The sequence below is a fragment of the Syzygium oleosum genome, unplaced genomic scaffold, assembly GCF_021117445.2.
Source record: "Syzygium oleosum isolate NSW1041296 unplaced genomic scaffold, Sole_v2.1 Sole_v2.05, whole genome shotgun sequence".
Classification (NCBI taxonomy): Eukaryota; Viridiplantae; Streptophyta; class Magnoliopsida; order Myrtales; family Myrtaceae; genus Syzygium; species Syzygium oleosum.
This window is the reverse complement of record NW_026607489.1, coordinates 399,422-471,510: the sequence shown is the minus strand read 5'-3', so window position 1 is coordinate 471,510 and position 72,089 is coordinate 399,422. Positions and strand designations below refer to the sequence as shown.

The window sequence follows — 72,089 nt, the reverse complement described above, 5'->3', positions numbered from 1 at the left end:
TGATAATAAGAAGCATAATTACTATTGACTATACTCGTGCGAATTTCTCGGTTAAGAAATGTTCTTTTAACTTTTGATTGCCTAATTATTAATAAAGTTTAATAACCATAAGGGACACATGTCGCACGTGACGTTCTGGGGCGTCACGACATCTCTCAATCAGAACCCCCTATCCTTTGGTGCAACAACCTAGGGGCTGTGTGTCTTACATTGAATCCACTTTTTCATGCTAAAACAAAGTATATCGAGGTAAACTTTCACTTTGTTAGCCATTTAGTGTCACAACGCAAACTTGAGGTTCACTTCATATCCACACGTGACCAAATAGTGGATATCTTCACCAAGCCTCTTACATGGTATCACCATGATATGCTCAAATCCAAGTTGAAGATCATCCAGAAGACCACCTTCAAGTTGTGGGGGCCTATTAAGGATAACAATGCGTGACTCATTCAAATTCAAAATATTTTGAATTAGTATCTCATATAGTTATTTTCGTAACAGACTAATTCAAAACTGAAAATATTTTGAATTAGTCTATTCTTATCTCATGTTATTATAGTAAGAGCTAGTAGATAAACTCTAAATACAAACGTTATCCTAGAGTTAAAAGCAAAACTCAAGCTCAAATTTAGAGTCTAATTCTTACACTACCGACTGAATTATTTAATGAATCTTTTCTCTACCTCTCTATTGCGACCTACCTCCCGTGAGGGCCGCCTTAGGAAGTGGGTTAGAGGTAAGTAGTCATGAAATGGTCCAAATGGCACATCATAAAAGACGACTTACCAAAGCATCGATCTTTTGTTCATCCATAAGGTCCATTAATCATGAACATGGATTCTCCCTAAATCCATACCTCTTGTGACAACGGGTTGATTTTATCTTTTTTAACAAATAAGAGTCGCCATTAGCCTATGTCGGGGATCGGCTAGATACCCAATCGAAACTCAAGAATTTTATTTCGATTTTTACGAAAACCAGAGATCAAAGATTTTGGGACTAGTTTATGTTAATGTTTCCACTAACGCCCTTTTGGTACCGCTAAACTTAACATGGTTGTTATCTAAGTTGTCATGCATTTATTTTTACCATTTTCATGCCAAAATCTTAGTTCACTAGGTGATCATGCATTTTTTTTTTGTGTTTTCCATTTGAAATTCTAAACTAGTCCTATCTTAGTATAGAAAAAGAAAACTAATAAACAATTGTATTGAAAAGTAGTGTGTAAAGTAAACACACAATGTATTGAAAAGTGAGCTATTCTAAGTGTGAGAAAAAGAAAGATTCGCAACTCGTTGGGTATTTATTACAACACAAATGGGAAAACCTGAGACATGATTGGGTATCAAATTGGGTACAAAGATAGACCGGATTGGACATCGGTCACCACATTTCAAAGCTTTTGGCCTCCTCCTCCTCCTCGGGTCCCCTCATGGGTGTCGGTTTTGTATTCGAACCACACATTTCATACATGATATGCAAACAAACAAACAAGGCAAGGCAAGGGCATCCAAATCATCAATCAAAAGAACGGGCCTCATGATCGGCCTTTGTTTTTCACACATTTTGATTACCCGCCCAATTAATCATCTTGGATTGATTGATTAATGGTCAACGATAACAAGCCACCATTTGTATTCACAAAATGATGAATTATATCATTTAACCCCTTAAGTCGGCTCCAAGTATTCACCGTAGGCCACCTGCTGAACATGTATTGGGCCTAGGCATTCATTTAACAAACACATGCATAGCAATGAATTAAACATGCATTTAGGCGAAAGAGCCTTGTTTCTCAGTCAAGCAAGCAATGAGAAGTTAGCCTCACGAGAGGATCACTTATTTAATTAAAATTGTCAAATTCGGGCTTATTTTGTTTAAATGTGATTAACCCGCCTAATGACGTCCAAATGATGTAAACTAGGTGTCATTAGAAAGCTTAGATCATGAGAATCAACGTTAAAAAAGACCATTTTGCCCAATGCCCACCCAATTTTTCCGAAAATTAAAATTTGTTATCCAAATCGAGTGAAAACTTTTATACAGTTAGGATTCCATGTTTCTAACAACTTCCATGTTTTGAGTTTTTTCTAGAAAGTCCCTGATTGTTTTAGAAAAATCAGTTTTCACTGAGGACTCATTTGCAAAACATTTTTGAGACCGAGAAGACCTTATCCGGAATTTTAAGCAAATTGACCTCCTAAACATTGTCATTAGGTCCTCAAACTTTCCAACTTTCATAATGAGATCCTAATGAACAATTTTGAAGTTTTGAATTTTTACAAAAAAGGTCAACGCTTTATGAAAATTGCAAAACCAATTCAAAAAAATCAAAGCGTTGACTTTTTGAAAATGATATGCAAAAAGCTTGGAAATGAAAGGCTAATGTTAGCAAAAATGTTAAATGACTCTTTTTGTTTAGGAAACGGGCTCTGATACGATTAGAAACCCTAATCTCAAGTTTTTACCTTTTAAGATGCGTCGGCTAAAAATCAGGTGTCAACACTCTCATGTTTGCTCCCAGAGAATCCATGTGCTTCCTTTGAACTGGGTCAAATCTCTTCCCCATGATGCTATTCAGAGTCTTCAGGAGAATGTCACTTCGAATACCATTAGAAAAGCTCTTTGAGAGCTCAAGCCTTTGAAGGCCGCCGGTCCTGATGGGGTTCCCGCAATCTTTTCCCAAAAACCTCAAGTGAGTAGTGTAAGCGACTCTGTTTGTTCGTTTGTCAACATTTTTTTTAACTGTAGAGTTGTGCCTCGAGGAGTTTGGGACACTTTGAATTATGTTATTCCCTAGTGTCGAGGTCCTGAGTCTTTGAATCAATATTGTCTGATTAGTCATTGTATAAATGCCGAAGAGAGTGTTCAGTAAAGGCATACGTCATGGTACTAACGCCGAAGATTCCGCTTTGGGATGTCAACTGATGCGGTCTTGGAACCATTAAGGAATTCTGTAGTTGGCCCTCTCATTGAAGGTTTAGAAAACCTTAAGAGATTGTTGGAATAGGTTGGGTAATTGGAACTTCAGCGGTCTCTGTATGCTATTTGACAGTATTTTGAGTACAATCTGCGCTGTTCCGATTGCCAGACACAGCAAAGTGCATTGGAATTTAGCGATTTTAGCATACACCAGCCTATGAGATTGCCAATGATGTTGTGGAGACAGATATAAGCCACATGAATCGGGAATGCGTGTGGAAATTCGACACTCTTCCGAAGATCAAGCATATCATTTGGCAATGTCTTCTTAATAGCATTACTGCCCAAGCTACATTAGCAAGTGTCTATCCTCAATGTGGTCTTCAACCTGCGACCTTTTGATATGCTTTAAAGATTCCACCTCGGCAAAGGAATTCATTTGGAGAGAATCTTGGGGACAGGCCTAAAAATTCCTCGAAAGAAATGTACTTTTCCTCTGGGGCTTTTAGCCCTTCGGCACCGTCCGATAGGATTGCTTCTCGTGGTTCTCCTCTTACTAACACTCTCGTTTCCTTTTGCATTTCAAATGCTGGGGAATTTGTCGCAGTAAATGATGCTAAAAGCAAAGCGGGGAAGAGAGCAAGGATGTTATCCTCAACAAGGCTGGATGAGGCAGAGCTCGAATGGAGCGACGGACTATCGTACCGGAGTTGCAACGGGAGGAAGATTTATTGGATCAAAGTTTGGGACTATTGCACCTCTGTAGCAAAGGTCAAGGGCGTATTGAGCAAATAACACCCTTGTTTTGTTTTGAACTTTTGATCTTTTGTCTCTGTTATGTTCAATGCATACCGATTAAAACAGATTTTTTATATTATTTAAATTAAAAAAAACTCAATTTGTAGAGATCTGTGTAATTACATAAATCATCCTTATAACCTTTTGTTTTTCCGCAAAGAATCGCAGTGAACCTCCCCCATTGTGCCAATGAAAATTTTGAAGTATTGCTTTAATTAGATGTTGTCCTCTATCACCTTTTCCGAAAAAAGAAACATAAATGATTCTACCATGTCACCCATAGGAAAAGTCTGATTTTTGTGCTATATAGTGATTAATGTGAGGGATGTCCACCTAGGTTATGTGATTTGTTTCTGTAAAGGATGAGCATTTATTACTCATATGTATGTAAGTCAAATTGGATTTATATATATTGTATATATTTAGAAGGCTGAAAAATATGTCTCTCCAAAGGAAGGGAGATTTTACTCCTATGAGGGCCTCCGCGGTTTGTTCTCATCCTGTGTGACGAGCTTAAAGGATGTGTTCTTTATTTTAACATGCCGATGTCCACGCCTCTTACATCCTTAATTCCCTCTGTATCTCTATCTTCCCTAGGAAGAGAGAATGACCTCTAGAAGTTTTACGTTCCAATGATCTCGAGGTTCGGGCAAGAACCGACATAGATCCTTTTAAGCACCTACTCTGATCCAAACACCGTTGTTTTGTTTTGAACTTTTGATCTTTTATCTCTATTATGTTCAATGCATGCCGATTAATTTAAATTTCTTATGTATCTTCTATTATTTAAATTAAAAAATCTCAATTTGTAAAGATCCATGTAATTACATAAATCATCCTTATAACCGTTTTTTTTTCTTAAAGAATTGCAGCAAACCTCCCCCATTGTACCAGTGAAAATTTTGGTAGATTGCTTTAATTAGATGAAGTTGTCCTCCGTCATCTTTTCCGAGAAAAGAAACATACTGATTCTACCACGTCACGCATAGGAAAAATCTGATTTTTGTGCTATAGTAATTAACGTGAGGGGTATCCATCTAGATTCTTTGATTTATTTCTATAAAGGATGAGCATTTATTAGTCATATGTAAGTCAAACTGGACTTATTTATTATATATATTTAGAAGGCAGAAAAATATGTCTCCCATTCTTTTTTTTAGCCATTAATATGATCGATTGCTTTAATTAGACGAAGTTGTCCACTTTTTTGAGAAAGAAAAATAATAATCCTGCCACTTTAGGCATTGAAAAAATGTGACCTTTTTTGCTACAGTAAGTCATATGAAAGGGATCCGTCAAGAATTCCATGATTTATTTCAACAAACGGCAAGCATTTATTGGCTGAAATACAAGTCATAGTGGATTTATTATATCTACATATATGTATAGATATATAGAAGGTAGATAAATACGTCCCCTATAAAGCCTATGAAATTTTTTATATATTGCTTTAATTGGATGGAATTTTCCTCCGTCACTTTTTTTGAGAAAATAAACATTATGATCCTGCCACTTTATGATTTTTTTGCTACTGTAATTAACGTCAGGGGTGTCCATCTAGGTTTTGATATTTATTTCTATAAAAGACAAGCATTTACAACTAATATGCAAGTTATATCAGGTTTACATCTCTATATATATACAGGTATGCGTCTTTCAACTTCAGTAGAAGGCAGAAAAAATGTCCACCCACGGCATTTCTCGCCTCCCTCCTGATCCTTATTGCTGCCCAACATGCTGTCATCATGGTATACATTTATTTTTCTTCATATTTTGTTTGGCAGGGATCTCATTTGCGTATCATTTTTGTATTTTTGTTTTCCTGAGAGTTACTGTGCACCATTTCCTAAATGATGCTTTATATGTTTGGTCGGAGCAAATAGTATTCTATTTTATTGCATAATAACATTAGACGCTAACAACACGCACAGGTGTACTGCAGTAGAGATTAAGGTTGCCTGATTGTTTCTAATGTACTGCAACAGGGCACAAAAACAGTTGGCCGGAGCTGGCGGGACAGGGCGAACAGGGCGAAGGCAATAATCGAGAAAGACATTCCGTGGATGACGGTTGTGCCATTACCAGCGGGATCTATGAGGCCGGATGTCTCTTGCTGCGATCGGGTTTATGTGTCAATTGATGAGAATGGAAATGTCACTGATGTGCCCATCATTGGATGGTGGGTAATGGTGTGAACTGAAGTGTCAACTCTTCCTCTCATAATAATAAGAATAAAATTGGTGAAGTTTTTATTATATTTTTGTTTTTTGGGTCGAAAAAAAGTTGATTCATTGCTTTAAAAAATATATAGGATATACATAGACTTCATAGGAAAGCAAATCAAAGCAAAACAAAGTTCAAAATACTACAAAATAAAGCCAAACCCAAAAACCAATGATGATCAACAAGCACCAGTAGAGTTAAGCATACATTTGTTCTACAAGAATGGATTTGTCAAGCAAAAATAATCGAGGCTAATCATTGGCTCTCATATCTTCTTTAGTCATGAGTGCTTCCTTCTCCTGTAACTATAGTGTTGCCAATTAACAGTGCGCTCCTAGATTCGTCTTCCTCTATACTGTCGTCTTGATCAAATACAAATCTAACATTTGGAAGAGAAAATCGCCATGGTTCGGTGAGATGCCAGAAAGCAAAGGACCTATATATTGAAGGGGTATTGAATCCCAAAAAGCATATTAATTAAACTCCTAGATCTAGATTGAGAGAGGATAGCTCCCGAATCTAGAAATAGATTGGGTGAGTTCAAACTCTCAATAGACCGAAAAAAGAGAGTTCATAGATCTAGATTGGGAGAAAAGAAAACACAAGTAAAGAATAAAGAAAGCACAAACAAAATCAACAAGAGAGGAAGGGGAGCCCACGACTTAAGGTATAAAAAAACAATGGACAGAGAAGAGAGAGGGGGGAGAGGGAGTGACTTGACCTTTGTAATCGGGGAACTTCATTCTTTTGCTTCGATGAATCGGCTTGAACAAATCTCATAAATCCCACACTTCAAACTCAAATATACATATGGCACACTTGTCAAGGTCAGTGCTAGTGAGCCATGGCATAATCAGCAAATTGGGACCCACGTGGAACCCACCATATTAATTCAATTTCATATATGTATTACATTCATAAAATAATTTTTCGCTTTGTTATCCATCGCTACCCTCCCCAGAGCAAATACATTAGATATTTCCCTACGATGGTCATTAGATTATGCAAACAATTCCTCTGAAGAGGTGGTTTCAATACTTAGCTTGGGTTCTCCCAAATTTCATTGGTCACAACTTGAATTCGTAATTGGTTATCAAAATTTGGTTTGTACTTGTCACTAATCTATCAAAGGTTTCGACCAGAAACAAAATCTATAAGCGGCCATTGGAGTTCAAGTAAAACATGAAAAGATATTTTACTTCTACAAACTAGAGATTCGAGCATGAGGATTTGATTTCACTCTAAAACCCAAAATTGATGTTTTGAATAAGTCAAATATGACAACATAATCAAGTAAATTGCAATAATAAAGTGACAAAAACGCGAAAAACAAAACCTGATACACGTCGCGAAAAAAACCATAGGACAAGAGCCTGTGAGCTATGCCCAAATTTAAATATGCAAATATTTTAAATTAAATAATTCATGTTCCCTAAAACTATATGACGATAGCGAGATATTAAACAAGAATGATTAACGATTAAACATGGATTAAGTAGAGCTTCAACATGCAATTTATGACTAAGTGCAAGTCCAATTTTTTTACCTTTTTCATTTATTATTATTCTTTTGTCATTTTCATTTATATTCACGATCTCATAAGGTAAATGCCTAGACTACACTAAAGCATGAGGGTATATTATAAATCTACAACGATGGTGCATATTTGACAACGATACTGTATAATATGAAAATTTAGCCTCGGAATGATGTATGAACGCAAAAGAGACGTACCAAGACCGTCCAAGACTTTTAAATGAGCCAAATAAGGACTTGAAGCCCGCTGTTCAGCACACTAAAGAGCTGGATAGCGAGCCTGGAGGGCTTCTTAGCACTCCACCCAAACGAATACTAAAAACATCCAGAGGTGTCAAGGGACCACTAGAGCCACTCAAAGCCTCCCAAGACGCCACTAAGGGGTCGTCAACCGCTCCTTATCACACCAAACCAGTTAGGAACTGGGTTTCCCAAAATTAAGTTCTTATATATTGCAAGAAAGATGCAATGTTGTTATCAAATGACTATAAAATGTAATTACCTACTAATATGAGGTTAGATTAGATATGACATATATATTAATAACAACGTTCTCGACCTGTCCTCCAAAACCGGTTCATAAATGAACATACATGGCTTTCACATGAAAATGCAACTATATATTCTAATCTACCATGAGATAAATCATTATCAAGAACAAATAGCAAGCAAATGAGCTCAAACAAGCCCTGTAGACTCTCAGCCAAGAGTGGCCCAGCAAGAGACCACTCTTGGCCGAGACACTTCAATGGCAACAAACATGGTTACAAGATAACATAGCCAAACTGCAAGGAGAAATATCCAACTAGATGTTGGAGGAGGCATGGCACAAATGAAATAAAACGGGTCCTAGCGCAAAAACATGTTCAACATCTACTAAAATGTAATCAAGCATAGTAAACATCCTCTAGGCTAAAGGACCGTCGACTGAGGTAATGGACTCGCAACGCTCATGAGGGTGTGGCGAGCCATCGTACCTCATCTTTTGACAACGATCTGAGCACGGAATCCTTAGTGAATAAATTAGAATGAAAAACATAGAGTAATTTGAGGATTCCTACCTTGAGTGAATGATGTAAGGCGACTTCGGCTTGAAAACAAGCCACACACACGTTTTAGGAGAGTGAGGATCATTGCCAAAGGGATCCTTAAGAGAGAGAAATGCGAGAACTAAACTTTTTCAAAGCACACGTATGTTCAAATTACCATGTTTGCGCATCCTCTTAGGGCCACCCCAGGAGCACAAACATGGGTGTCTTCGGCAACGAACTGCTCAAGTGCAAAGCGCTCTCACAGAAGATGACTTACACTGAGCACTTCGCCTCCAGTCTGCCGTGCTTTGGCTTTGTGACCCAGCTAATTCCGGATTAATCTAGAAAAGACTCTTTCCAAAGGATTTCAGAATGCCTTCAAAGAATAAGGAGATTGGTTGGGCTGTGGAGGTTTCTACTTGTTAAGGATAACAGCGCATGACTTGTTCAAATTCAAAATATTTTGAATTAGTCTATTATTATCTCATGTAGTTATTACTGTAGCTATTTTATCTCATGTAGTTATTACTATAACAGACTAATTCAAAATTTAAAATATTTTGAATTAGTCTATTCTTATCTCATGTAATTACTATAACTGCTAGTAGATAAACTCTATAAATAAAAACACCGTCCTAGAGTTAAAGGATAAGCGAAACTCAAGCTCAAATTTAGAGTCTAATTCTTACATGGTATCAGATGACTAGTAAGATCCTTGGAAAACACCTCCGCTATTCCTTCTTTCTCTTCCATTTTTCGACCTCTCCTATTCACGATGTCATCTCCCACCTCCACTCCAGCTGTGCAACATCACCTTATCCTCAAACTTTCCGGTGATAACTTTCTATTGTGGAAAACCCAGTTGTTTCTGTTGCTTTGCAGCTAATCCTTAATGGGATACCTCGACGGCACCATTATCTATCCCACTCCAACCATCAACCCCACGGGCTCCACTACTGCTACACCGAACCCTGCATAAGATGAATGAATTCCGAAAGACCAACTTGTTCTTAGTTTGATGATATCTTTTCTTTCACCTGATGTCCTACCTATGTGGTTGGATTCTACTGCTGCTAATGTCTGGAAGCTCTACAAACTGCCATTGGATATCTATCACATACAAGCATTCTTCAGCTTCATATGCAACTCCAAAATGCATCAAAATGTGACAAGTCTATCTCAATTTATCTCCGCAAGGTAAAGTACATTTTAAATCAATTAGCTGCTGCCAATTGCCCTATAGGGAATGAAGAATTAAATGCCATTGTCTTCCGTAATCTTGATTATGATTTTTCTGACATTATTGCTGCCTTGGCTGCAAAACCTAATCCGATAACCTTTCCTGAACTCCGTCGATTTCTCCTCAATCATGAGTTTCGAATGAAGTCTGCCATGGTGCATATAAAGGCAAATGTTATCACTTGCACCTCTCTATCATCCACCCCTACCACTCAACCACAACCGATTTCTAATTTCTAACTATCTACCACCCAAAACCCTCAATACGGTTGGCAAGGCAACCAGCGCAATCATGGAAACCAGGCAATCGATCTAAAAACAGGAAAGACCAATGCCAAATTTGTCAGAATTATAACAATATGACTACAAGATGTTGTTTTAGGTATTCGTAGTCTAACAACAATACACCTCAGCCTATTGCTAATATGGCTAGGATTCTTCCTATCCCATCACAGCAAGAATGGTTTCAGGTACTGTAGCTACTCATTATGTGACACTTGACATTGCCAATCTGAAGATCTCTTCACCACATAAAGGTAACAAATTTCTTCGTGTAGGTAATGGAACAGGTTTAGATATTGTTAATGTCGATTCTTCCACTCTTAAAACCCAATTAACAAATCTTTTCATTTCTCAAATATCCTTCATGTCCCTACCATTACACGTAATTTGCTTTCTGTACACAATTTTACACATGATAACAACTGTTTCTTTGAGTTTCATCCATTTCACTTTGTTGCGAAGGATTTGCAGACCAGAACACCACTACTCCAAGGTTCGCTTAAGGATGGACTATAACGGCTGCCGAGTCTTTATACCACATCTCCATCCGCCAACACCATCTCACTTGATACTTCCGCCACTGCCACTACCTGGCACGCCAGAATGGGTCATCCCCAACAAAGTAAAGTTCACTTTTTGATTCATTCAAACAATTTGCCACGTTCTACATTTGATTTCAATAAATATGCTTCCTATTTGTTAGAAAAATCTCATAAAACTCCCCTACCCCTACTCATAGCATTAGTAAAGCACCTATTAATTTAATTTTTACTATGTTTGGGGACCTGCTTCAATTAATTCTGTTTCCGGTTATAAGTATTTTGTTCTATTTATTGATGATTTTTCCAAATATACCTGGTATTATCTTATTCAAAATCGGTCTATTGTCACTTCCATTTTGAAAAAATTCAAGACCATGGCAAAGAAACAATTTGAAAAATCCATCAAAGCCGTACAGTCTAATTGGGGTGGGGAATACATAACCCTAAATAAAAAATTTTCAAACAATGGAATTCTCCATCGTGTAGCATGTCCACACACTCACAAGTAGAACGGAGCAGCTGAGCAAAAAATTCGCCATATTTTGTATATCGGCCTTACATTATTGGCTCATGCATCTCTTCCCCCTAAGTATTGGCCTTACACTTTTGAAACCATAATTTACCATATTCAGATTACCCACACCACTCTTAAATAATATCTTACCTTTTCAAACACTTTTACATCAACAATCGGATTACAAGTTTTTAAAACATTTAGTTGTGCTGTTTTCCCCTTATTAAGGCCATACAATTCGCATAAGTTTTCACTCCTTTCAACTCAGTGTGTGTTCTTAGGATATAGTTCACTGCATGTTGGTTACTATTGTTTAGATTACAAAACTGGACACATGTATATTAATTTTATTGAAAATATTTTTCCATTCGCCATACTTGGTTCACACCCTTCTGAAATACCCTCACCATCACATCCATGGCTGACAATCTCAACGGTTGGTATGTCCTCCCAAGCGAATCATGGTGTTAATGATAATATCCTACCTTCTACCCCACCCTCTAACACCTCCCCACCCACCTTTGAAGAACTATCACTGACATTATCAAAGACTAATATTGTTTCAACGTCTAACACATTGGTTTCTAGTTTGTCTAATGCTAGTACAGATTCTAATGAGGCTCTTTCATATGCCTCCCTACAGCAGGATGTTGTGATACCTCCACAACCAATTTATCAAAAACCAAAAACCCATTCAATGCGGTTGCGTCAAAAGCCAAAGCCCAACACTAAATATCCATTGCCAGATGTGAACTTGATTGGAATAAGCTATAAATAAGAGCCATGGTGCTTCACCGAAGTTAATAAAGATGAAAAATGGAGGGGGTGCAATGCTCCAAGAATTTACTGCTTTGTTGTCTAATGGAACATGGGTTTTGGTTCCATCGAATCTCAAAGCAAATGTTGGGAGCTCCAAATGGGTTTATCGAGTCAAGACATGTGCAGATCATTCGATAGATCGCTGCAAAGCCCGCCTAGTGGCTAAGGGCTACAATCAGCTGCAGGGTATTGATTATACGAAAATGTTTAGTCCCGTTGCTAAAGCAACCACCGTCCGTAAAGTTATTTCATTGGTTGTGACAAATAATTGGAAACTCTTGCTGTTGGATGTTAGCAATGCGTTTTTAAATGGTAACTTGACTGAAGAAGTCTACATGACCCAGCCCTAGGACTTCATTGATAATGAAAGGCCAAACCATATAAGCAAGCTACAAAAATCCTTACGGATTGAAACAAGCACCACAAGTTTGGTTCCACCGGTTGAGCATCTTTTTAGAATCACTGGGATTTATTGGATCAAAAACCGATACTTCCCTCTTTATACTATATATGCCCAATTTCTCCATTTACATGCTCATCTATGTTGACGACATTGTTATCACAGGGCCAACCCAGCATTTATTCATGACATTATCAACTGCTTAAACAAGGAGTTCTCCATACGGGACTTGGGCGAACTTAATTATTTCCTGGGGATTGAGGTGATCAAACATTCATCAAGGCTCTGCCTATCACAACAGAAGTATATTATAGATCTCCTCCACTGAACCAGAATAGACGATGTTAAACCGGTTCACACGCCCATGGCTACAAATACCAGTTTAATTAATCAAGGTAAGCCATTTGAAGATGCCAGTTTGTACGGGAACATCGTAGGAGCTCTTCAATATGCCACCCTGACACGGCCATATATCTCTTATGCGGTAAACAAAGTCTGCCGGTTCTTGAAAAAACCAACAGAATACCACTGGAGTGTAGTGAAACGGATCTTACGCTACTTAAAGGAAATCGTTTAGCATGAATTGCTCATCAATTCCTAATCCACCACAGAACTCCATGCATACAGTGATACAGTGATGCCCCACTGATAGACGCTCAACAGAAGGTTATGCAATTTATATGAGTCAAAATCTAGTTTCTTGGTCAGCCAAAAAGCAACATACCATTGCACGATCCTCAACTAAATTTGAGTATCGAGCATTGGCAAATGCTACGGCAGAAGTGGTATGGTTGCAACCACTATTACAAGAATTGGGCAACTGTGACGTCCGGAAATTTCGTAATAATCTGTATGTGATATTGGAAATTTTACGTGTTCAATAATGATACTTAGATTATAAAGTTAAGTATTATTTAGCTTAGTATTCGTGTGGATGTGTAGAAATCTTTGTTGTGAGATGCAAATTCAGGAACGTAATCGTTCCGACTTCGACGTGTTTAAAATTTATAAGCGTTGATGTGTACGTTAATAGTAGTGCGATGTTAATTAATTTACCATCGTCTTAGTAGTTAATGTATGATATTATTAGTTAAGCTTTTAGTTAATTAAGTATTAATAATTAATTATTTGTTATATGGTGTTAAAGGGGGAAGACATTTTGGATTCTACTTAATTTTCACAAAAAACCTTCCTTAAGACACCAAAGAACTCACGTGGCATATGGAGGATTAATGCATGGGCACATGCCACATGCCCTTCTAAAGCTAAGCTTCTTACACTAACAAGACACATAGTCATAAGCCATAATTACCTTGGCCATTAGTCATCTCTAACAAGTCTTGACTTCTCACACTTGGCCGTAGATTGAGAGAAGATATGTCTCTTATGAGTGCATGCAATTATCCACCTAAAATCTACTCCTACGTTTCACTTTCATCTTGGTAACATGGAAGAGAGTTTTTCATCTTAGCCATAACTATCTCTTTCACTTTCAAACTCCCAAAATACTTTACTTTCACCACTACTCGATTCAAGATCTTCAAGGCAGTTTTAACTTTGGGTGTTCAGATTTTGCACGAGGTAAGTGAAGACTTTAGCGTTAAGTTAGTTTAATCTACTTGACACTTTTAACTTGGATGGTTGTGATATGCCATTTTGATGTGCTGTAATATGGTAGATTTGGCGGTTGTTGGATTTGTTTTGATGACCTTGTACATGTTCAAAATGCGTGTAAATTGTTTTCTTAAAGTGTGGAATTATTGGCAAGTAAAATTGTAAAATCTGAACCTAGAAATGTCATGTTTGAGGTGATGGTTGAATTCGTTTTGCTAGTTTCATGGTCTTACTTAAGTGGGGATACATATGGTGAGTGGAAATGATGAATCTAAACTTGGAAAGGTTATATTGTAAGTTCAGACTTAACCGTCATTCGTAAAATCTCTAGAGTTAAGTTAGTTTAATCTACTTGACACTTTTAACTTGGATGATTGTGATATGCCATTTTGATGTGTTATAATATGGTAGATTTGGTGGTTGTTGGATTTGTTTTGCTGGCCTTGTACATGCTCAAAATGTGTGAATTGTTTTCTTAAAGGGTGGCATTATTAGCAAGTAAAATTGTTAAATCTGAACGTGGAAATGTCATGTTTGAGGTGATGGTTGAATTTGTTTTGCTTGTTTCATGCATGTTTAAAAGGTACTTGATCATCTTACTTAAGTGGGGGTACATATGATGAGTGGAAATAATGAATCTAAAATTGGAAAGGTCATATTTGTAAGTTCAGACTCGGTATTATGAATCACTAGAGTTGCCTCTAGTAGAATCGGATTTGTCACTAGAACTTCGATGAGACTCTGAATCGTCATGTCGATGTTGTTCAATGGGACATCTTATTGGTTGACCTTGTCTCGCCGGATCTTCTAGGAGGTTGAGGACTCGCTCCATTTGTTGTCGGAGATTTTGTATAGCACCGTCTCGCCTTTCGTTGTGTGCTTACTCCAAGGTCAAACCTCTAAGAACTAGTTTATCCATTATGAGATTTGATGGGACCACTGCCAACTGTTCTAAAAGCTTAAGCTGTTAGATGAATGCATGGTTTAATATTTAATTATTCTAACACTCTCCCTCACGCTTAGTCTGGTCTTTTTGCCTAGTACTAAGCGTGGATATATTTAATTGGGGAGGCAAATGGGGCCTGGAAAGATTTGAATTCAGGACCTCCTGCTCTGATACCATGTGAGATTTGATGGGACCACTGTCAATTGTTCTAAAAACTTAAGTTGTTAGATGAAGGTGTGGTTTAATATTTAATTATTCTAACATCCATATTAAGTATGAGTTGAATAGAATGAATCATTCAAACGAGTTCAACCTTAAGCTCTGATACCAACTTGATGCGTGCGTGAGTGAGTGAGTGATTCCGGGAAAGGGGAATTTTTTGGGTAATGAGTATGGATGTGTGGGATGATTGTCGATGGGTAAATTGCAAAATGCAGGATAGAATACTATCACTCCCATGTCGGAGTTACTTGTGCTTGCAATTAATCTACATGCACTCTATTTCTTTACTACTACGGTAAGCCCATGGGGTTTTCGCAGGAATTGCACTTGCACATACTGTTGTCTATCCAAAGTTTGACGTGAATATGGAGTGAGTTCTCACTGTTTCTGGAAGTCAAGGTAACTCTTTTGAAGACATTTTGCTTGACCTGTTCTTCCTTCTATCTTAACTATGGACTTGTATTTGTATGTCAATGTGTGTACATGCACTTTTTTCATGCGCTTGGTTGCTCATGCAGATGCAGGCATGAAAAAGGTAGGTAACTAGATAACTTGTACTGTTAACTATCAATGGTTCATATTATAACATCCTGATGAAAGTGGGATGAAGAAAGACGGCAAAATGCATTTGCTTGTTTAGGAGATCATTTATTGTTCCTCTGAGAGTATGTTCTTTATGTTTGCAGGCTCTTGATTTGAAGCCTAATTATGTTCGAGCATGGGCAAATATGGGGATCAGTTATGCCAACCAGGTAAACTCCGCTGCATCAGTCTTTTTGTCTAGTTATTGGAGGAAGTAAATTATTTAATTGCATGTTTTGCAAATTTGAGGTGGAGTGAGGTTGAATTAGGAAACCCTTTTGGTAGTTCAAGCACCGATTTTTTGTAGGACCATGCATGTTTTTGCACTATGGCTAATTTCTCTAGTCGCGGATGAGCAACCCCATTGTCTATGATGTCCGGGTAAAATCATGCAAAAATCAATGTTTTTGTAATGCCTGATGACAGTTTATTACGTCATTCCCCATTAGGGCCTGTTTGTTTAGGTTTTAAGAAAAGCTAAAAGCAACCTTTTTCTTTCCCGTCAAAATCTAAAAATATTATAAAAATTTAAAAAATTAAGAAATAATTGAATGTAAATATACATGTTAACATTTGTATATTGCAAAAGTTTCAGCTTGCGAAAGTTTCAGCTGCTTTGAGCTAAGAAAAGTGAAACTGTGTTTGCCACAATATTCAAATTACGCAAAAATTAAAATGTTAAAGTCTATCCAGACATGCCAAACTTCTCTGATATCATACATTCTCAATAATTGATAATGAAGCCATTTTGTTGTCTTTATTGCGAGAACTGATAAGATGGAGATGCATGGGAAGAGATGAACATTAACTAGATTAGCATTTCGGATCGGGTCAACGTATTCGTGTCTACTATTTGTCTCATTTCTTGTCATCACAGAAAAGAGAACGGTGAAAACGAGTCAATTAACATTAGTTTCGAGTTAAAGTCCTTTCATGTTGTGTCAGCTTCGGGACGTGCGTCGTAGTCAACTCGCTTCTCACGTTGTGTCAGGAATTGCTATAAAATACTTTCATGCATTTCTTTTGGTTGAACAGACGAATTCTTGAAAGCCAATAACATCAACACGTCGTCATTTACTTCCCCTCTTCACGTGCCTTCAAGAGACAGACAAGGTACAGATTGATTTTTCAGCCCGTGAACTGCATTTAATTCAATTCTATGCTTATCAGAAGTGTGTCAAACGCCTAGTTAGATATGTAATGATTTTTGTGCTCGAACCTTTCCTATCAAGAGTAACTTTGTGGCCTTGTCCGATAAAGATTGATGCTCTCTGCATAGCTCACTGGGCTTATTCATGCCATTCTTCGAATCGCAATTATGGGAACTTTTTTCTTGGAAAGGTCTTGTTAGTAGCGCTATGTATGAGCAAATATTAATTGATAATTCCTTAACTTCTTTGTAAAAGAAATAACTTTGAGTTTGGTGGGTTTTGGTCAAGAACAAGGCCAGGTGGGTTCAATGCTGTGGTTTTTTACTCTGCTCGTAAAAACCCGTTTCCTGATTTATGGACGGCCCAAAATCCCGCCTCTATTTAACCAAAAACTAAAATTAAAACCCATTTCATGATTCATGGTTAGCTTATCGAACTCTCTTATCAAGAGTTCTTTATAAGTATTTCAATTTATAAGTTCTTTTACATTTTTTGTTTTATTTACTAATTTTTTATTGTGTTAATTTTCTTTTTTAATTTGATGCGAAGTTTAATCCAAGTAACATATACATGTGAAGAGCTTAAAGTGGGTTAAATGGATGGATAAGAATAGGAAAAAATGATTTTACTAGATTTAGTTATATATTAATGTGTTTCGTAATATGGGTGGAGTTGGGTATAAGTTGAGTCAACATGTATGTGTCATGGACCGTTATTCTCTCGTACTCTCGTATCCTTTTGAGTGTAGCTTGGTATTGTCGGGGTGAAGAGTGAAGGATGCAAAGCGGATAATACAACTGGTTCGTGGGGGTGGCCTCAGAGTGGTTTGTGCTAGGAGTTCTAGGTTAGAATGAATATACCTTTAGGAGCTTTGAAGGTGGAGTTAGCCTTCCGTGTACAAACTAGTTGGGAGTTGATACCACTCTCCTGACTAGGCCATAACAGGCCGAAACCAGTTGTTGTACCTAAAAAGAACTGTCTGCCTTATTCGATGGACTCGATGCCTAATCCAAGCTGGGCGTGATACAACCCGATATGAAGATGCTATTCACCGTACGGTTCTTAGGAACAACTATAAAAGGAAGGCTAGCCAGGGAACTTATCAACTGGCCAGGTGCCGCACGGACTATTCTGCGGTCAAGGAGCAATCGACCCGTGACATATCTATATGGGTTATTAAATTGACGTTACATCAAAATGAGTCATTATAGGTCGAACTATTTTCGACCTGACTCACCCATTTAATGACTCTAGATATAGGCAACTCACAAGGAATCATTCCTTTGTAGTTGGGCTCAAGTGGACAGAGTGGAAATCGAATATGAAACTGCTAGGACCTCTAAGGGTGTTAGATTTACTATGCCCACTTTCTCTAAACCGAGAGAATCCAAATCCTTTATAATAGAACATCAATAACTTGACGAAGTGTCAATTTTTTTCAAAATACCTAAATTGACAACTCAAATTAGCACAAGCCACAAGTGCATTGTCAAATATTTGCCAGGCGCATCGATTGCCTTCGAATAGTACCCAAAATGGATATGGTCCTTTAGCGTGCAGTCACCAAGTCACCGGGCTATTTAGTGCTATCAATATAGCCACTATACTACATAGCTTCATGAATGATACTCCAGTCTTTAAAACCACGATAATAATTACCTAAAACGAATCTATTTGACTAAATCATTCATACATCATTCGAATCCACTTCAAACTCCTAAAAAAAGTATCAAACATCTCATTGATTTCTGACGTTGCAATTAGTTACGTCTACCATATTTTGTGTATAAAAGAACTTACGCAATAGAACCTTTCCTACACCGAGTTAGGCCAATGGAATGCATGCTCCCAAACACCCTATCCGCCCAAGATTCTTTTCCACTAGTGGCTTGGGAGATTTTCTTTGGACCTTGGACCAAATGGATAGGGTCTATCGCTGCCATTGATTTTGTGGTCTTGTCTGGATCCAAAATGCGGGACTTACCGATCAACAACTAAAACAAAGTGCCCGAGATCTCATATTAAGTTTTTTTCTCAGTTGCTCCTATGTAGCAGTAGCACCAGCCGCTATCAGAGCCACTAGAAACACAAGGCTGAGCAGATGCTATGTCCCACAACAAACAAAACAAATGACGAAAGACTTACTTTCCTGGGCCACACAGTTTGCACCCACCAAATGTACTTACTTGGCTTTCTCTTCTCCTGGGAAGTGGGAGCCACCGCCTGATGTCAATAGGACCTTTCTTTGGTGGAGCCGTTCAGTCCTTTACTTTTTTCCTTCCTATTCAACAAAGTGACAGGTCGAGATAGAGAGAAAGGAAAGGAAAGGGGCATTTTGCGTAGTATGAAATGGTGGCTCTCGTGGACTACCTTATTACCTTCCTTTCCATCAAGGGAAAAAGAAGCAGGATACAATTTGAGCCATCTTTACAGACGTTGGTTTTGTGTGTGGCTCTCTTTTCTTATCCCTACACAACAACTCCTCTTGCTCCCCCCCATAAGCCCTCTCTCTATATACCATGCATATATCCTCTGCTTCGTTTCTACTAGTATCTTCGCAATTCACAGGATTGAAAGAGAATGTCAAATCACGAGAATGGACTACTTGAGGACCCGTTCTCGATGGAGTTCAAGCTCCCGGACTTGCTGCTCAACGACGCGGTCCGGGGACTGCATTTGAGGATTGAAAAGGAATGGGACTCCCTTCAGCAGTCGGCGTGCCAAACGGCTGCAGGAAGAGCCCTGTGGAAGCACGTCATTAATGATCCTTTCGCAGATGTGCTTGCTGGAGAGACGTATCTGAGGAGTCTCCATGAGAAGATAAAGAAAGACTGCACAAACAATGCCCGTGAAATTTCCGGAGTGATCCTTGCGGTCCGGACATTATGGTTTGATTCAAAACTCGAAGCTGTCATCAATTCTTTTGATGGTGGAGCAGCGCAGGTGGTGTTCCTCGGTGCAGGTTGGTAGAGCACTCTATTCTTCGAATTCCAATTTCCAATGTAGTACTTTCTCATCCGCACCAAATTCCCCCTAAGCACACGAGATTTATGATAAACTCAGAATTCTGTTTCTAAAGAGGGTCGAACAATGTTAGTTACAGAGTAATAGCCCTAGGCTGCAAGCATAGACCACATCACTTGTCACCCTGGACTGATGAATCCTTCTTTAACATTGTAAGTAGTATGCTTCCGTAGCAAACATTCTAGTCACACAAACAATGAGCTGTGACCTACTTGCCAGGAACCAATGAAATAATTTATCGAGTACTCACGGCAAGGTGAGAATGCCTATGACTGCCGTGAATGGGTGACATATGCCTAACCCTGGCAATAGGAACCCCCATATACAAGAGAATTAACTCAACACAAAGCATTCATGCATAAAGCTTCCACCTATTACGAATATAGGTGGTTTCGCGTTAATTGGAGATGGAATTTTTATTAACTAACAGTTAGTGCAAATTATTTATACAGGAATGGATGCAAGGGCGTACCGTCTAAGCTGCTTGAGCAAAAGTGATGTCTTTGAGGTTGATTTTCCAGATGTCCTGCAGGTGAAGGCTGCTCTAATAAAGGCAGCACTAGAAACCCCAGAAGATCATTGTGAATTAAAGGTGATAGCAAAATCCTTGACCAGAGTAGCAGCTGACATCAGGGATGATGTCTGGCTCGAAAAGCTTCAGGACTCGGGGTACATGCCAGAGAGGAACACAGTGTGGGTCTTGGAAGGATTACTCTATTATCTCCCCCAATCACATGCCATGCAAGTACTGAAGATGATCGCAGACAAATGCAACCATACAAAGATGGTCCTCTTAGCAGATTTTATGAACAAACCGTCCACCACACTCTCCAGTTCCACCTTCCAGTTTTACAGCGACTGGCCAGACCATCTACTACCATCTCTTGGGTTTTCCGATGTCAAGCTTTCGCAGATTGGTGATCCAGATGCGAACTTCGGGCTGATGCATGATCCCTTAAACCTGTTCAACAAGCTTCGCAGTTTGCCTCGGTCAGTACATATCCACCCTGAAGATGGAACACCATGTCGTCGCTTGTACTTGGTGCAGGCTTTCGGTTCACCCAACTGAAGATTATCTTTAGTGATAGACTTGGGGTACATACATTATAGGCAATGACTCCAAAGTATAGACATTATTTGCAGCTTTCAGTAGGAATGCAAAACCTGATTGAACTGCAACCATGAGATCTGTTTCTGGGCTACATGATTCATCGCCATAAAAATACAACCAAATTGCAATTAGAAATCGCTAACTTGTCATGTAGAGACACAATTTAGAGCGTAAACCTATACAGGCAGGGATGCTTTTTTCTGCTTCTCTAAAATTTTAACATCATCGAGAAACTTCGATTAGAGGGAAGTCATTTGCTACGGACCAAAAGGGCATTAACTTTCTTCAACTAGATGCAGCAATATTCAAGGCAAACAGAAAAGCAAATGAGTGACTTCATTGTAGAGTAGGAGGCAAACATTGAATAAATACCACCTAAAGAAAATTCCCAATGAAATGAAGCAATCTAGCTTGCTAACAGTCCTAATAGTTTGCTGATGCCAACTTGAGATTAAAATTAATGTCTCAATAACAAAAATCTTGCCTTTTTTATGCCATCCTTCAGTAATCATAGACATCAAGGAGATGACTTAGTATGACCAAGAAGCAAACAGCACATCTAGTATATCTTGCATTATTTCAATATGTCTGCGCAAGGAAAGAAACAAATTCAAGACAAATCCATATGCCTTAAGTTAATGCATTTACAGTAAGATTCATCAGTTCCATGGAATGAATCAGACTTATTCCTTATGATTCACAATGTTAACAAACTAGTTATACTGAAATGGAAAGGGGCAATTCATCCAACTCAGACAATAAGTACTGATATCTATTTTACCAAGAAAACAACAGAACCACTGTCTAAAGTCATCAATAAAGTGCTGTGTATCTCTAAGGCGGAATATCTCACTGAATGACTTCAAATAAAGTGTTACCACAAAGGGTTAAAAGGGGAGCTTAAAAAAGGTCTGGCAAAAATGCATCAGCTATTGCCTCTGATTCTTCTAGGGGTGAGCATGGTCCAGATGGGTGCTTCCACCCTTCAACCAAGAACCACCCACTAAGGACCGGTTCCGAAAAATTAGAACCGACAACCGCCTGTTAGTTCCATAGATCCACCTGGGAACCGGACCACCGGACCGTCGGTCCGGTCCGTTTCCCGGGTGGGTCCATGGAACCAGTCCCACCAAGCTTCACACGTCAACACTCTAATATGCAACAAAGAATTACATAACAGAAAGAACTAATTCTGGAATAATTTAAATTACAGAACATCGAAGACTTTCTCAGCTAGAGCCAATGAACCAACAATATTAGTATGTTAGGAAGCATGCAAGCAAGAGAGCACACTCACCAAACTTGTCCCAAGAAGTTGCTCCAAAACTGAGACTAAAAAACACAAATCTATTAGAATTCGCATCCAACAATCGCCCTAGCCTTTAATATCACTTACAGCATACTGCGTCAACAATACTTCTTCACCCAGCTCTTAGCATTCCAATTAGAGTTCTCATAATAGACACAACAAGCAACAGAAACAGAATGACGCCACGAAAAGCAGCTTAGAGAACGCAAGAAAGAGATGCAGCCCCCTATGCAACGCATACCATAGATCCCCCACCCCGCCATACACGAATTCGATTGACCATGCCAGGAATTCAAACTCCGGCGTAACGACAACTGTTGCAAACCGGGGTGAGAGTGAGATAGTGAGAGTCTGAGATGAGGGAGAACAGAGATCAAGATGAGACTGAGAAAGTGAGAGTTTCGCATTAGGGATTTAGGATTTTTTATTTTTTTAATAAATATAATATACATTACCGGTCCGGTCCGGTCCGGGTGGGTGGTTCCACACTTGGAACCAGGAACCGGACCGGTTCAACAAATAGGAACCACCGGTTCTGGGCCGGTCCGGTTCTTTTGCACACCCTAGATTTTTCAGTCATTTTACACATTTTTAACTAGACAGAGCAATACATAATTAACTCACTGGTCCAAGCAACAAAAGGAACAAGCATTACAATGTGGGCAAAATCACATGTTGTACCATGAAATATCTTTCCCCTGGCCCAGTGGTGTAATGAGGCACAAGCAGAAAACTCATAGTCATCTCTCAATAAAGTGGCAGACTATGCAAGTAGGCTGTTTCTTTTCATGTCGTTGTTACAATATTCTTAAGAATGGGAAACATGTGGGATGCTAAGTAAGAAATTGAGAGGGATCTTCCGATACCAAGGTATGGTTTGTCATACCAAAAGGAGTTACATGCTTTTACTCTCCATGCAAATAACAATGAAAATCACCGAGGACCATCTTCTAGATTTCCACAATCTTCCGTGTTGCAATTGGATTTATAAGCTAAATCTGAAAGCTTCAAGTGAGATCTTAATGCTGAATAGAACCGAAGCTCATATTTCAAGGCAATCCTTGATGCCCTGCTTGAATTTGTCCAGAGAAGATATGGTATTTGTGAGTGCATCAGCAACTCTCTCTCTGCAGCAAAAGGGATCAATAAACAATAAAAATTGCTTATGCAGTGAATTTGAAGATCTTCAGTTAACATAAGCATTCTGCAGAGTTGTTTAAAATATACTGAATTTAAATAGACTAGAAATGCCTGGAGTAGACTTGTGAGCAGAAATCCAAGGGCAAAGGCAACAACTGCCTCTGTGTGCGTGTGTGTGCACATGCGCTTGCGCGTGCGTGTGTAGCATGTCATGTATAATTACGAAAAGCTGCAAAATATAAAACTTATTCAGATTTTCAGAACTAACAAACTTAAATTTCATACTGCCAGCATTTAGAGTCACTGGAGAGAGAGACATACCTATAGGTCATGTCTTGAAGATCACTCACGCTTGTGAGACCATTCAGAGAAGAGAAAGATCTACAAAAGGTAAAAAGATGACAGAAAAAGGTAAAATGAGCCAAAGTACCAAATCATGAAAAAGAACCACAATACAATCGCCAAATTAGGATCTCTCTATTCTATGGATCACTTCAAACATTAGAAAGACAGAGAACCGCTCCTAAACATGTGCAGATCTTCTATTAGGTGGAGGCAGATGCTCTCCTTCCCACATCCCCTAGAGTTTTGGCGTATGATTAGTTTGGTTCGTCTATAAAAGTATGACATCTTGTGCTCTGAATCTTCTTTCTGTCTTCAGCAACTGCACGGGCTAAGGAGCCATCTATATGTAAAAACTAAATTTCGTATCCATAGGACTCCATATACCTCGTACTAGAGATCAAAAAGCCAAAACTTCTGTCGATTTCACAATACTTGTTATTTGTGTTGCTAGTAGTGAAGTTAGCTCATCCAATAATCTTTGGACATATCTCCACCTGAAGAGTTCTGTGCGGATGTCTAAGTTATAGCTTAGAGGTAGAGGGTTCTTGAGAAGAGAAATGCGAAAGATACTATAACTTCTGCAAAAATGGTACCTACTAAGTGACATGCCAAAGACTTTTCATTTTTGGTAAGTAATTACTTTTTTTTTTTGGGTAAGGGTAAGTAATTACTTTCTATTTATTGGTAAAAAAATAAACGGTCAATCTGCTGCAAACCCAACAATTACAACTCAAATACTGGTAATACCAACAAACTTGTATGTCTGAAGGTCTACAAAGACTACAGTGCAAATAAGCCACTACCTTTCTACACAGATTAGGAACTCTAAAGAGACAAGGCATTATGTCAAAAAGAACATTATAAACCACCTGATCCACCTGAAAACTGCTGCTGATGATGCAAAATAGAGTTCCTGGACCTCCAAATGTGATACATCAAAGATACTATGGGTGCCTAACCAAACCATTCCAACCACATCTTCCATGAATCTCATGTATTGGGTAATAAAACATAGAATAAAAAAAACTGATGTCTCACCACGTCAATCAGTAATTGTCTTGACAGTTCACAGAGATTAGTAATGAAGCATACCAAGATTGGTTGGACCACAAACAGCATAACCAGTGACCCACCACGTCATAACCATTTTGTTTCTTATTTTATCAGCAGCCAGAGTAAATGTATCAATTTTTGCAGTCATTTGGAGCATCAAAATCTAGAGAGAGTATCTTCCTGGTCTCTTGGAGCTTTTAATCTTCCAAGAAGATAGTCACATGCAACAAAAGCTATAAGATTTTCACCTTTCAAAAAAGATATGTTTCTAAGATAGACTACAGAAAACCAACTAATTAAAAACTGTTTCCGTTTACTCTAATGCCTGTCTCTCCGATAAATGTTGTCCCATATGGTGCACAAGCACAACTTTTCATGACAATCAAGTGTGGGGAATCTGAATTCGCTTGTAACATAAGTCATCCAGTTGAGAATGATAGATGGAAGAACTAAAACTTGATCATCACATTCTTTTAGTTTCCTACTATTGGTCTAGTATTTTCATACTCACTGAAAAAGGAGCCACCACCAAACCTGAAAAAGATAAGCTACCTAATAAGATCATCGAGCATAGCTTCAGCTTCTAACTTTACAGGGTCCTTGTCGGCAAGCAAAGAAGCTGCATTCTTCACAATCAACTTGAATGTGCAGACCTGTTCAACGCATCGATTAAGCTCGCTATTTCGATGAATTGGAAGCAAAATGAACGACTCAAAGTCGTCATAGCACCTACCACAGTTATCCATCAATTACTTAGGACCAACAGCCAAAATCTACAACAGAACAGCAGGATAAACAGGCTACAGGACAAACCTCTACTCCTGTATTGGCTTGAAACGCGACGAACGAATTCCGGTCCTCTGCCACGCAGTCCCTAGCAGCTGACCTAAACAACCTCTGAACTTCCTCCAAATCATCACTCGCACTCTCAGAAGCCTTGGCTACAACAGATTTTCCGACTCGAGTCAACAGAAAACCAACCTTCTTAAAGCAACAGAAACACAAATCAACGACCAAACCGAACTGAGAATGAGGTAAGCCGCGCGCAGGCTCTCTCGGGAGGCATCGATCGGAGCCAAGAGGAACTTGGAGGACTTCTTCTTCTGCTCCTTCAGCCACTCCTTAGGTCCTGCTGAATTCCCGCGTCTCCCGAGAATTATGGACGCATAATTTGAAATTTCAAGCATCAACAACCAGCAAAGAGCTCCGGTCAGTTCGAATCGCGAGAGAGAAGGGCGTACAGATTCCGATGGAGAATGCGGCCGCCGGTTCAGGCCGAGCGAGGGAGGGCAGGAGAGAGAGGAGCGAGAGCAGAGCGGCGTCTCTGCGAGCAATGCCGTGCTGGAGGCGAAGGCGCGCGCGGCGCTCGTCGTCTCGAGGCGCGAGGATTTGCGGCATCTGGTTCGGTGGTTTTGCAGGGAAGAGGGTGAGTGGAGGAGCGGCTGGAGCGGTGGCAATGGCGGAGGTGAGGCGGTGCAGAGACGGCGTCATGGTGGTTGGCGATTTTTTTTTTTTTTTTTTTTTTTTGGTTTCCGGAAAGTGAAGCTCTCCGGTCGGTGGGAGCGAGGTAGTTGATGAGCCGGGAGGGAGACACGTGGCGACAGTGCTGACTTGGCACGATAGCATCGGGTGCAGCTAGAGCTGGGAGAACTGCCCGCATTGCCAAAATGCTAAGATAAATAGTCCGTTCAGCTTCTTTGAAGAGAGACCGCTTTCGAAAATATTTTTTCCGGATTTTTCGGCGTTTGGACGATATAAATTATTTGGTAGATTAAAAATAACAATTTCAGATTGAAAAAAAAAATAACTTCCTTTCTTGGTAAAAAAAATCATTTTTCGTGATTTCTTGTTTTGTATCTTATTAATTCTCTATCTTTTCATCAATTTTTTTTCTCGAGAAGTCTCCTTTGTCTTCTCCTCAAATCATGCCTATTATTTTCTGAATATACTACATTAGTGCCGATATTCTAATGCATTCCCAAAAAACACAATCAATAAAAAATGCTTTGTGAATACGATTCTATAATTTCTTCGTGGTTCTTATTGTTTTGATGTACTACATAATAAATATAGAGAAGATATTGATTCCAGTTAGTTATATCGCATGTATCATTTTTAAAGATATAAGCTGCTTTTTATCAATTATCGTGAAACCAAAATTTTCAACTTTTTTTAACACAAAATAAACTCCAGAAAATGGTATACTTCCGCTAAAATTGAATATTCTGAAAACATCCATGCCTTCTCTACTTTTTGACGTTGGATCGAAAAGTAAAAAATCACAACCGTCCATATTGAGATATGTTCAACGATTGAGTTTTTTTTTTTTGTGTATTTCAATTCAATAGTAAAAAATTATAAGGACACAATATCTCATGAAGGATCGTAGAATCATCCGTCAACTCCAACATAAAAATAATCATGCAAAGCACGTACCAAAAAAGAGTGGGGCCCACACTAGGTCTACTAAAAAACATAGCCATATATTACCTCGATGGAGGAAACTCCACATACATAATATGGATTATATATAAACATCACTAATATTTTTTTATTTTACTTATAACCCCCAATGAGAGGCAAGATTTGAGAAAACCATGGATATAGAAAAATACGGCTCACGGTTCATAAACAATTCATGCACTGTGATGAGTTCTACCAACTATAAAATCTATCTGCCAATATCTTCTCTGGTTACCTAGGTAGCGAATGATAACCATTCTGTTCCGGAATGAGTTCCTGAAACAGAAATATATTTTTCTATTTCTGGTTCCAGGATGAGTTTCTGAGAAAAGAAACCCGTTTGATAACGACCAAAAATTTCTATTTCTAGAACAGAAATCCGTTTGATAACATCACAAAATTTCTATTTCCTGAAACAAAAGCCCGTTTGATAAACAACACAAAATTCTATTTCTAGGAACAAAAATCCATTTTTTAAGAAATGGAATAAAAATAATTAAAAAATTAGAAAAATTCCTAAAAATCTCAAAAAAATTTCAGAAAAGCCCAAAAAATTGAAAAATTCCAGAAAAATTCATCAAAATGTCGAGAAAATAAAAAAAAATTCAGATTTCGGGAAAATAGGAAATTTGTTAAATTTTTTCCAAAAAAAATAAAAAAATTTCAAAACTTCACAGAATTGCTTAGAATACCTGTGGCCACCCACTTTTTGCGTAAATTTTAATTTTTTTGAGATGCCCAAAAAAAATTAAAAAAAATTAAAAATTTCAAAATTTCACAGAATGGCTTAGAATATCTGTAGCCAACCATTTCGAGAGAAATTTAATTTTTTTGAGATTCCAAAAAAAAATCAGAAATTTCAAAACTTCGTATAATGGCTTAGAATACTTGTGGCCACCCACTTTGAGCGAAATTTAAATTTTTTTAGGTGCCGAAAAAAAATCAAAAAGTGAAAAATTTCAAAACTTCACAGAACACCTGTGACCACCCGCTTTGAGCGAAATTTAAATTTGTTTAGATGCCGAAAAAAATCAAAAAATAAAAAAATGAAAAATTTCAAAACTTCACAGAATGGCTTAGAATACCCGTGGCCACCCATTTTGAGCGAAATTTAAATTTTTTTAGGTGTAAAAAAAAATAAAAAATCAAAAATTTCAAAACTTCACATAATAGCTTAGAATACTTTTGGCCACTCACTTTGAGTGAAATTTAAAATTTTTGAGGTGCCCAAATGGTATTTTTGCTTTCTTAATTTTTATTTCGTCACCTAAAAAAAATTAAATTTCACTCAAAGTGGTGTGGCCATAGGTATTCTAAGCCATTCTGCAAAGTTTTGAAATTTTTTATTTGTTTTTCGGCACCTAAAAAAATTTAAATTTCGCTCAAAGTGGGTGGCCACAGGTATTCTAAGTCATTCTATGAAGTTTTGAAATTTTTTATTTTTTTTTATTTTTTTGGGAATCTCAAAAAAATTAAATTTCTCTAGAAATGGGTGGCCACAAGTATTCTAAGCCATTCTGTGAAGTTTTGAAATTTTTATTATTTTTTATTTTTTTTTCGACACCTAAAAAAATTTAAATTTCGCTCAAAGCGAGTGGCCACAGATATTCTAAGCCATTCTGTGAAGTTTTGAAATTAAATTTTACGTTGGATTCGTAACGTTACGTACGCCCGCAAACAAATTCCAATCAAATTAATGCAAATGGCCAAGCACTGGAACGGGTCTTCAGCATTCAACCACCATCGCTCTCGATATTCGCTCTCGATATTTGTGAGTATGCATCGTTCCTTAGCCAACAATTTGCGAAACCATTTTGGGTCATTCGCTGGTGACATTAGCTTTACAAAAAGAGGGCTATTAATTTGATGGCACCCTTTTGGATGAGTTTAAGAAGTTGTCACCGGTGTGTTGTGGCGTCCATTCGGATAATGAGAGGTGGTAAAAGCTCCTCCGGTGAGCTCTATTATACTTATCTGAAGGGAGTAACCTTCTTGCTCGGATCTGAAATCCTCAATCTGAATCACTGTGGAGACATCGCTACACAGCAGCATCAGCTCTCAAAATCAACTTCATTTTAATTGGTCCTTCGTCTTTATCAGGCACTTACCATTAGGAGATTGCAGATTGTTACTACTTTGTTTCTACAAGAAAAGGTGGACATCTTGTTGTAATCATTTTGTTGAAGTGGATAGAATCACTATGATGGGATTGTAAGTAAACTGCAACAGAGCAGGCAGATGATGGTAGCAACAACCGTAAAAAAGTCCCAAACTTTTCGATAGAAAGTTTAAGTGAATTTTCGAGCAAGAACTCTAGTCTGATTCATTTCAAATTATCCGGGGACCATTCTGTAGATGGTTTGAGGAGGTAATTAAGCTAACCAGTTTATCATAAAAAAATGACCTGACTTCCTCTTTATGCAATCAAGGATATGAGACTGGACATTTGCTAGAAAGTTTATTTATGGCATCTGCGTACTACAGCAAAGCCATTGCTGCAAGAGCTGAAGGCTAGCATCAACATCTCAAACCTGGATTAAGCAATGAAATAGCAGGAGCATTACATCTTTCGATGGTGAAGATGCTTTTGAATAAAAACTCATAACAGGTTGAATCTTAAATGTTTTACTTATGCTGGTCTTAAGATACCGGTAATGGGCCTTATGAGATCATTACAGGGTTGCAGCACCCTCTTTGTAATTGTAATGATCTACTCAGATAAGTTAGTCATGATGCTGATGAGAAAAGGGACATTGTATAATGAGAACAAAGTAATTTGCTCCAGTACATGGGATCACACAACAGAGGGAGAGCGAGAGCAATTACAAAAAGATTACATCGTTATCAAATGGCTTACTTAAAACTTTACATAGGAGCTCTAATTATAGAGCATCGAGACAAAAGACACAACGAAAACCATAAATACTTAAAATTACCTAACAACTAACTCCAAACATTACTAACATATGTTTCGACAGCTCGTAAATATCATTTACAGACAGACTCGCAGTGACAGCTACATTACAATACATTCACATTTACCAGTCATAAGGCACAAATATTTGGCAGACTCACAGTTATTCACTCATGTAGTAAACTCACTTCCAACATGGTGGGAATTCATTGCTCCTCATGCTAGTGCCTTGGGGGCTGGCACCATCTGTCTGCACTGATCTACATCCCAACCCCCATCTCTCCAGTAGCCACAATATATTTCTGGAACATGCGCAACTTTCTGATAATCATCATCTTGTCCACCTTGCACGAGCTTCTTGATGAGCTCATCTGGCATATCGAAAATCTCCAGCACTTTCAGCTTTGTCAGGTGTTCAATACCTGATGGAAGTTTCTCTAGTAACTTGCAACGCTGAATGATAAACTTCTCAAGATAAGGCATTGCTCCCTTTTCCACTTCTACACACCTGAGTTCGTCGAAATGATCAAGACCCAGAGTCTTTAGCTTCTTAAAGGCTTTTTCTTTAAAGCACAATGAGCTTCCTTCGTAAACCTGAAGCAACTCGAGATGCACAAGGTTGGGCAGATTTTGGAGAGACACGAGAGGGTCATCCTTTAAGCGACTGCACCTCAGGTGCAATTTCAACAGGCTACTAAGAGAGGGTAGCCAGTGTGGTAGAGCCTCCAAGCGTCCTCTCAAGTAGATTCTTTGAAGGAATGGAGGTGGACTAGAGAGGTGTTGTAGATCAATAATCTCATCATCATTAACAGAAGCTACAGATATTGCTTGAAGCCTTGTTAGTTTGGAGATTGACAAGCACAAATCCCTTCCATTTTCTTTTCTAAATTTCAGAATGGCCAACCTATCCAGTTGCGTCAACATTCCAAGCTCTCTCATCACACTGCTGCTACTCTCCTCATCTGCCTCTATATAGCAGAGCTTTTGAAGGGAATGCAAAGCCCCAATTCCCTTAAGGGCCTTAAAGCCAAATTTGAAGGATGAATACGATATAGTCTTGTAGCGATAAACGAGGAGATGACGAAGTCGTCGCAGTTTCAAGATCTCAACAGGCAATTCGGTGACATTTGTGTGTTTAAGGTCCAGAGTCTCTAAGTTTTGAAGCTTCCCAATGGAACTTGGAATTGTACTCACCTCAGTGAACCTGAAACTTAGATATCTAAGATAACACCAATCAGCAACTTGAGCAGGGAACCTTGTTAAAGGAACTGCTTGCATATCCAAAACATTGAGCAGTTTCATATCACTAGATAAAAATGAATTCATTAATGATTTCTCTACCCCAAACATATATAAAGACCGAAGTTGAGACAAGGACCAGTTCCATTGCAGAGCTTGCAGGGTGTTCTGTATTGACAGGCGACGGACTTTGTCTGGCCATCCACAATTTTCTTCTTTGGCTGTTACTGCAAAACCCTGATCAGTTGACTTTGAAGTGATAATGTCCCGCAGCAAATGATGGATGCGGCAAGTCTTCACCCTTCCATCACTTCGTTTAGCAGCCACCTCTATCAGGCTTCTATTCAACAGCTCCCTGAAGTAGTCCTTAGCAAGGGTCTTTCCTTCTTTATTTTCAACAAATCCTTCTGCGATCCATAACCGCTGAACATGATCTGGAGAGGCCGAGCGGCCTCGCCCAGGTCTGGCGGTCGACCTGGCCGTCGCCCAGATCTGGGCGACGGCGAAGTCGACCGGCGGCCATGGCGAGGCCGAAGCTGACTCCCCCCGATCACGGCGAGGTCATGGCCGGCGGTCGAGTTCGCCGTCGCCCAGATCTGGGCGACGGCGAACTCGACCGCCGGCCATGGCGAGGCCGAAGCTGACTCCCCGATCACGGCGACTTCCAAATCCAGAAAAGAGAGAGAGATGAGAGGAGATCCAGCGCAGGATCGGAGCTTACGTGGAGCAGGAGCGAGCGAGCGAGCGAGCGGCCCTGGCTTCCTCTCGGCCGGAGCGAGCGAGCGAGCGGCCCTAGCTTCCTCTCGACGGCGACAGTGAGAGAGTACAGAGAGAGACGGGCTTCCAGATCAGAGAGATGAGAGTACAGAGAGAGACAGACATGTTTTTTTAAGAAATGATTCTGGCCTTTGTTCCTCAGAAATGGTTCCGAGTTTTGTTCAAGAAATGAAAAATCAACTTTTTTTTTTTTCTGATTTCTGACAGAACCAGTTCTGGAATAAAAACTTGTCTCAGAAATAGAAAAATAAAATTGCGTTAACAAACGAGTTTCTGATCCAAAACTGATTCTGGGAACAAAAAACCAGTTCTGGACTGAACCAGAATAGTTATTATGCGGTACCCTAATGATACGCCATCTTATATCAAGTGAATTGGTTTGATATACGAGTTAATCATAAACAAAAAAAAAGTGAAAAAAAAATCTTTAAAATGTCATGAAATAGTGAAGTAGTATACTAAATTGTCATTTGATGTAGCGAATAACCCAAACTTGGAATTAAAAATGATCCTAAAAATCAATGCACTATCAGTCGGAGATGAACAATTGCCTTTGGCACCATTGAAGTATGTAGAGATGAGACTCTTTAAGCTGGGTCATCAAGTTTATGCCTCGGTCGTCAACACTATTCTTTGTTCATAGAAAGATAACATTAGGAGTTTCAAAATTCATTTAATGCTCAAATTACCTATATATAAAATATGAGGAAATCTGGACTCATATAAACCAAAGTAAAGAGACGAGTTCAAGTCGGCAGCCCAGATAATAAACTTTAGGTAATTACATGTGTTTATGGTCTATAGGTTCGCATGAATTCAATTAAGTACAATTCAAAAATGGCCCTAAATGGTTTTATTCCAAAACTGTCTAGATTTTTATTGATTTGAAAGTTGAGCCCATCGAAGATCCGAGCGGACCGATTTCTTTAAATTTATCAAAGCCTCTCGATGAACAAATCACTTAAATTTCTTTAAGTTCGGAGTTAGCGTTGTTTTGCCACTTGCGTAATCGAAGAATTTCTTGGAATCCTACGGATGTCCTTCCGACCGACTAAGCATTCCCTAGAGATATTCCTTTTTGAAGTTTCAAACGAATCATTTTATCTATAATTAGCATTACCCAATCTCTAAAATCTTTATTTAAATCGAACTGCTGGATAAAAAAAAATCGTCTGTCATACAGCTTTTTGTACGGAGTGGTCAAGGTACTGCTATGAGCCAAGCTGTAGAAGGTATCTCACTATAACCCGAGGCGAAGGGAAAAGGCATAATGTGTATTCATGTACTTCATATTTATTTTGATTTTCGACATAAATGTGTTTGCGTTGTATGCTTTGTTGATTTTTGATGACTTAGTTTAAATGTTTCAAATTGAATTATGTCCGCATGTCCATCAAGAACGGTTAACTCGCTGTTTTTTTTTTATTGAAAGAAAAATTCCATTCATCATAATAATATCCGAGAGGTATATAGAAGGCATACAAGCCTGGCAAATCCCAAATAATTTCGGAACAAAGCAAATACTAGAATGCAAATAACAAAGTACAAAGCACAGTCTGCAACTAAAAACACACTTTTATTCCTCAAGAATAAATCTGCCACCGTAAACATTCGGCAACCGATCACCATATTCGATGATGAGAACACGCTGAGATCCTCCACTTCATTTCCAACGGATTGCGGTGCTTGTCCAGGTTCAATGTCCTCGTTACCATCGCCATGTAGAGACACCAACATTAATACGTTGAAAGAACACGGATCAAATCTTTATAAAAAAAACCCCAGATCTAAACCTAAATCTAAATCGGAAGAGTAAAACTTTCAGATCTAGACCTACATCTAAATCTGGAGAGAAGAACAATCGAATCTTGAAAAGGTTGTGGTGGCATGTCACGAACATCTTTCTCGATGGCTATCGACTAGAGCCGAACTGGACTCCAAGTTCATCCAAGATCATTCACACAAACAATCTCCCAAAACAAATCGGGACAGAAAAAAGACATACAGTCAAAGGAAAGAAAAAGAAAATCAAAGCCAAAGTAGGCTCACGAAAGCTTCAAAAAAGGGAAGAGCTTTTGGGAGATGAAGGGGTTTGTCTTTGGCGATGAAGGTAGGGGTGTCAACAAAACCCGCGCCGACCCCACCCAATCTATGCAGGCCCAGCGTGGGCCTAAAATTTAGGTTATTTTGGGGTTGGGCCTTATCTTCTTTGGATAGGGCTTTTTAGGTGTGGGTATTATTGGGTTAGGTAGGGTCGGGTCCGATCCATTGACATCGCGAGATTACCCACAGGCCACAATCCACACGTCTCCCTCTCTCTCTCTCTCTCTCTCTCTCTCTCTCTCTCTCTCTCTCTCGTCTCTTCCCTTCTCTCTCCTCTCTCTCTCTTTCTACGTAGTCGCAGAGCTTGACGAAACCCTACCTTCCGTGCAACGCTCACTCCCTCCCTCCCTCCCCGGACTCACTTGCAACTCGGCCGTCAGTCCATCACCGCCGGCCATCGCCCACAGTGCTGCCGGTAATATCTCTCTCTCTAAGCTCGGTCTCGCTTGCGTATACCCGAACTTTGTTGTGTTTTTAGTTGAATCACTGTCTCTTCTATCTCTCGCACAAATCCAGTTTGATCTCCCATAGAACACATATTCAATTCGAGCTCCTTCTCCTCTTCACTTCCGGTCTCTCTTTCTGGGTTCGTTCGGCTCATGATTGGGAGTTTTTCTGACGGTCCTCCTTTGCTTCTCTTCTTTTGGCTTTTGAATGATTTCCAGACGCAGTGCTTCCCCCCATCCAATCGGTGCTTCTTTCGGCTCATGTAAGCATGTAATTGCTCTTTTTGCTTCTAAAGCCGGTTAATTTGCTTTACGTTGCAATCCCTTTGCTTTTCTTTCTTCTTTTTCTCTGTGTTTTTTTACTTCTGTTTGGTGGGTGAAAACTGAAGTTGCTATTGTACCACCCGCCTGGGTGGCGCTGCTGGAGCGCGCACTCTTCCTCTTGCAAAAGGTTGAGTGTTCAAATCCCGGGTGCCGCAGGGTGACTTAACCGGTGCACGTGTGTGGTGGCTAGCACGTGTCGCCCCCAGGGTTTACCTCCCGGCTGTCGGCTGTGCGGTGTTCCCTGGGTCATCAAAAAAAAAAAAAAACTGAAGTTGCTATTGTTGGGTGTGAACAGTTCCCGAACCGAGGTGTGAATTGAGCATCTCCATTTTTTTAGCGGGTGGTTTCTTTCTATCGTTCGGAGCTCAAGGATTGAGCCGAAGAAAGCCTTGTACGGATAGAACAAGAACGACGACGCTAATTTGGAGGGATCCAGATCGGTCGGTCGTTGAACAGAGCCGATCGATTCGAGCACAAGGGAAGTCCAGAAGAGAAACGTTCGTCTTTAACTCTTTGGGGTTGGATAAACGAGATCTTGCATGGTATGTGTTGATACCGGTATGACCGTACAGGTATAGATATTCGCAGCATGGCATGATCCTGTCATATTCTTCATTCGTGTAACTTAGTCTTTGTTTTTGAATTTTTCGTGCTTTCTTGTTCCCCCTCCAGTCAGTTGATTTTCTCTAGTATTCTTATAGTTTGTCAGTGAAAATTGCTTAATCTACCAAGCGATGTACAATTTCTCACTTTTGTTCTTTGTAAGAAAAGGAAAAACTTGGAAAGTTTTTTTGAAGAGAGCGACGATCCTTTTCACTGAATCCGTCGAGACAGTAGATCTAACTTGTGAAGCTGATCTGTCTCTGTGATCTGCAATGGAGCATGACCATCGAACAGTTTCGGGGATGAAGTTTCAGCGTTTCTTGGGGAATTTACAATTCTAATGAATTATGGTTTTTGTCATGCACCCATTTTTCATGAGGGAAAGTATAGTCTTGTAAGAATCTTTTATATTCACAAGACTATAATAAACCCACGAAACAGTAGATGAAACTCAATTTTTCAGACCAATTTTTGGACAATTTTTCTTTTCTAAATTTCTGATAGCCAGAGGTGCAAGAAGATTTCGCTGATGTTTTTTTTTGGGGATTTAAATGGAGATCGCTACAAAATGTGCATTTCGTCGCAGTACAGTGAAATTCTTTTGGCTTTTTGAGGGACACGGCCACTGGACCCAAGCATCTCACATCGCCTATTGTGTCATGGAATTTCCTGGCATTCACTTGTATTTAGAAGGTTGAGTATGAGAGTTTGGGTAGCTATCTCATTATCATCTTCGCCATATAATTATCTCTAGATAGAGAAGAGCTCTGTCTAGCGTACATGAATAGCCAATGTATGCTTACACATCGGAATCTAGCTTCAACATGTGCTTGTCTATGATTGTAAAGTCTTATAGAGACTGCATCTTTTGATACTTGCTCCTGAGGTGGTGAAACTAATAGCGTTTTGTGCACGTGTCCTTGCAGGTATATGGATGGGGAAGAGGTGAACATGGGAGTCTTGGTTAGGTGTTGGGATCAAAAGCATTTAGAAAATTTTGTATCAAGTTTAGTTGGCTTGAGTTGGAAAAGCATGTACGGTATTTTGTTTGTTGAAACTTTTGGTATCCATTATTTTTTGAAGATTTTGTTTGTCAAGGTTTTTCTACTAGAGTAGTTTAGCATTAGACATCGAAGCGGTGGATGGGTTCTAGGCTTCTAGTTGTGCACTTTGATCCCGCGTTATGTTTTGCTATTTACCCGCATTTCTTGTTACTAAGCGTTTTATTTTAACACTATGGACTCTATCAGGCTCCGGTGCTTGCTCATCCTCATTATACTATTTTTGGTGTTTGTAACTTGTTTTCTTAGCCCATTGCACTGCGTTATGTTTTGCTATTTACCTGTATTTCTGTCATTTTCTTCCCGAATTCGCTTGATTTGTGGTCTTTTCTATTAATCAGAAATTTTCTGCCCCTACAAAAAAGTTTTAGTGAAAGGAAGGTATTAAACCTGCAAGGAGAAACATAAGCTTTACAAGAAGTATGATGTCGAGGTCCTGTTGCTCGAGGTTGCAATCTATTTGCAAAAAAAAAGAAAAAACCCTCCGACCTGACCCGGCCTGGCCTGACCTGTCACGACCCGCGGTCGTTGGGGATTATTGTTGCGACGTTCCAGGCTCGTCGCCGTCCCGTTTCTTTTATCTTGTTAACATGCACATGCAGAAAAACGTGTACAGACAAACTTCCAGACAACACAACAAACAAGCAATTAGGAAAACACCATACAGAACACACTACTTTCATATTACCTCAGTACATTTTCAAGCCCCTTCTTTTTTTACGGGCACTTCTTATTTACATTATCCTCCTATTCAAATACGTAGGCTGAGGGATTCCTATCTCCTCTAGCAAGGTTGCAGCTCCAAAATCGGTACACCATGACGAAGAGGAGGTGAGACGTCTATACCTACAAGTTTGAAAAACAACGGAGTGAGTCAAAGACTCAGTAAATAAAATCACTAATCCTAAGTTTGGAGGACGTCTCGTCGTCGAACCCATCATACAAACATCACTAGCACCAAAGCATTGATGGCAGATCAATAGCAACACCATAGCTGTGCCTCGACTATATGATGTGATCAATTCCAGCTTATCGTCAAGGCACGATTTATTTATCATCAAGGCACGATTTACCTTTGGCATATCAATAAACTTAACAACAACACACATCAACATGTATCAAAGGTTCATTAACCGTCTCACACGGTTCTTCCCATACTTTCAGGGGCTTCCAACCTCAGGTTGGGCATCCGAAATCCACCAAGCATCCCATACTTTCAGGGGCTTCCAGCTTCAAGCTGGACATTCGGAATCCACCGAGCATCCCATACTCTCAGGGGCTTCCAGCTTCAAGCTGGGCATCCGAAATCCACTAGGCAATGTCACCAAAATCCATTTGCGACGGTTATTTCTTTTATGTGACCACACAACAAGCATTTACGCGAGCCGGATTCTTATCTTTATTTCTTAGCCAATGCAAACAAAGCCCAAAGGCGTGCTCATACGAGTGTGTGTATGTCATGAACCTCACTAGATGGTATGCTGGGAACAATCCTTGATTCGTGGCTTGAACTGAATGGCTAATACCGATCCTCGCACCGAGCAAGACTTGGAACCGACATGCCTCAATGCAGACCAAGGTCTTGTAGCTTAGTTATCTTGCCTTAACGTTGATTCCAAACCGAGCAAACCTCGACCTTGTCTCGAGGCGTGAACACACTCAAACATGCCACATGAGCAAACCATAGAAAAGAATATCGTACGCATGACAAAGTACGGGTGAGCACACGTCCAAATTCAACAACACAGCATATCGCCCTAGTTAAGGGTTAGTAATTTCACTTACCTAAGAATGAACTTAGAGAGCTTGACCGAGAGAGAGAGAGGTTTGGGTGTAAGGAAGGGAAGATGAGAATGTGAGCCTAAAGTGTGGAATTGAAAGAGGGGGTCCTTCTATTTATAGCTTCCATCTTAATCATTGCTTGTCCAAGTGGTCCAATTGGTTTTCTTGAAGTGGCAAGCCTACTAGAATGAGTCGGCTAGTCTATTGGATGAGTGGCAAGTCTACCAAGGAGAGGTGGCATGCCTAAAGGAGTAGTATGGCATGTCTAAGTTCTTAGGGAAATGATGAAGCCAATGTGTGTCATTCCAATTGGTACACTTGGTCAAAAGTCACTAGCTTCGTCTCCAAGCCAAATCTTAGGCCATCATGACCAAATCTTCCTAAGGCCATCTAAGCCATGAATCACTTGCTTCTTCTCCAAGTCAAATCTTTTTGCCATCATTACCATATCTTACCTTGTCACCTAAGTGGACAACTCACACCTTCATTAAATGCTCAAGATATGGTCATGATAGGGTTTGGATTTTGTCACATGTTTTTTGCCTAGCTTGCTTTCCAAGCCAAATCTTTGGCTATCATTACCAAATCTTCATAAGACCACCTAAGATGATGATTCATCTCTTGTATTAAATGGCCAATGTTTTAGAGTCTTCTATTATGTCCATTTTCAAGAATATAACAAACATGGGAATTATGCCAATGGAAGTGCTAACTTGGTTGGGCATGAGTTTCTCATGTCCATCCACGATCGATTGTGCCAATCAAATCGAGGTTCATAACTGAGTCACCATAGGATGTGGCGGATCATGGCCAAAGCCCAGTGCGTGGGCTCCGTGGCTGGCACTGATCGAGCGTAGGGCCAGGCTGACAGAGCGCATGGCTCGTGCCTGTCCTGGCTCGCGGCCTGACAGCAGGGTCCACGGCCTAGCCGGGCACATGGACGGTACCTGTGCTGGCTCATGGCCTTACGGCAGAGTCCAAGGCCTAGTACAAAGCCTTGCTCACGACTTGGCACATGGCCTATTCGGCAGGGTTGCCGAGCCAATCCGTGACCAATCCATGATCTGTCCATGACCCATCCCAAGTGGCCCATGGCCAGTTCATGACCGATCCATGACCAAGCAAACTTGGTCCATAGTCGACTCTCGATTGTCATGTAGTTGTGTGAGATCGATCGTTACATGACCGACACACGGTCGCACGGATCGATCCATGGTTGTCCGCAGTAGGTACATGACCGTGCGGAATCACCTGCAACCGGAATAGGACCGCGCGGGATCGATTTATGATCGTCCATCGATCGGCGGTGGTATGTGACCATCCCTCGACCAACCTTTATGGTCGAGTAGCCGATCCATGTCCGAATAGCTTGGGTCATTTGCGTGGTCATTGGATTGATTCACTGCCGATCCCTCGATCATTCCAAGGCCAATCCTTCGATTAGGTTATGACTGATCTCTTAGTCACCCTTTTGATTGGGTTGATCGATCCATGACTGTTCTTTGGATTAGTCCATGACCAATTTCCCCCACTATCGGCATGCCAATTCCATAACCATTTCCCATGGCCAGAATCGTGGATGTTACACGACCCTTGGGGTGTATGCTGAACAAGGTCACGGGGTGGGTCTAGGCAGGTCAAGCATGACCCTGTAGATTTTGGGTTGAGTAGGGTATCACCAAAACCCAACCCTACCCAGCCCATTGACATCCCTTCGGTTTGGAATTGATTGAGAGAGAGAGTTGGAGAGAAATTGCCAACTTCAAAATGTTTAACTCACTGTTTAAAATGCAATTTCTAAGTGCTTTAGATAATTTTTAAAAAGATGTAAAGTGGTTTTTAGTGAACTAGTTTATCAAAGCAAAACAAACAAAGAAAAGAAGAGATGGAAATGAAAATGCAGCTGGATGTGAGTCCTACGAACACGAGCCCATTTCAGAGATAAGGAATGCGGAGGTTGAAATTACAAGTATGCCCGCACAAGAAGCCCATAAACATTGGCTAACTATGTGGGGCCTATAAGCGTACGAATCTCACATGAGGAGTTGAAGTACAAAAATACCCCTAGGGTGTAGGAAACGGGACGGAGAGTAGAAACCGGAGAATGACCGGCGGCTTTTGCGGGCATAGGGGATATAATTAAATCCATGCAAGAGTACGAGACATTGGACTTGGACCGAGTTTGGGCTGCCCATGATAGGTCGACGGTCTAACCCGTGAGATTAAAATTTTCCATGGAAGGATCAGTGTTTGGCTAAAACTTAAAAAAGACTTCGAAAGTATTTTCAGGTGCTAGGTGAAGAAAATCTGATGATGAAAATTATCAAAAAAATTATATTTTTTAAATTATTTGTTTTTCTAAAATTATTTTAAAATTATTTTTATTAAGAAGAGAAAATACATGAATGTTTTCCTTCTTAGAAATAAAAGAAAAGAAAAAGAAAGAAAGAAAAGAAAAGAAAAGAAAAAAATAAACAAATTCAAGATTTGTAATTCCAAAAAGTGTCTTCACCTTCTTAGATTAGAGAATTCACTCTCCCGATTTTATACATGAATGTTTTCCTTGAACGGAAAGTGTTTTCGTTTGACTAATCATTTTCGACGAACCAAACGGATGAAAGTCTGGAAAACGGGTTCTTGGAAAACATTTTCCTTCAAACAAATGCACTCTTAGATTTAGTTTGTTTTGCAAAAAATGAATGAAAAGACACTGAATTGACTTAATTAGACTGAATTATCTTCACAGAGAAAGGGATAACGTGTTCATGGAATCAAGTAGCACAATCGTGATGATACTGAGCACTTTTCAATCGCATTATTGTACTCATGAATGGTGGATCTAAAACTCTTGATGGTATGCTTGTGCTTAGAAATTTCTCTCTCAAATATTGTGAACAACGAACTTATTAGTTCAATTTTTTGCATGAAGGTGCTTTTATGTCACTTCAGTTTAGGAGGAAAACATACATATATATATCTAGGTTCGTACATATCAAGTTTCTGTGGCTCAATTTCTTGTTGAACCTGTGGTCTCGGAGTTTTGATCGGAACCCAAGATTTGTGTGATATATGAGAGAGAAGATTGTTTGAATTCGAGCATTGTTAGGCTGAGAACGGATGTACCGAAAATGCTTCTGATCAAAGTTGGTCCGGCAACGTGGCAACACTTAGGCCAGGCTGCCAGCTAGGGGAATGTGTTATTTCCGAGTACCTAGTTGAAATGTGTTTTAATGCGATTTTCTAAGAACATGAATACAAGCTGTAGCATCTCTTAGGATTTTCTAGTAGAATTTGGTGAGAGAAACACAATTGCTTACGAGAATTTGTGTCTCGTGGCTAGCCTTTCCCGTGGAATAGGTACCAACACTCTGATCAAATTATGAAATTTTTAAATTTTTTTTTAAAAATCTTTTCTTACCGTTTTCTCTAATACTTCGATCTTTTGTTAGGTATTGTTGACACTTATAATTAATTAGGTTGTCGACAACCGAAATAAGTAAATAAAATAATAAAAGACGTTAAAGGATGATGTAGCCCATATGAGATGGCTCACGTAAGCAAAACAACTGGCAAGCACTGGGAGGTACCAGCGGGGAGTTCAGGAGTTTGATATTGAAAAAGCTTGAGCCATAGAAGAAGAAGCGCCAAAAGTTGTTGACGAAAATTATCATATGGGATTCAAGTCGTCGATGTTGTCGACAAAAAAAAGGACAGGTGTTAGGATGAGAAGAACTCGACAACAGTTATCACCCGGGAAGGACAAGTGTCAAGAAGAAAAGAGCTCGATGATGGTTACTGCCTCGATAAGGACAAGTGTCAAAACGATATAAACTCGACGACAATTATCACCTCGGGGAGGATAAGTGTCAAGACGATATGAACTCGATGACGGTTATCACCTTGGGAAGGACAGGTGTTAAGACAATATGAGCTCGACGACGGTTATCACCTTGGGGAGGACAGGTGTCAAGATGATATGAACTCGATGATGGTTATCACCTCGAGAACGACAAGTGTCAAGACGATATGAGCTCGACGACGGTTATTGCCTCAAGAAGGACCGGTGTTACTATCACCTCGGGGAGGACAGATGTCAAGACGATATTAGCTCGACAAAGGTTATCATTTCGGGGAAGAAAGATGTTAGGATGTGAAGAGCTCAAATGACGGTTATTGCCTCGGTAAAGACAGGTGTCAGAACAAAAAGATAAGATTGATGGCAGTTGGTGGACATATATCATTAGACAAATGGTGAAGATGAGATCAACGGTGGTTATCGAACCCAATATAAAAAAGGCGGTTATTAAACCCACATTATAAATAGCACTCCGTTGCCAAAGAAAAGCCCCTCCGCGAAGACAAACAAAAATTCTATCTTTCAATTATTTTTAGTTTCCAGTATCGCACCTTTAGTTTCCATAGGTGTAGTTGTTTACTTTCTAAGCCAATAGCTTCGTAATATTGCATCGTTGAACTTCAAACTCCGCTAGTCAGTAACTAGACGGATTTGTCTGGATTGTCTATAAATATAAGTCGAACTTCGTTACTGTACGAAACTTACGTTATTGATTAAGACAATCAAACACTTTGTCTACGCCTGAATACCTCCTGTTCCGAATTAGTCACATAACCTGGTCTCCTCTAATTAAAAACCGAAGAATGACTTTCAGTGAATTATATTTCGTCAAGGGAAAATTTTCGACGAAACATAATTTTGGTACGCCCGGTGGGACCTGTGTAGTCAATTTGAGGAGTTACAATGGCACGAACAATAAGTCAGATCCACTTGGATCATAACAGCAACACCCCTAAATGCTGTTGTGAAGCGGGTGACACGTGCGGAGTCATCTAATGGATGGACAATGGCGGACCAAGGACAAACAAGAGAGATGGATGTCCCCAAACACCTTACTGAGAAACATAGGAGGCAATTCGAACCGAATCCGGTTACACTTGCTACTATAAGAAGAATCATGAAGGAACAACACAATAACTTAGCTAATTTGGTCACTAGGTGTGTAGCTGATATGGTTAGACCACTAATTATTAATACTGTCCAAGAGATTACTAGTAAGCAGAATCCATCGATTGGTGTTACTCAGCCACAAATTGTTACTGTTGTCCCTCTTGGCATAATCTGAAGTCTTAGACAGCCTACTACTACACTCCCTAACATTGGAATCATAGGATAGGCTACGTCGCTCACACCGGTAAGGATTCTTCAGAGAGGAGAAAATGCAATGGTAGGTCAAACATATAGCCAGGTGGCGACAAGTGAAAATAATGTGATCAATTTGTCATCGAGGAATGAAAATGCCAATCTAGGTCAGCCATTGACCAATGTTAATAACCCATCTGGATCAGCCCAGACAAATGCAGCTAATGTGAATTTAGTTCCTCAGCATACGATATTGTTCTAGCCACACGACAACATGCTATTAGGTGGTTTTATTGCTCAACCTAATCTCCCTCGGGCATTGTTTAGACTAAATACCAATGCAGAGATCCAGGGCAGAGTTTCGACGCCACCATAGCCAATACTACAGTACCAAGTTCCACAACCACCACAGTCAATACAACAATACCCAGTTCCACAACCGCCATAGCTAATACCACTGATATGAATATGTGCGGAAGATGATCGTTCTACGAAGATCTGTGAGTTACGAATTGCTGACCTCTACCCCCAATCAAACCTGTGATTGGTAATCTCGGTATGAACGCGACTTGTTGATGAACCTGTGTCAACCAATCCACGCTATAACGCCACGAACAAGAGAATTCGCGATCTTGCTCGATAAGTTAAATTCGATCGCCACAAGGGAGTCTTGATAAGATCTAGTCCTCAAGAGAACTCAAAAGGAAACTTCTCTATATAAAATTCTGCCTCTCTCTTTTAGAAATCTATAAGCAACCTTATATAGGGTGCTAACCCTAATCCTAACCCTACAAGGATTAAAATTACTAAAATAACCTTAATTACTAAAAATTCGTCCAAAAATGGAAAAAGGCCTAAAAGTTCATCTAAACGACTCCAAATCGCTCTAAAACGTCATCAATCACTACTAAAGTAGTGAGTATTGATCAGCGGCCTGTTTTCAAGTGTCCATCCAAATTTGAGCCAATTCGGAGTTCGTCAATTCTAAACTTCTTCAGAATTCGCTGGACCAAGAGTAATCATGTTGCGCCAAGGAGCTTCAGAATCTTTAAGTCTCGAATCCAGATTATCTCCGTTCCAAATATCTTGAACCATGATGCCGACAGCTTGTTTAAATTCCTTCGCTCTCGCTCGAGTGATCGGGCCTAACGGATAGAACAACGGGTCCCTAGCACCTCCTCCTCGACAGGGTTCGATGCCCACATCATTCCGTCCCCCGTGCAAAGGATTTGCCCTCAAATCAGCGTCTGCATCAAAAAGAGTCAAATCAGAAATATTGAAAGTAACACTAATACCATACTCACCTGGAAGGTCAAGCTTGTAAGCATTATCGTTGACTCTCTCCAACACCATAAATGGTCCATCCCCTCGCGTTAGCAATTTAGAGTGTCACTGTTTGGGGAAACGCTCTGTGCGCATATGAACCCAAATCCAATCGCCGGGCTCAAACACTACTTTCTTGCGTCCTTTGTTGGCTTGCTTTGCATACTGCTCTGTCTTAAGCTCAATATTCAGCCGCGTCTTCTCATGCAAATTCTTCACAAATTCAGCTTTTTTAGCACCATCTAAATCCACACACTCAGCAACAGGCAAAATGGTTAAATCTAACAGAGTTAAGGGATTAAAACCATAGATAACCTCAAACGGTGTGAATTTAGTAGCAGAATGCACGCTCTTATTATAAGCAAACTCAACATGTGGTAAATAATCTTCCCAAGACTTAATGTTCTTTTTAATGATAGTACGCAACAATGTCCCTAAAGTCCTGTTAACTACTTCAGTTTGACCATCAGTTTGTGGATGACAAGTAGTAGAGAATAAAAGTTGTGTACCTAACTTCTTCCACAATGTCTTCCAAAAGTAGCTCAGAAATTTAGTATCTCGATCAGAAACAATGGACCTAGGCATGCCATGCAAATGCATAACCTCACGAAAGAACAATTCAGCAACATTCGATGCATCATCAGATTTATGACAAGGTATAAAATGGGTCATCTTGGAAAATCGATCAACAACCACAAAAATAGAATCCTTGCCATGCTTAGACCTAGGCAATCCTAACATAAAATCCATAAAAATATCAACCCAAGGATGCGTCGGGATAGGCAAAGGTGTATACAAACCATGTGGTTTAATCATAGACTTAGCCTGCTTACATGCGATACATCTCTCGCAAACTTGTGTGACATCTCGTTTCATGTGTGGCCAAAAAAATGTTCATGCAGCACTTCATAAGTCTTATTGATTTCAAAATGCCCCATTAAACCACCACTATGTGCCTCTCGCACTAACAACTCGCGCAAAGAGCATCTAGGCAAACACAACTTATTTTCACGAAATAGATATCCATCATGCCTATAAAACTTTTCAAACGCAGCATGCTCACAAGCTTTAAATACTCTTCCAAAATCATCATCGTCAGCGTATAAACCTTTTATATGCTCAAAACCTAGACACTTTGCTCCTAGAGTAGTTAGAATTGCGTACATTCGAGAAAGTGCATCGGCTACCACATTTTCCTTACATTTTTTGCACTTGATTACATATGGAAAAGTCTCAATGAACTTCATCCATTTGGCATGTCTTTTGTTCAACTTTTGCTGCCCCCTCAAGTACTTTAAGGTCTCGTGGTCGGTGTAGATCACAAACTCCTTTGGCCACAAGTAATGTTGTCAAGTTTCCAAAGCTCGCACCAAAGCATACATCTCCTTATTGTAAGTCGGATAATTCAATGTCGCTCCGCTTAACTTCTCACTGAAATACGCTATGGGACGTCCTCCTTGCATCAACACAGCTCTAATTCCTGTACCAGAAGCATCGCATTCTATCTCAAAAGTAGTACTGAAATTTGGTAAAGATAACAAAGGAGCATTAGTCAACTTATCCTTTAACATATTGAATGCTCTCTCTTGCTCTTCTCCCCATGTGAAACCCACGTGCTTCTTGATAATCTCGGTTAAAGGTGCGGCGATGGTGCTAAAATCTTTTACAAATCTACGATAGAAACTGGTTAAACCATGAAAGCTGCGCACCTCTCCTACTGTCTTAGGTGTCGGCCATTCACGGATTGCTTTCACCTTTTCTTCATCAACCTGTATTCCATCAGCACCAACAACAAAGCCAAGAAATACTAATTTGTCAGTTACAAAACAACACTTCTTTACGTTAGCATATAATTGCTAAGCCCTTAAGACCTGCAAAACAGCTCGCACATGCTCAATATGGTCATCAAGGCTTCCACTATATATCAGGATATCATCAAAATAGACAACTACAAATCGACTAATAAAAGCACTCAGAACATGATTCATAAGTCGCATGAAAGTACTAGGTGCATTAGTTAAACCGAATGGCATGACTAACCACTCATATAACCCGTACTTGGTCTTAAATGCAGTTTTCCATTCATCCCCCTCTTTCATCCTAATTTGATGATAACCACTTTTCAGATCAATTTTAGTAAATATGTAAGCTCCATGCAATTTATCCAACATGTCATCTAGCCTAGGAATAGGATGTCGATACTTTACCGTTATGTTATTGATTGCTCGGCAATCAACACACATTCGCCAAGACCCATTCTTCTTTGTCACCAACAAAACAGGAACAGCACACGGGCTAAGAGACTCTCTCACATATCCTTGCTTTAGTAATTCGCTAACTTGCTGCTGAAGTTCCTTTGTTTCTTCAGGATTGCTTCGATATGCGGGTCGGTTAGGCAATGGTGGTAAACCATTGCCTCGAATCGGTGGTAAACCTCCAGGAAGTTCATCAGGAAAGACATCTTCAAATTCCTGCAACAAAGACACGACAGAACTTGGCAAATTCGGGTCAAGTTCGTTAGTAGTAAACAGTGTCTCCTTGTACAAAAGTACAAGTATCGGTCGGTCTAAAATCAAAGCTCTCCTCACTTCGCTCGATTTTGCATAGAAATTCTTTTCTTTCTTTTCTTTTCTCTCTCCTTTTCTCTCGGTTTTTACCACTCTACTCTTATCTTCCTCTCCTTTTACTTGCGTCTCAGAGTTTCCACGCAGGCCCTCAGTTTTATCACTTTTTCTCTCTCTCTCTCTCTCAGCCTCACGTTGTAGTTTCAATTGATCTTCATACACCTCAGTAGGTGTCATTGGCACCAATGTGTATGTCTTCTGATTCATCACTAATGAATATCGGTTAGTGTACCCGTCATGATGTACCTTTCGATCATACTGCCATGGCCTACCAAGCAAAAGATGCCCTGCTTGCATAGGTATAATATCACACATCACATCATCCTTATATCGCCCTATCTCAAATGGAACTCGGACTTGCTTCGATACTTTTACTTCACCACTATCATTCAAAAACTGAAATCTATATGGTCTTGGATGCTTTGTAGTCTTCAATCCCAACTTCTCCACCATGGTACAACTTGCTACATTTGTACAACTACCTCCATCAACAATCAAGCTACAAATCTTACCATTCACCAAGCATCTTGTATCGAACAAGTTATCGCGTTGCTGGTGATGCTCCTCCTCTTTGACTTGAACACTAAGAGAACGCCTAACCACCATCAATTCACCCTTTGCTGGCATCTCAACATCACTACAATCCTCTAATGGTGGCATGTCATCATCCTCTTCCTCCGTCTCACTTTCTAATTCAACATCATTATGTCCAGTCATGATCATCACCCTTCTATTAGGGCACTGATTTGCCATATGACCCCTGCCCAAACACTTAAAACATTTAATATCACGAATCTTAGTGTTAGGGTTTTCAGTTTTACCTAAAGCCGGATTCGAACTAACTTTGCCATCCTTCTCCTTCTCCTTCAAAGTTTCAGTCTTGATATTGTTTCCCTTCCAATTCGGCTTCACGTCTCTCTTCCAATTAGACTTCCAATTTGAGCTTGAACCTCCACTACTCTTGTAATTTCGATCCAACTTTAATTGCCGCTCAACTTTGATGGCTTTGTCCACTAATTCCTCCAATTCAACATAGTGTTGCAGCTCTACCACCCTTGCTATATCTCGGCTCAAACCACACAAAAATCGTGATATTGTGGCCTCACGATCTTCCACCACATTAGCACGGATCATAGCAATCTCCATCTCTTTATGGTATTCTTCCACACTCCTATTGCCTTGTGTGAGATTTTGCAGCTTATGGAACAAGTCTCTGTGGTAATGACTAGGTATAAAGCGCCTCTTCATCACTGCTTTCATCTCATCCCACGTTTCTATTGGTCTTTCACCATTGCGTCTCCTGCTAGTCACAAGTTGATCCCATCAAATTATAGCATAATCAGTGAATTCAACAGCTGCAATTTTTACCTTTTTGAGCTCCGAATATCGCTGGCAATCAAATACCATCTCCATCCATTTCTCCCATTCTAGATACGCATCAGGATCATTCTTTCCTTAGAAAAATGAAATTTTCATTTTGATATTACCAAGCTCATCATCTTTTCGATGTCTGAATCCTCGGCGTCCGTTTCTCCTCTCAAACTTGCCATCTCGATCATCTTCTGTATCGGACACATATGCATCATCAAATTGCCGCTGCCATCTAGGTTGTGCCCTAGGCTCCTCTCGTTGATTTTGTGGCCTCCCTCGTGGTGGCTCTCGGTCATCTTCAAGTCTCGTCTCACATCTTGCAACTCGGTTGCTAAGTGCTTCAATTTGTAAACTCAATTGCTGGATGCCTGCTAGAATCACATCATCCCTTGGATGAGTGCGATCCTCCCGTTGATTCACGCTTCCCTGGCCTAAGCCTGACATTTTTTTTTTAAAACCTGCAAGAAAATGTTAGAGATAAAAGAAATCTCACTAGTCACTCCCTCACGTTTTCCGCTCAAAGTGTTTGTCACTCCTCTCGTGTTTAACTCAATTTCGGCTTTTTCTTCCCTCAATTAAACTCATACACTCTTGCCTTTTATTTCTCGTTTCCTTCTAGCAAGCTCTTTTTTTCAGACTTGAATCCAGTCTCACAAGCTCCTCACAACAATCGATAAACCACCAAGCAAGATCAAATTCAGCAATATAGTGTTCAACTCAGCAATTCAGCAAATTTTCGCTAGATTCGGATTCAGATTCAATTTTTGCTATTGAATTTTTTTTTATTCGGTCGAACTATCAATGATAAAAAAAAAGAGTCGTCCTCTTGATTTTTTTTTTGCCGAAACTTTTTTTTTGGCTTTTTTTTTGGCAAACTCAAGTACAATATAAAAAAAAACTAGGACCGAAAACCCTAAATCAAAATTGAAATCACAGCAAGCACAAATTCAGAACCCTAATTCGATTAATAACGAAACCCTAATTCTATAAACCCTAGATTGATGAATGAAAAGCAGTAAAAGTACGATAACTAGACCTTGTAGAACCAGCTCTGATACCATATGATATGAATCTGTGCGGAAGATGATCGTTCTAAGAAGATCTGTGAGTTACAAATTGCTAACCTCGACCCCCAATCGAACCTGTGATTGGTAATCTTAGTATGAACGCGACTTGTTGACGAACTTGTGTCAACCAATCCACGCTATAACGCCACGAACAAGAGAATTCGCGATCTTGCTCGATAAGTTGAATTCGATCGCCACAAGGGAGCCTTGATAAGATCTAGTCCTCAAGAGAACTCAAAAGGAAACTTCTCTATATAAAATTCTGCCTCTCTCTCTTAGAAATCTATAAGCAACCTTATATAGGGTGCTAACCCTAATCCTAACCCTACTAGGATTAAAATTACAAAAATAACCTTAATTACTAAAAATTCGTCCAAAAATGAAAAAAAAGCCTAAAAATTCATCTAAACGACTCCAAATCGCTAAAAAACGTCATCGCTCACTACTAAAGTAGTGTGTATTGATCAGCGGCCCGTTTTCAAGTGTCCATCCAAATTTGAGCCAATTCGGAGTTCGTCAATTCTAAGCTCCTTCGGAATTCGCTGGACCAAGAGTAATCATGTTGCGCCAAGGAGCTTCAAAATCTTCAAGTCTCGAATCCAGATTGTCTCCATTCCAAATATCTTGAACCATGATGCCAACAGCTTATTTGAATTCCTTCGCTCTCGCTCGAGTGATCGGGCCTAGCGGATAGAACAACGGGTCCCTAGCACCTCCTCCTCGATAGGGTTCGATGTCCACATCAACCACAGTACCAAGTTCCACAACCACCATAACGAATACCACAGTACCAAGTTCCACAACCGACACAATCAATGCCGCAACAACCAGTACCTTAATATCAAATACCTCAACCTTTACAACAAAATGTACCTCAAATGATGCCTCAGATCATGCAGGCAGCTCAAGCAGCTACACCACCAGTCGTGATCCCGACTGGGCAAAATCAATATGCATTCGATCAAATACGACGACATTACGGTGGTGATGTGGGAGGTTTTAGGCAGGTACATAGGAAATCATACCCATAATAGATGGATACGGTCCCGTATCCAATGGGGTTCAAGATGCCAGAATTTAGCTTGTTCACTAGTGAGGACGACTAATCGACACAGGAGCACATCAGTCGATTTACTGCATTATGTGGGGATGCAGTAAATCAATTGTCATTATGTGGGGATGCGCATTACGTATGGAGATCATTGGAAATTGCATCTACTTCCATTGTCATTGTCCAAGACTGCTTTTACTTGGTACACATCTTTACCACTTAACTCCATATTTTCTTGGGATCAAATGGAAACAATGTTTCATGATCAATTTCAAAGAGCTGCGCCGGATGTGTCTGTTGCGGATTTGTCGGCTATGAGACAGCATAACAATGAGTCAGTCGATCAGTTCATGTTTTGATTTAAAAAAGCAAGGAATAGGTGCCTATTACCATTACCCGAGAAGACATTTGCTGAATTTGCATTCAATGGTATAAAATTCTCCATTAGGGAAAGAATGGTGGGGCAGGCTTATTATGATTTGTTCTCATTAGCTACCATTGCTATGAAATATGAGAATTTTTTTGAAAGAAAAGGATCGAAGACATGTTAAACATGATGTGAACTTTGTCGATGAAACGTTGGTTGACGAGAACGAATCAAAATATGCTGAGGTGGCAGTGGCAAAGATGATAATAGAAAAATCATATACAAGCCCTGCATTAAAACCGATTAAGGCGAAAGAAAAGGGGAGTGTTATGGTGAAATCCAAGGACGTGCAATATTATTCTTTTAATATAATTAAGGTCAACGAGATATTTGATTTGCTTTTCGCTGATGGGCAAATTAAGCTCACCGAAGGCCAAGTAATACCGAGCAAAGAGGAATTGGTGGGAAAGAAATATTTTAAATGACATCATTCGTGGAGTCATAATACAGTTGACTGTATTGTGTTAAGAAAAAATATTCGAAAAGCAATTCGATAAGGGAAAATCAGGTTTACAGATGATAAAGAAAAGGCTCCTGTGGATGTGGATATAGATTCATTCCCTGTTATGACTGGAATGGTGTCTTTAAAATGCAAAGGTAAAGGACCACAACCACATTTGTGTGATCGATGTAAAGAAGAGATAAATTATAATCTAAAATGAAGATCTTTTCCAACACGAGCTCCCTCATAGAGGATGCCTTTTATTGGGATCGATACAGACACTAGAATTATGGCGAGTCAGGAGGACATTGGAATCGAGCACGAACTGCCCAAATTGTCGACGACTCGAGACAGTGGCCAACAAAGTGGAAATCTTTCAAATAGCGGTACGAAGAGGGTGACTCGAGAATCAGAACGTTGGGCAAACCCAGTGGTAAATTTATTTACTATGTTGATTATGGCACCTCCTAGACATTTAGAAAATGTAATAGCATCTAGATGAGGGGAAGAATTCGATGATCCACAGGAAAGAGATGCCAAATTAACTATAACACCTTAATGTCGGAGGACTTTGAAAGTACCAAATGATCCATCAGAAGATGAATGGTTCGAGTCTGGAGAAATCTAAGGCCCATGGTGCAATATAACGAGGACTCAGAAAAGAAGATTGAATAGAAAAAAGAAGATGCATAAGTTACAAAGGCAGGTCAACTAGATTCATATTACTCAGGTTTTACCAATTCCTTATAAACCTAGAAAATTCCGAGCTAAAAATCTAGTATTGAGATCCAAGGAGCTCTAATCAAAATAAAGGGAATGATAATCGAAGGAGTCCTGAGGTTAACGAGAAAACGAAACTCTCACCGGCTGGGTTATCAAGATCAGTTACTCCTACAAGCTCGTGTATGGTCCAAGCTAGACTTCCTTTGCAATATAGAGTGACTTTGGTGGATTTGACAGGTAATGGAGATTCGGTTGTCGATGAAGAAGAGAAGGTAGAATTCCAATTCGACGATGAAGATGAACTAATGTAGTTCGAAAAGCCATCTTACGAATGGTCCAAGCACCTTAAGGCACTGAACATAAATGCTAGGATTGATGGACGCCCGGTCTCTAAAGTTCTTGTCGACGGGGGATCTACTCTTAATCTAGTCCCATATAAGTTCTTTAAAAAGATAGGAAAGAAAGATGAAGAAATTATCCCATCGAATATTCAGTTGTCCGATTTCACAGTAGAGGTAACAGAGGTTAAAGGTATATTTGTAGATGATTTGACTATGGGTTCGAAAACCTCTAGGACAGCTTTATGTGTTGTCGAAGTAGATAGATCATACAACTTCTTGTTGGGAAGAGACTTGATTCATGGAAATCAATGTGTGCCCTCGATCCTACACCAAATGTTGGCCTTTTGGAATAGGAGTAAGGTTGAGTATGTTAAGGCTAATAGCAAAGCTCATGTATCTTGGGCACATGCTTTAATGACCAATCGAGACTCAAAGAAGATGCCTAGGAAAAATTCATGTGTTATCGAGCCACCGAAAATTAATTCAAGGAATGTAGCATTCTACCGGTTTGATAATGGAAATGTCAAATGGATTCCCACAAATGACCTGGTGAGATGTTTAGATAAGGTTGTCTATAGAGAACCGTACATTATTGGACGACCTCAATAGGAGGTACACGGCCTATATGGTCGAATTGGGTGAACAGTCTATAGATACTATTGATTGCATTATGGAGTTTGAAGAGTCACCCCTTAAAGAAGATAATAAAGTAATGGAAGTTTAAGACCTATTAACAGAAAATGACGTTAGAGATTCTCAAAACCGTCGACCAATATTCATTAGTGCATTATTGGATGACGTTATAAAAGCCCAGCTAATTGAGTTGTTTAGGAAATATAAGGATTATTTTGCGTGGGATTATCATGAAATGCCAGGCTTAGATTGAGATGTGGTCGAACATAGGTTACTAATAAAGAAAGGGTTTCGGCCACACAAGCAGCCGCCACAAAGGTTTGCACCAAAGATTGTTCACAAAATCAAGGAAGAAGTCGAGCATTTGTTGGCGGCAGGTTTTATCAGAACTGCATGGTATGTCGAATGGTTATCCAATGTGGTACCGGTTAAAAAGAAGAATGAAAAGTTAATGGTGTGCATAAATTTTCGTGACTTAAATGTTGCAACTCCAAAAGATGAATACCAAATGCCAATGGCGGATATGCTGATCGATTCGACGTCTGGCAACGAGATTATGTCACTAATGGATGGTCATTCGAGTTACAATCAGATATTTATATCGGGGGAAGACGTCCACAGGATAGCATTTCGATGCCCGGGAGCTATTGGGATGTTCAAATGGTTAGTAATGCCATTTGGATTAAAAAATGCCGGGGCAACCTATCATAGGGCTATCAATTTTATTTTCCATGACATGATCAGGGATTTCATGGAGATATATATCTATGACATCATCGATAAATCGGACCGGGTAAGTCATCTAACTTATCTCAAACGTACTTTTATAAGGATGCAAAAGTTTAAATTGAAAATGAATCCTCTTAAATGTGCTTTCGAGATAAGGGCATGTAATTTTTTAGGGTTCTTAGTGAATCAAAGAGGAATAGAAATAGATAAAAACAAAGCAAAGCTATCCTAGAATTACCACTACCATTAAATAAGAAACAATTGCAGATGATTATAGGTAAAATAAATTTTTTGCATCAATTCATTGCTAATCTGTCAAGCAAGATATATGTGTTCTCTCCATTGCTAAAGTTGAAAAACCAAGATCAATTTATTTGGGAGAAAGAACATCAGCTTGCTTTTGAATAGATTAAGAAATATTTGATTAACCCACCAGTTTTGATACCACCCAAGCTGGAAAGGCCATTGAAACTTTATTTGTCGGCAACTAATAGTTCTATTGGGAGTATGTTGCCACAAGATAATGATGACGGAAAAGAACAGGCAATATATTATCTAAGCCGGATGTTGAATAATACAGAAAAAAATAAACTACAGTGGAGAAATTGTGCTTGTCATTGTATTTCGCTTGTACGAAGTTACACCACTATATGTTGCCGACCATAGTTTAGGTAATTTGTAGAACAAATGTTATTAAGTATATGTTGACTCGACCAATTATCAGAGGAAGAATTACGAAGTGGGCTTTTGCTTTGTCTGAAATGCATCTGATATATATACCGCTTAAGGCAGTTAAGGGTCAGGCGGTTGCCGATTTTATTGCGAAATATCCATGTGTACATATGGAAGAGGAGAACGTCGAAAGCTTGATACAGTTGGTACCGTGGACATTGTATTTTGATGGTTCAAGTATGGCAACGACTTCTGGTATTGGCATCTTGATTGTATCCCCTCAGGGACATCGAACTAAACTTATGTGCAGACTCGATTTTGATTGTTCCAATAATCAGGCGGAGTATGAAGTGTTGATTATCGACCTTAACATTTTGATTGATATGAAGGTTCGGTTTGCAAAAAAAAAAAAAGGGGATTCTCAGTTAGTGATCAACCAATTATTAGGGGTTTACCAATGCCTCAATGAGAACATTATTCAATACTTCGATATGGCAAAAGTTTTGTTGAACAAGTTCTTTGACTATGAATTGTAACATATAAAAAGAAATGAAAATCCGAAAGCCAATGAGTTAGCTCAAATGGCATCTGCATATAAAATATCAAAAGAATTGGCTAAATTTATCATTACACAATTTTGCCATCAATAGAAAATCGAATCATGATTGCACACTATAATGAGAAGCATATTGATGTCGACGAAAAAGACCGGAGGATACCTCTAATTGATTATTTGAAAAACCTTGTCTCTAGTAATAAAGTAATTAAGAGATAAGAATTGAAATACTTATTGTTTGATGGTGAACTGTATTGAAAAACAGTTGACAGTGTTTTACTTAGATGTTTAAGCAAAAAGGAATCAATGATAGCAATGGCGGAAGTGCATGAAGGGATATGTGGTGCCCATCAAGCAAGCATAAAGATGAAATGGTTGTTAAGACGCTACGGTTATTTTTTGTCAACAATGACTCAGAGCTATATCGATTATGCTAAAGGATGCGAACCGTGTCAGAAACATGGTCTGTTACAACATGTACCCACATCGATTATGCAGCCCATTATTAAGCCATGGCCATTTTGAGGAAGGACAATGGATATAATTGAAAAAAATCTATCCTCCATCATCTAAAAAACTTAGTTTTATACTAGTTGCCACCGATTATTTTACCAAGTGGGTAGAAGCAGCCTCGTATAAAAACACAACTCAGAAAGTGGTGAAAGAGTTTATGGAAGAAAAAATTATTCATCGATACAAAATACCAAAAATAATAACAATAGATCAATGTACTATATTTACTGGCTACAAAGTTTTGGGGTTTACTAAATCCAGAGGAATCAAAATGCTCCATTGTACTCCGTACTACGCTCAAGCGAATGGACAAGCTGAAGCATCCAATAAGGTTCCTTATTAAGAGGCATCTAGAAGAAAAACCTAGAGAATTGGATTCACTCTTGTTGACAGTGTTATGGGCTTATAAAACATCGAAGAGGTCAAGTACGAGGGTCAGCCCATACATGCTAACTTATGGTCAGGAAGCGGTATTGCCCATAGAAATCATAGTACAATCGTTAAGGGTAAAATTGCGAGGGGGCATGTCCAAGGAAGAATATGATGAATTGATGTATGGAAATATCGATGAATTAGGAGAAAATAAGATTACGGCTTTGGAGAAGTTAATTGCCCATAAAAATAGGGTTGCTAGGGCATATAACAAACACGTGAAAGAAAAACGCTTCGACGCTGTGACATAGTTTGGAAAACTATTTTACCAGTGGGTTCAGATAATAAGAAGTTTGGTAAATGGTCACCAAATTGGGAAGGTCCATATTTAGTCACAGAAGTTCTAAGTGGAAATGCATATCATTTAATGGACATCGATGGGATTGGAGAAATGCACATGTCGATCAACGGAAAATACTTAAAGAAGTATTACCCAACGATGTGGGAAATGAAAGGAAACGAAGAAAATCAAAGTCATCCACATCATATATGAAAGAAAAATACATTGACTGATGGAACATTTAAACAAAGAGTCAACAATTGCATTGGTTGTTTAGGAAGATCAAGCTGACCTAACAAAATGATTGGATTTACAGAGATTGTTAAGGAATAGTCATTACATAATCAGTTTAGACCGATATGACTCCTGAACTTGGCTACAAAGTTGGACAGACGACCCTCTAGACAACGATTTTCCTCCACAACGCGGTAATAGGTGGGAGAACTGGTGTTCATGGCTGAATAGGCATGGTTGCTCTCTTCTTCCAGGGTGGTGAGAATTTTAAAGCAGGCGTTAGCCTGCTCATCCAGATAGTTTACCAATGATCTACAGGAATCGATATCTTCATCTATCCGGGCTAACAGCTTGATTAGTCATTTATTCTCTGTCTCGTCCTCTGCTCTTTTCTCATATGACAGGTTTCCTTGAAGACGACAGGTTACGCTGTTCAGCAACTCAACCTTGGCGTCCTTCGAGCGAGACAACCTAGTCAATCCTGCACAAGCGGTTTCCGAAACCCTGTGTCGATCAAAGTCTACCTTCTCGGTATGATCGGTTAGTTCCTTCTTGTTGAAATACTCGCTCTCGATGACTGCATGTTGCTCGATCAGCGACCTGTTTTGAGAAAAGGCTCAAAGCCCATAGTTAAAAGTCGTACAAAACTCATTAAAGTCGGTTCTAAAAGGATGGTCAGCAGGAAGGTGTTTAGGTTCGCCTCTTTTAGATAAGCAAAGACCTCATCCACGACACTTGGTTGGATAGACAAATAGGTATAAGAAAAACTCAATCGGCATAGAAAGTCGCTCCATAGAGCAACAAAGTCTTTAGTGAAAGATGAAGTGTTAGAAGATGAGGAAGAGGAAGGTTTGGCCATGGCAAAGCTATTACAAAGATCGAAGAGAATTATTGAGGAAAGGAAAAAGGATTGAAGTATGGCAATAATAAGACCCCAAGGGTAGCTTAAATAGAGAACCGAGATCGAAGGGCACAAAAAGGGTCGTGCGGAACTCAAGCGACGTGAGTAATAGATGCAACTAACAGGTTCTTTGAACCGATTGGATGATAAAGACATGTTGCAGGGTGATGTTAATATTGGGGAAATGGAACGATATGATGGATGTTTAGGAGATCGTGCCGACAGTTTACGCAAGAAAGGAGTAGATACAGACTATCGGAATTGAAAGACATTTATGATCAACATCTACCGAGTACGAGAATGTGAAGGGTTGCAATTATACATATTATCCTATGAAGATATGGATCATTATGACCGGCTATAAATTCTACTACTTTTGACGTAAAGGGTTAGCCCCGGACAGGTGATGATGGTATTATGCTGATTAAATAAAGAACACCGGAAAAGGAATTAGAGGGTTAGAAGTGTAGTTCTTTGATCGGGTACATTTAGTAAAAAGGAAGGTTGCATATATACAATAATCAGGAATACACATGGACTTAGATAAAGCAAGGACCCTAACACATAGCAACACTATAGTATGTACAGACAGCTAAAACCATAGTTACATAAAATGTTGCTTGATTCCTAATCAAAAATTGCATAAGCGCATCTCCAGGTCACAATTAGCCTCAAAGAATTGATCTTTTTCGAAGGTGGCCTTTTGAAGCTCATCTTCCGTAGCATGGCATGTAATTTCTAATTGATTCACCTGTTTGAGCTGATCAGCCAAGCGCTATAATAGAATGTCATCGACTGCTTAGTCACGAGCAAAGACAGCACGTGCCCGGTCTAGATCCTCATGCCTGTCGAGGTATGATTTTTCCAGTTTATCGAAAGCATCGATGCGACCCTGTCAAAACTTGTAGGATGTCAAAGCTGAATAAAAAAAATGAGCTAACTCCTCAACAGCATATTCCATGGCTAGACATTCTAAAGGGAAAATGTAAACTGGATAAGTCAGTCAGAAGAGATTTGATTTCTGCCCCACCATAGTATCATTGCAAATATGAGCAAAACCAGGCGATAGTAAATGGAAAAGCCTAAGCCATTTGGGCTAAAATTTGTCATTTCCCCGCGAAAGGGATGGTTTACCGAAATTACACCTTGATGGAGACGGGCTAGTATTAGAGACTGAGATATGAGTTTCAGAATCAGCATCAATACGGTTACTAATGTAATTCTCAACCTTTCTTTTACGTGACATAATGCTCATATCTGCAAGACAAAGACAAAGACAAAAGAGGATGGAGGTTAATATAAAAAATGAGTAAGCAGATTCTATATATATTGATTGTTAAAGCTGGCACCTCCATCATAAGGTTATTCCGAATAAAGGTCATCATAGCTGAACATCATATCGCAAGGCCTTTTAAATGGATGATTCGGTCCAGGGAGAAGCCGAGTAACTTTGGACATCACCACATCGACATGCAATGAAAAAAGAAATGCTCAATATTCAACCCACTATTCAGTAAAGCCATCAGTGCTCTGCAATTCTCCGGTAAAATGGATATAGTCAAATTTCCCAAGGGTGGCACTTGTGATTTCATTACAACAAGAAATGCTCCCCTTGTCGATGAAATGATGGCTTGTGGCATGAGAAAAGAGGTACTTCATGGAGTAAACAATAGGGGCTGGAATACCCTGGATAAGACCAAATTGGCGAGAGCAATAATGTGGATTATATTCTTCGAAACCTAGAAAAACCTGCCTTTAGTGGAAAAATCCACAATCAAATCGGAGGGAGTGAGGATGCTTTTCTAGAAAATACAAGCATCAGGCTGGTCATAAGAAGGATTAGGCTCAAAAACGTCAACACAGACTCTGTAGAAAACAAAGCTCCTCAATAAAAGCAAGGCCCGAAGGAAACTTTTAAAGAGAGAAGTCCCTCTCGAAGGATGATAAAGAGGACAACAGAATTTCCAAATGCCGAATTCTTTTTCAATGGGAGGATGGTTGGCTTCAAACCAATGAATAGGAGGTATTCCTACATCGAAGAAAAAATCAAGAAAGTATATCCGTAGCCATCCATGCACCATCCATAAAGGACCAACGAAAGGATCAGGATGTGCAATAGAAAGAGAAGTCTGAGCATCTATGAGAGATCGGTAAAGTACAATGAGAACTATCCGACCTAAACCCACATCGAGACCATGAGAGAGCATATAAGCAACGTCAATGAATTCCAAAGAAACTGACAAGGTTGGTGTGCAAAATATGTATCGTGAAAGCCAACATAGAAGAAATGCTACATGCTCGTCAGGATAAATTTTTCCCTTGGATTTAGCAAATTTGTCCATGAATTCATCGTAGGAAAGGTCAAGAGAAGTTGTATTTTGGAAGGCAAGTACTCAAGAACTTCTTGACCACGGAATTCAACGAACGGAGAAAAACCTGTTAAAGTCCAAACATCCAAGAGAGTTATGGTTGCTAGGCCAAAAGAAAAAAATAATGTGAAGAAGGTGACCAGAAGTTGTTAAGACTACCACTAAGACCATACTCTATTGGATCGATGGACATGCAACCGAACATCAAGGCCTTATCTACTCTAGCCGATTGCCACTGAGATTTTATCATACTCTGTAAGTGTTGATACCATTGGAAGAATCTCCTGTCGAAACTGGGATAGGAATTAAACCTGTGATTAGAAGTTAGCCAAGTGTGAACATGAATGTGGCTTTTATTAATTGGGAGAATTTCCTGATAGTGACGAGGAAAGCATTCGGTAAACATAGGAGGAGCTGATGTGAATTTGAGATAAGGCCCCATAATAGTATGATTATTATTGTTACCATAATCCATGAAGGACAAAGAAATGCAACCCCTTGTCTCGTAAGGTTGAGGATCATTGAGACGATTCAAGAACACAAAAGGTTGGGCATGAGAGAAAGGAAGGTTGGACGCCATGTTTGAAGCAGATGAAGTGATAACAAGAACAGTGGATATAAATAGACTCAGCATGGTAATCAACTGCACCCACGATGAGAGAACGTGGGGAAATTTAAACAAATAGATTCCCGCCAAGAGAAATACATAAAGAAAGAGAAATATGGAATTTGGACCAAGGAAAATAAAAGGGAATTTCATTAATTAGAATTTCTCTTGGGAAATAGCAAGTGTTTTACATCACTCTGAAGAGATAGTATACTACGATCAAATTTGCCATTCTCAGTTATATAATTGTTCTTGGTACTGCGATTCCTGGCTTCTGTTGCCAACCGACGCCCGTGCTCAGACTATTTGAGTTCCCTGAGAGTAGCAATGTCTTTGTCAAAATCCGCCTCCAGTTGAAGTCATCGTGCATGCTTGGATTCCCGTGCGTGTCGAAGGAGAACTAGCTGCCTTTCAATCTCCGCTTTTTGCCTCTCGAGAAGAGCCTCCTAATCATCGAGCTGAAATATTTCTTTGACCCAGGCATGGAGGTTAGTCTGTTTTCCCTTTACATTATGGCTGAGCTAGTCTATGGATTGGTTACTCTCAGAACTAGGCTGATAAAAAAGAGCCAAGGATATAATTAAGTTATAATTATGTCAATAAGACTTTACCCTGTCGACGAAAGTCTCTAAGAATCGTGAAGCTTTGTTTTGAGCTCATGTGGTAATACAGCACTAGATTCAGCACCACATAGCTCGTCAAGTAGACTTCAATTGATCAAAGGCTGCGTGATTATGCAAGACTATTATAAAACCACCACTAGAAAGGTCGAGCAATCTCAACAGCATACCTTTAACCTTTTCAATGGTTATTTGTTGTCGAAAAGCTATGCTGTAAGAACTTGGAGTGAAGCTCAACACATGAGCTTCCAGCATGCGTTTGGTCTTCAGAAGAGATTATGGAGAATTTCTCTCTTCGACATGAACGGATTGATGACTTGATAATGGATGTGTCGAAGAATCAGGAATGCTTGGGATAGAGACAAGAGTAGTGACCAAAAGCAATGTTGGAGTAGGAGATTTAACTCCATATGAATAAGTGGAGGGATTGGACAGTATGTCGCTTTCGACATGTGAAATGCCAGCAATTGCCTCGAGGTTCGAAGTTACTAAAGCTGCCGGTACTGGATCATTCAAAAGCTTTGAAAGTATAACAGAACCAGTTAATAAGAGACATATAGCGAGTTGCAATATAAAGTTATGACATAAATACCTTGTTCTTGTGCGGTAAGGAGTAATGTGGGTGGATCAACAATGCCAACCTCAAGGCAAGGATTAACAGGATGGTCTGATACATTCTCGGCAATAAAAGTGCTTATGAGAGTTAATCATATTACATTGAATAGTAAGAAGAAACAGACAGAGACTAACGAAACAGAGATAAGTACCTTCCGAATTGTCTTCATAATGAGAAAGGTTAGTTTGAGAGTTCAAGGTCTCCAAAGGATTGCTAGTGGCCATAGATGAAGAAACTGATAGAGTTGAAGTGTCTGAACGTTTCCTTTTAATCAATACAACGATTGGTTCCTCATTTGCTTCCTCGACAGATTGATCGAGTGGTCAAGGGTCTTTGAGGGAAAAATACAAGGATTTAGGAGATAATTTGAGAACGGCATACAAAAAGGAAAAATTACAATAAATAGATACCTTAGACATGATCGGCTTTTCTCTTGAGGGGAATAGTATTGTCTCTAACCCCGAGTTGATCCATTGTTTTGGTATGATACAATCGGGTCCGAACAGGAATGTCTTTTGAAGGAACCACTGTCTTAGCTTTGGGAGCCTTGGCTTGCGTGCCCTTGGTAATTCGCTACGATTCCAAACTAGATTTTGGGATGCCTGTTGGGTTGTCTGGTTCCACTGGAATGGCTTTTTTACCCCTCTTGCCTTTGTTCCTTGGCTTAAATGCACCTCCCAGTATTCAGTTCAACATGGCTTGAGTAGCCTCTTCAAAAGGGCTTCCAAGAGATAAAGAAAGCCACCAAGAAGTCCACGCGGATGTACATCCAGCTTGGGCTCAAAATCATCAAAGTTAGGGGCAAATTTAGCACGCATAAGTAGGGTAATTTCATAACAGCATGTAAAAGGAGCCTGAGTTTTATAAGAATATCTTTGTTTGGTCATGTTGGGAAACTTAAGGGAATATGGAATTGGCATAGGAACAGCTTGAACCAAACCAAACTGCCTAGCACAGCATTGGTGAGAATAGATTTCAAAGCCATGATAGAACTTTCCCTTTTGAGACAGTCTTAAAGGAAGGTACATGGGAGTAAGAATACACAACCAAAAATCAATGCAATCAGAACGAGCTGTTGAATCAAATAGATAATTGAATTCATTTACATCATCAATAAAAAATTCAATTTCGTTTGGGTCAATTGCCAAGAATTTCTGAAGATAAAAAGCAAAAGGAGAGAGATTCTCAGGAATGCTTAATGAAGAAAAACTCAACAAACGACACCCAAAAAGAAGAGGTGTAGGTGGCTCATGTTGACACCTGATTTTTAGCTTATTTTTTTCACATTTTCAAAAATCTCAAAATTAGGACTAGGAGTCTTGGCCAAGCCTAGAAACCTATTTCTAAACCAAAAAATAATTTAGCATTTTTCTGCATTTTTCCTTAATTTCTTTTAATCAAAATAAGTGAGAAAATCAAGAAAAATAGTAAATGGAATCAGAAAATTCCATAAAAATAGTCATTAGTCTTATTTTAAATCCAATTTCATGAATAAATCATCAATTTTGAAAAATCTCAATCGGGTATATGTTTTTCCCAAAATGGGGCAAAATTAAACCCGAATTGAACCAAAAATGCAATTAAATTTTTTCTAGTCATTTTTAAGTCATAGTGTCTTCACAAGAAATGATTCTGGGACCTTGAACTACATAATGATCGGTCCAATTGCACAATTTGACATAAAAATAAAAAATCCCCAAAATTTAATTGAAAATTAAGAATTTTGAACCCAAATTGGAAATCGTGCCCAATATGAAATTGTCGAACCATGAGGTCATCATTTCTAGGGTTAATCAGATGTGGGTAATTCAATTTTAGCATCAATTTTGCCTAATCAGGTCATTAGGACATCAAATTGAATAAAAATCTATTAACACGAATACAAAAATGTGAAAATCTTGGACACAATTATGACAAAATTGGGGAAAATTATATATTTGGGTTCAAAATATGATAGGGAGTTCAATTTTTGGATTAAATTTGAAAAAATCAGTCGAAATTGAGTTCAATTTGAGTTTTTAATCAAAATCGGGCCCGCCGGGTCGACCGGGTCAACCCGACCTGACCCGACGACCCGTCTTCTTCACCCGACTCACTAGAACGCGATAAAACCCAGTTCGTGCCCAAGACTTTGCCGATCCTTTCCGGTCAATTTGGCACGTGACAATCGACTGGGCCAGCCGGAAAATCTCCAGCTGGCACCAGTGAACTGATTTAACCGATCGGAAATCGGTTCTAACCGAATTTGGGCGGGATTTTTTATCAACAAAAAAGGAAAAAAACTGAACATGGTAGGAGGGGAGGTGTTCGTGGAAATGCCACAGAGAGAGAGAGGGGAGAGAAAGAGACGAAACCAAAGAGGAAAAATTAGAGAGAGAGGGTCTGAGGTTCTCACCCGAGCGTCCGGCGCTGTCCTAGACGGCGGAGCACCAGCGAATTGGGGTTTGGGTGAAACTTCCCTTCCATTGTTCCAGTCGATTTGGCTGGTCCTGAAGGTCTGAAACCGAGGCTTTTCCGGTCAATCTAGAGTTCTTCCGGCGAGACCAAGACCACCAGGTTGAATTCAAGTGTCAAGGAACAACCCAATAGGCGCGGATCAGTTCGACAATTTCTCCTGATTATCGAACGAAGAAGGTAAAGATCGCTCATGATCATTTTTTTTCAGAATTCCAGAAAACCATTTTCACCTTAAAATGCATGTTCATGCAATTTTCTTGGAGATTTTGATTTTCTAGAGTTTTATAACACGTTTCTAAGCATATTTATGTTGTTTGCTTGCATTTTGTGTCATTAAATCAACAAAACCAAATCGGTCATCCTTGGTTGAATCTCGCCAGAGCATTTTCCACCCGCCGGAGCATTACCAATGGTCTATGGTTGATCAAGTTAGTGTCTCTGATTCCTTGTGAATGTTTTGAATGATGAATGAATGCTAGAAATGGCTAAAGCGTTCTGTGTGATGATCTGAAAGCCAGGAATGCTAGTTTAGATCAGTGTTAGGTTCGATTTTTCTAATCGGTTTTTCGTCGGCCGGCGAATGTCCGCCGGTGTTCCGAGTAGGCTAGATTGAGAATAGAACACATAGACATAACAATGGTGCAATCGGAATGGCAAAACATTCACCGGATGATCGCCGGAGACGATCACAAATCGGCGGTCTGGAGAACGTATAACACCGAACCTTGCCCATTAGGTGTTTGTGAAAATGCCCCAATGAAGAAATCGTTAAACGACGCCGTTTTGGCGTCGTGCCCGCCAGAGGAGATAACCGGCGACCGGCGCCGGCGACACCCGGTTCGGTCAAGTAGAACCGGGTTGAACCGGGCCGGTCCGGTTCATTTTTCCCAGCGGGAAATTTTGAAAAAATAAATAAATAATAAAAAAAATGCTAAAAAAATTTAAAAAATAAAAATAAAAGAAAAAATAAAAATTTCACAGAAAAATTAAAAAAAATCAGAAAAATATCTAAAAATTTTGGAAATTCGAAAATTCCAAAAAAAATAGGAAATTCACAGAAAAATAAAAAAAAATTAGAAAATTCGTAAAAATTCAAAAATTTTCAGAAAATTCAGAAAATACAAATAAAAAATGTGAAAAATTTTAAAAATTGAAAAATTGAAAATTCATAAAAATTTTCAAGAAATCATAAAAATCAATCGATTCTCAGTTAATAAAATTTCCGAAAAAAAAATTCAAAAATTTTAAAAATTCACAGAATAGTCCAAAAACACCGTTGCCAACTATAAAAAGTGAGATTTGAATTTTTGGAAGTGCCCAAGTGGCATTTTTTGAGAATTTCAAATTCAGGGGTTTTAACCTCTAAAAAATCCTAAAACCATAAAAAATGTAAATCATGAAATGAATAAGCTTCTAAAGCTTCATTAGGGTTTTGATGTTTTGATTGATTTTCATTTTTAGAGACCATTTAGGATTGATTGATCTGATTGACATTGATTGTACATTTAATACTTAATTGTTTCTTCCTACGATTAGAATGGATAGAATTAATGGGTAAGTCTCGGAAATTTGCATGACACGTTAGACTAGGGGTGTCAATGGGTCGGATTGGGTCGGGCTTTCCTGATACCCGACCCAACCCAAAACGTAGAGGTCGCACTTGACCTGCCCCGCCCCTACCCAAGACCCTATTTAGCATTTACCCCAAGAGATGGGTCGGGTAGGGTCGGGTCGGGTCAGTGCCGGTGCCGGTGCCTCAACGCCAAAATCTCACCAGAGTTGTATAAATTGTCCTCCTGCTCAGTCTCTATCCGACGCCGGTACCCCTTTCTCTCGCTTGAAGGGTCCATAGATAGGGGCGGCTCCTCCTACTCCGCCTCGCACCGCCGTTTCCAGCGGCTCCCAACTTCCGAGAGGGCATGAACTGGGCGGTGGCTGGCAGGGTTCCCCGCCGCCGGCTCCCCCTCCTCCGGCCCCTGGCACCGGAGAAAACAATCGCAAACACACAACCGTTCAGCCACAGGATCGGCAGAAAAACTCAGTCACCAACAGCACCCGCAATCCGATCCTTCCTCCCCACATGTAAATCGAGGTGGAGAAAAAACGACGATCGGAGAAGCAATGCCGACGAGACGAGACGAGACGAGAGGGAGGAACGAAAGGGGGCGAACCTCATTCATGAGCGAAGCGAGCTCGAGAAATCCCCCCTTCCCTCCGATCTTCGCCGGAACCGTGGCCGCCGGAAAGAAGGAGAAGAAGCCGAAGCCGCCGCAGACGATGACGAGAGACTGAGGAGCGGCGAGATCTGCTGGCGGTGCGCACGACTCCATTGCAGCAAGCACGACTCCTTAGAGAGAGAGAGAGAGAGAGAGAGAGAGAGAGAGAGAGAGAGAGAGAGAGAGAGTGGGGTTTGGTGGTTAACTCTTTTTGTACGTAGAGAGAAAGGAGAGAGAAGAGGGAGAATAATGGGTCTAACAATGGGCCGGCCCTGACCCTACCCTAACTCTAACAATACCCATACTAAAAGCCCTATCCTAAAAAAATTGAGACCCAACCCCAAAATACCCTAAATTTTAGGGCCGAGCCGAGCCGGGTCGGGTCGGGCCGGGCCGGCTCGGGTCTTTTTGACACCCCTACGTTAGACATCGTATCGTTTTTAGGTACCAAAAGGGCGTTAGGGATCTCAATTCAGGATCAATAACGTAACCAAGTCCCCGTACTCAGAATCTCTGGTTCATAGAATCGTGGTATTTCTCCTGTACCTCGATTAGGTTTCTAGTCTATCTACCAATAATGACTAGTGGCGATTCCAAAATCATAAACCTAGATTAAATAGGAAATTACCCTCCACTATCACGTGAGGTATGGTCTGAGAGAGACCCTTACACGGAAATACCTCCTTAGCGCACAAATCCCGAAAGTCCTCCGAAAAAAAAGCGCGGCGCGACAGGCTAGGCGACTCCGCTGGGGACAATGAACCTTTTCTAAGTGGACTTAGGCCTAGATAGAATGATATGCTTGTGTTTTGTGCTTGCAAGGATCCCAGGTACATCCCGCTAATGATAGTGTTAAATGGTTTTGCAGGCGGGTGGTATAAGGGGTGTTGTCTTTGCTAACCCTTGTTTTGCAGGATGGTGTTGGGATTGAATGTGGTTTGAATGAATTTTAGAAGTGCTGTTTGGTTATTAATTGCTATGCATGCTTTTAAATTGCTTTAGCACTACACCATTAGCACACACCACCCGTGGCCCAACCCCGGCTACATTTAGGATTACCCTTAGGAGGTATGTGTTTAGGCGAAACTATGGGCTGATTGCTCATGGGATTGTTTAAATACGATATCGATCACCAAGGTGGAATAATATTTCATTACTTTAGGCCGATTGCCTATTGGAATGGAATCCCTTGTCCATTAAGGTGATGACCTTGAGCCTTTAGCATATCTTACCCTTTTTAGGCGTCAAAACTTCACTGGTTGCATTCGCTTGTCTTTGTGGTTGGTATACCTAAAACCAAACAAAAACATCATGGTAAGCAAGTATCGTTCCATTCCAATCTTTTATAATTATGCATGTTAGTTGGCACATTCTTAAAAAATGCCTAAATGACATTCAATGCTTGGTCTAAATGCCCTTTCATTTTAGAATGCATGATTAGGGCGTCATACTCCATTTGACCATTCTTTCATTTTTAGATGAAATGTATAGGTCCATGGCGAATTTATCATGTAATTTAAATGCTTATTCGTTCATTTCAATGTGTTCGAAGTTGCAAACCATAGTTTAGGACTTTATGGTCAAAATGGAATATGACAGAATGGGCATTTACATCACATATTGAATTTGTCCATGATCTCAACTATATGCTCTTTTAAGGTTTAAACAGATTCAAAATGACACTTGCATTACTTTCGAGGCATGCAAGTATATTTAACCTCCGTCCTACCTTAAAAGGACATATAAGCGAAATTGGGGCATTAAAATCAATTGGTAATCCATGGTGAACAATAATCACTTTCTTTTACATGCTTTAGATCGAAATGGGGAAACTAGACATACAAGTCATTCCTATTCCAAGGAAGGAGCTTTTGGCATGGTGGGTAAACATGACAAAGGATAACAAAGCATACGTAAGGGAAAGGCTCGGGTATTTGTTCAAGCTCATTAACTTGGAGTACCAAGTGAGTCTAATCCAAGCATTATCCCATTTTTGGAAGTTACCCCTGCCACATTTCAATTGGGCGAGCACGAGATGGTACCTATACTATAAGAATATAAGGCAACCATTGGGATTGATTTTGAGTCAAGAACCGTTGAGCCCCCAGTTGGATTGAAACCCACAAGTGTTATAGCTGAATTTTTAAACTTGAAGACCCCTCAAGTGGAAAAGTTGATCAAATCAAATACCGGGAGATTTCCTCTATCTTACTTGGTGGACAATTACTCCAAATTGCCGAAAGAAACGGGAAACACTTCCGCGAGGGTGTAACGCCCCCACCTCGGGGTCATTAACGTGACGTCATGTTCATTATTATCTTTCGTTACACACGAGCGGAAGCATTTCTCGGGACAATCACAATCAATATACACAGTGGAAATAAGACAAACAACATCATGAGCAAACCTTATGTTTACAATGCATACAAACATGTTTTAACAAGCCCTTCGGGCCATGACAACACATATTTCATAGCCGACTGAGTAACAAAACTCGGCTTGGGTGATCCTATCCCCTCTACGGCTTCTCGCTCCTCGCTTCTTCACCTTCACCCCGGTCCCGTCCGCCTAGCCATCTCACGTCCCACCCGTGGCTTTATCCCAGAGCCGGCCCGCCCTGAGGCACCAAGTCCGTTAGGCCCTCATCGAACATCACAAGCGTCGTGATTCGACGATAGGCGCGGTCTTTACTGACATCTATCACGGTGAGCACTTCGGCTCTCTGCTCCACGGGATTGCCAACGCGAGCTGGGGGAGACGCCATCCTACGGACCTGAAAAAGGGGAAACAACGGGGGATGAGTCGGGGAGACTCAGCAAGTGAAAACACTAATATCAAGCGAGGACGAGACAATCGTCTTTCACACAAGTCAATTCTTACCGTACCGGCATCAATGGCATTTAAAATAGTAAAGTCATGCTACAAAACCAACCAAACAAACATCAAACGTGAGTATCACACGTGAACATCATTAGATGAGAAACAACGAACAACCATGAAACCAGGAAACGGGCCAACCAACCTATGTTACAATGTATCGCAACTTCCTTTCCCGATATTAGGGAATTCACTTACACAACGACAAACAAAACTAGAGAACGGGAGTCGAGACGGGCGAGCTCGGGAAATTTCGGGCTTTCTCCTTGCTTCCTTCTTGCTTGGCCGAGCAAACCTAGGCCGACGAAGGCCAAACCGTGGGCTCTTGGGTAGGAACGAGAAGAGACACGGGCCGGTTCGGGATTGTTTTGGGCGTGAGCTTCTCGGCCAAAGTGAGAAAAACAAGAAACAAAGGAAGAAGAAGATGATGGTGAGGTTGGCGTGAGAAAGGAGAAGGGGGGGATTTCACGTGAGGTTTCTTGCTTCCTTATAGCCAAATAGGCTTGGAGAAGAAGCCAAGTATTAATGTGCACAATAGGCAAAAGTCATGATAGCTTGTATTTAATGCCATTAAAAGCTATTAATGGACTAAAATGATGAAGAAGCAAACATCATCTCTTCCTCATTGGTTCTCCTCTCTCTCTCTCTCTCTCTCTCTCTCTCTCTCTCTCTCTCTCTCTCTCTCCTCTCACGGCTACTCCCTCTCTTTCTCTCTTGGCCGAATGGCCTCTTTCAATTTATCAAACCCCAAACTTGCTCCTCACTCAAGACTATTAATGCTTGTCATGATGAAGAGGCCTCCAAAGTCTAAGGTCATGATGGATAGCATTAAAGTTCATTAATGAACTATAGCCAAAGGATCACGATGAAGAGAGCACAATGAATCCAAGCCACTAATGATTTCTCTCTTCCTTTCCCTCTCTCGGCTCACTCTCGTTTTCCCCCTGAGACGGCCTCCAATCAAAGCATAAAATATCTCATTTGAAAGCTCAAAACGTATGCTTTAAGTCACCAGAAGACACCAAGTCTAAATTCCAACGTTCTCGTATAGAAAATGCTGAATCTTTGAAATCTGAAAAAACCGGACAGCTTTGCACTGTTCACGAAATTGGACTTGAAAATATAGTAAATGGACTCCGAAAATTCTCAAATTTGAATATGTCATAAACAAGGCCTTAAAAAACATTTTTCATGCAGAATAAAAAATCTAAATCTCTCTGTAAACACTATTTTTAGTAGCTCAAAGACAGACTAAAAACAGTTCGCTGGAACAGACTTCTTGTTTCTCAAAGTAAGCTCTGTTCAGAATCCAAATCATCTCGAAAAATTCCTAAATTTATACACGTTATAGAAAAGGACGTTATAGAAAAGGACGTTCTCAACAACTTTTGTGAAGAAAACGTTTCCAAAATCGGCCCAGAAAAGCTTGTAGAAAATAAATACGGTGTAAACATCACCGAAATACTCATTCTGGGCAGTTTTACACGGTCCGAAAATCAGACCATCGTACTACTCATATCAACTCCAAAAATTATGAAATTAAAGTATGTAAAACTTCAAGATGTTTGGAACAACTTTTAAGAAGAAAGTATTTGGAAATTCGGATCACAAAAGTCTCCCCAAAAATAACAAAATGAAGGGATACAAAGGATCCGAAACTGGGTTTTCCAAAACAAGAGAAAACAATTTAGTTCTGATTGGAAAACCATCAAACTTAATGTTAGTGGTCTGCCCTAAGAATCAATCAAGGTTGATACTCTAATATTAGTTGTGGATTAGGTTGTGTCGGAAAACCGATCTTCACTATACTTAGGTAGTCATAATGTGTTGCTAGAGACCGCTTATGACTTGTGGGCCAAAAGAGTTTTGGGCACACTGCTAATGTTTAGTGAACCTACAGGGTCGCACACAATAGCGAACGGACTTAATATTGTCTATGCGCCTTGATCTACTTAAGAAGTAGATTTTAATTTATTCTCCTATTTAAATTATCTATGCGGTCGTACGCGTTATGAGATAACGATTAAACGTACGATTGAAGGTGGACGGTTTGGCGGGCCCAAATAGCCCGGCCCACTTCTTTTAATTCCGCTAGATAATGAGGCTGTATAAATAGATAGAGAATCGTTCTCTGTCTAGGGTTTTTTTCGATAGAGTATCGAAAAGCAAAAGGCGTTCAAGAAAAAGGAACTTCAAGATCTTTCGCTAGCACGTGGATCGTTGGAGAATTCCGTTCGTGTGTGTGGATACCGGTAGAGGCGCAACACTTGGGGCGCTCATCCAGACACAATCAGTTGCTGATTTATTTTTGATCTGCAAAAGGTACGTACCG

The 72,089-nt window shown here is 39.8% G+C and overlaps 3 protein-coding genes, 1 long non-coding RNA gene and 1 pseudogene across 8 annotated transcripts; 2 read left to right on the top strand and 3 right to left on the bottom strand.

Moving 5' to 3' along the window:
• The first annotated feature begins 19,172 nt into the window (after positions 1 to 19,172).
• On the top strand, positions 19,173 to 21,019 carry LOC115670754 (uncharacterized). The gene is made up of 2 exons (XM_030592111.2): positions 19,173 to 19,786; positions 20,301 to 21,019. Exons 1-2 carry the CDS (start codon positions 19,405 to 19,407, stop codon positions 20,915 to 20,917), a joined length of 999 nt encoding a protein of 332 aa, XP_030447971.1. The 5' UTR covers positions 19,173 to 19,404; the 3' UTR covers positions 20,918 to 21,019.
• A 2,005-nt stretch (positions 21,020 to 23,024) lies between these two features.
• On the bottom strand, positions 23,025 to 26,361 carry LOC115670755 (uncharacterized). 2 transcript variants are annotated; one of them, XM_030592112.2, is made up of 6 exons: positions 26,048 to 26,360; positions 25,831 to 25,938; positions 25,620 to 25,747; positions 25,359 to 25,459; positions 23,730 to 23,789; positions 23,025 to 23,395 (listed from the first exon to the last, which is right to left on the bottom strand). In XM_030592112.2, exons 1-6 carry the CDS (start codon positions 26,295 to 26,297, stop codon positions 23,311 to 23,313), a joined length of 732 nt encoding a protein of 243 aa, XP_030447972.1. In that variant the 5' UTR covers positions 26,298 to 26,360; the 3' UTR covers positions 23,025 to 23,310. The 2 variants fall into 2 exon arrangements, with proteins under 2 accessions (XP_030447972.1, XP_056167179.1); XM_056311204.1 differs by lacking the exon at positions 25,831 to 25,938 and having other exon boundaries at positions 26,048 to 26,361.
• A 4,038-nt stretch (positions 26,362 to 30,399) lies between these two features.
• LOC130138152 (disease resistance protein RPM1-like) lies at positions 30,400 to 33,936 on the bottom strand. The gene is made up of 2 exons (XM_056311305.1): positions 33,682 to 33,936; positions 30,400 to 31,845 (listed from the first exon to the last, which is right to left on the bottom strand). The coding sequence occupies exons 1-2, from the start codon at positions 33,934 to 33,936 to the stop codon at positions 30,400 to 30,402; spliced, it is 1,701 nt and encodes a 566-aa protein (XP_056167280.1).
• Positions 33,937 to 34,700: 764 nt separating this feature from the next.
• Positions 34,701 to 36,984, top strand: LOC130138250 (uncharacterized). 4 transcript variants are annotated; one of them, XR_008816643.1, is made up of 3 exons: positions 34,701 to 35,011; positions 35,368 to 35,614; positions 36,602 to 36,984. It is a non-coding gene; the product is annotated as an uncharacterized LOC130138250 (long non-coding RNA). The 4 variants fall into 4 exon arrangements; XR_008816644.1 differs by having other exon boundaries at positions 34,701 to 35,019; XR_008816642.1 differs by having other exon boundaries at positions 34,702 to 35,011; positions 35,410 to 35,614.
• A 486-nt stretch (positions 36,985 to 37,470) lies between these two features.
• On the bottom strand, positions 37,471 to 66,994 carry LOC130138151 (uncharacterized; annotated as a pseudogene).
• Between the last annotated feature and the right edge of the window lie 5,095 nt (positions 66,995 to 72,089).

What these genes read in the sequence shown, in the direction of transcription:
- LOC115670754 (XM_030592111.2), top strand. Translation starts at nt 19,405, where the DNA reads ATGTCAAATCACGAGAATGGACTACTTGAGGACCCGTTCTCGATGGAG. An exon ending in GGTGGTGTTCCTCGGTGCAG is followed by an intron (nt 19,787 to 20,300) that starts GTTGGTAGAGCA and finishes TTATTTATACAG; the next exon opens with GAATGGATGCAAGGGCGTAC.
- LOC115670755 (XM_030592112.2), bottom strand. Translation starts at nt 26,297, where the DNA reads ATGACGCCGTCTCTGCACCGCCTCACCTCCGCCATTGCCACCGCTCCA. An exon ending in CGCATTCTCCATCGGAATCT is followed by an intron (nt 25,939 to 26,047) that starts GTACGCCCTTCT and finishes GCGGGAATTCAG; the next exon opens with CAGGACCTAAGGAGTGGCTG. An exon ending in CGCGGCTTACCTCATTCTCA is followed by an intron (nt 25,748 to 25,830) that starts GTTCGGTTTGGT and finishes AATCTGTTGTAG; the next exon opens with CCAAGGCTTCTGAGAGTGCG.
- LOC130138152 (XM_056311305.1), bottom strand. Translation starts at nt 33,936, where the DNA reads ATGTTGGTGTCTCTACATGGCGATGGTAACGAGGACATTGAACCTGGA. An exon ending in ATTTGGGATTTGCCAGGCTT is followed by an intron (nt 31,846 to 33,681) that starts GTATGCCTTCTA and finishes GATCATGTTCAG; the next exon opens with CGGTTATGGATCGCAGAAGG.